Genomic DNA, 60948 nt, shown 5'->3' on the forward strand with positions numbered 1-60948 from the left:
TCGCCCCCTCCCAACTGTGTGTGCGCCAGGGTGTGTTCCTAGGATACTAACTTTTGAAAACAAAAAAATGTTTCACACAGGTATTACTGAGGAAAAGTCTTTAAAGTATCCTGCTAAGTGTTTTATTTAACTACTATTATACAAATGCACATTGCCAGATTTCTTTGGGTCTCAATACTTCCCCTGGCCTTAAGTATCTATTACATTTAACTGAGTGGTTTTGTGGTTTGAAATTTCACCTAAGTCGCAAATGAGCTGACATTTCTAAGCTCAGAGTTCCTGGGGGAGGGGGGGGGGACAAGCACCTGTCTTATTTACCTTTGTATGCTCCGGAATCTTTTTTATAACTCAACAAATATTTGTCGGATTTGCAGAGGAACTAAACTACCCTTAGTAGAAAACAAAAACTTAGTGTTAGAGCACAATCTTGACTGTGTTGAGTGGACTCGGTGAAAACTTCAGCATCTTTCTCAGTTAGTGGCATTAACCAGACACCCTCATCCACACATATTTTAACTTAATTATGTTTCAAATGTGGTGGGTTGTATTTTAAAACATCTGGCAAATGTTTCTGGATTCTGAGATACTCTGTAAGGTAAGAATTTGTAACATTGTTCCTTTCTTGCCCAAAATGTCTGAATTTTGCTTAAGTAAAATTGGCCATGAATGGGATTTTTAAATTGCTTTTCATATTTTCAAGTAACATAGGACACTCACCAACTGTCTCTACAATTTATGAGAATGCTCAGAGGGCTAGTACTGAATTTCTACTAATACTGGGCACTTTGAAATGCCTATGCAATAAACGTTACGTTATACTAATAAATGCTTACAATGTCTTTATCACACACAATGGTAAAATACATTAAAATGACTCATAGAAATGTTATTAAAAGTAGTTCCCATTCAAGTTTTTCAAAATGTCAAGTTCATTAAGATAGTTTACTTCTAAAAAGAAGTGTCGCCCCCCTGGTTCCTAGAGGCAGCCTGACCCTGTATTTCACCGACCACTCAGCTAGCGCCTTAAAAACAGGAGGGTGAGGCTGTGGGGGCCATTTCTTCCTACCTTCTTTCAAGAAAGGAAAGTACCAACAACTTCCTTTGGCCAACTTAGACAGATTATCTCCCCTTTTCATTACAACTGCCTCCTTCAGTGAACCGAAGGATAAGATTAAAGTGTTTTCATATTCATGTGAATTCTTGCTTTTGACTTGAATAATGATGGATTTTATTGTTTTATTTAAACTGAAAACCTGGAACACTGCTGCTCTTGAGGTTACACCCTTAAGGCTGTAGAACTTGTATGAGAACTCAAAAACCAACCAATTAGGTCTGACAAACCATGCCATTTCCATCATGCATGTACAAACGACTCTCAGAAAAGAAAAAGAAAGAAAGAAAAAACGGGAGCAGTTACGTTTCTATAGACTCTTGCCACTCAGATTTTGATTTCCTTCCTGCTTTCTTAACAAAACTCCTATGTTCAGCAAGCACAGTTCCCAACTGTCCAGGAACGTGTCACTATGGGAAGATGCAGCGATATACTTTTAGCTGTTCAGGAATCAGACAAATTAGTGTTATCAGTAATTAGCTCATGGGAGGAGTGACTTTTGCTTTGAACATGATCCATTACAGTTTGTTCCCCACTGTAACTGAAGAACTCGGTCGGGGAAGCTTGAGAAATGTGTTTACCAGCTGTTTCCATCTAATCCTCGCGACAATTTTCTTAAAGTATTTTCAGTTGGGTTTTCTTCAAACTCATCTTTTTTTTTCTTTTCTTTTCCCTTCCTGAGGAGAAAGAGGCTACCAGATTCAATGGAACCTGCTTGGTTTTTACCAAATGATCATTCTGATCCAAAACTTCATTTGTTAGTGTGCCTCCACCTCTTTGGAGAACACATTTGTAGGAAATCCATTGCCATAAAGTAACCCCACACTGGATAATCTGGGCGACCTTTAAACTAGGCTTCGGGAAACGCATTTTCAGGAACTTTAGCATAGTACATGTAGTCTTTCTGAACTCAAAGGTGGAAGTAGAGCTCCAAGTTTACTGTGCTATCTTGGTCTGCCATGGGTCTGGGGTACCCTTCCCAGACGCAGTGGTGCCAGTGCCTCTCTTCTGGAGCTTCTGCCCTCCATTTGTAACAGCACAGGAGTGCCACATTAAAATAAAAACCCAATGCTTTCTATCCTGTTGTGTTAGGGAAAGTCTCTCCACGCTGGGCATCACACATCCTTGGTAACACCAAGATTCCAGCAGCTGTTTCTCTCTGGAATATGTCCATAAAAATGCTGAAATTATTTGGAAACTTTTTACCCTTGCTTTGTAAATAAAACGATAAGCAGTTCCATATTGTTTCACCCTGAGAACAAGGCTTCCAGAACAGAAAAGCATTCCTTTACAGTAAAGACTACGTTTTTCGCATCAGTGGGAAAGGTAATCATATTTTCTTCATGGGAACTATCTTTTGTGCTATTTGTATGAGAAGGTTGCTCTTCAGTATAAAATTAAATATGGGTTAATAGTGGAATAAGAAGTAAATTTAAATAATTCAGTTTAGAATATTCATCTTACTTCTGAAACAATAATTCACGATAGCGCAAGCATGTCCTCTGTAGGAATAATATGTAGTGCTCCTGGGGTCCTTGAATTCACTCTACTTTTCAGCGATGTTCGCTGTCCACTCTGCCCATTTCTCTTAGAGGAACGGACCTGAAGAGTTGATAAACAAGTGATGCTATTTTTACTTCAAAGGTTTCAGAAACCTCGCAAACCTTTTCTGTACTTTTGCAGTGACTTTCAGGAGTCAGCGCACATAGCTAATTAGTTTCTGAAATAATCACTGCACAAGACATTTTGGCTTGGGACTACTCAGAACGGCAAAAGTTAAAAAAAAAATTTTTTTTTTTTTGGAAACCTCGCACATGCGCAGTGAGGTGCAGCTGCTCCGCCACCCCTCTCCTCCGCCTTTCCGCTAAATAAGCTGCTGTGTTCTACCCCAGCCTCTGGGACCCCGCGATCTCCCGGGCTCTGAGGGAGCTGGCTGTTGGGGGACCTCGCAGGGTTCTCTCACAGCCCAGTTCCGGTGCCCTTCCCCACTCTCCCCGCGCTGCTCGGGAGCGTCCGGGAGGAGGCCCGCCCGGCAAGCCCAGCCTAGCCGCCGCGGGGCGTTTCTCGGCCGCGCCGGGCTGCAGCCTGGACGCTGGGCTCCGGGCTGGCTCGGCGGAGGCCTGGCCCGCGTCGTGGCCGCGCTCTGACCGAGCGTGCCGCGGGGAGGCTCGAGGAGTGGCTCCTGCGCGGGAGGCCGGGCCGCAGAGCCCCAGCGGAAGGAGGGAGGCCTTGCTTAGTTCAGCCCAGCCGGCTCCCAGGCCCGAGCGCCGCCGGAGGGCAGAGTGGGGAGCCGGCCCCGAGGCCGCGGGGCGAGGCCGGGTGTGCGGCGAGGCGCTTCCGCACTGCGCTGGTGCGCCCTCCCCTCCTGGGCCCCGCGCGCTCACCGCCCTGCTGCCCGCGCGTCCCCGTCCCGGTGGCCTCAGGGTTGTCTCACCGATTTTGACCCAGTCCCCACGCTGCCGGTCTCTTCTGGACCTGAGGTCCGGAAGATGCTCCTGGAAGCTGGAGAAACTTCGGGCTAAACTTTCGGGATAAAGGAGGCCGGGGCCTTGCCCTCGGCCCAACGCGGCACGCCGTGGCCTGTCGCTTCGGGGACCCAAGCACACCAGGGGAAAGGAATGATCCTCCAGCGGACCCCCTTCTCGGGTCTGGACCACTGCCTAACTTGAAGGACTAGCACCTGAGCCGTGCGTGTGCTCCTGTGCTCCGTCCTTGACGCCGGGGGTCGTCTCCAGCGAAGCACCTTCCAACATTGTCTCTTGTGTTTTGTACAGTAATTAATAATAATAATAATAATAATAATAGGAATTTTTAAGCACGGGAGCGCAAAACCCCACATGATTTCTAAGAAAAGCTCAACAATATAATGTGTGAGACTTAGGGGTTCTCGAGATAATCTTAAATGCAAAGTGCTCAGAGTTTTCTTTGTAGTCATGCTGGCTTTGGAGCAACTTTTAATTAAGAAGGCTTGTGTAAGTAAGATGCATACATGCACATACGACACAGCAATAATTTGTGTTTGCTCTGCATGTTACAGCATGAAACATATTACATTGTTTGACTCCTACTTTTAAAACCTGGATTTTTAGTAATCACCGCTATTTTGGGGTAGGATGGGGGGAATGAAGTCATTGCCCTGAGCATAGCTTTTTTGGGGGAGTCTGCATCCCCTGAGACACTTCCAAAGAAGCCATGTCTAGGTGTATCTAGGTCTGTGGGATAGTCCTGTCATCTTGACACTGCGGGCCTGACTTAGGACATAGGAGGCCGACTGTAAAAGAAGTGAGAAGCAAAAGGCAACACAAGCAAGACACAACCACCACACTTACATAGAAATGTCAGTCTTCCGATTCATAGGGAGGTATCCCTGACTCTCTTGCTCTGCTGGCAAATTTGCTGGTACAACTGGGTGGTTAGCTCAGACCCCAATGTAGGATCCTGATGCTTATGCTTCAAACAAGGGTTGTACCTTAACTGTAGTCTGTTTGCTTTCTTCATGATAAATAACATCTGAGCCCACCGATTTGGCACTGGAAAATACAGCACTTCTATCTTAAAGTGTGGAAATATAAAGCTACTTCAGTGATTTTAAACTGGATGTTGGCAAAAAGGATTGTTGAAATCTCACAAGCTGACAAATGACATCCAATTACTAATTGAATACCTTTGAAAACTACTAACATGTTTGAATTGAAAAGATTTTATATCTATATAGACCAGATAATATTCTGCTAACAAGTTTAATAACCTGTTAACAAGAAGTTATTCCTTATCTAAATGTTCCAGATAGTTTGCCATTCCCTACATGACTCAAACCCTCTCATCTTTGCTCTCAAAACACAGTATTTGTAGTGACCTGAAATCAGTGATAGGCATACACTGTTGGATTAATAGAGATTGCATTATATGAAGAATGAATTAATTCTCTTACTAGACTTTATGCCCTGACAGACAGGCACATTCTCTTAAGAGCAGAGTGCCTAACACACATAGTGATATTGTATGTGTTAGGCTTAAGAGAGGAACAGCTGGACACTCCAGGGACCTCAACAGGTTTCTAAAAAGGTGGAAGTTAGTGTATGATTAGTATAGAGAGGACTTTACCTTTTCAAATTCAGCTAGGAACTGGAAAGCAGCCATGTTAAAATTAACAAAGCTGTATGCTTGAGTAGCATACAGCCCCACAACAGTGAGAGTTTTGTGGATTCTCAGAGGAGATTTGTAAAGAGAAACGGAACAAGGTTTTAAAACTGGTTTTAAGTCTCATTTTTATAAATAACTAAATAATGATTTTGAAATTGTATAATTAGCTTTTTCCAAAAGGAGGCAAAAGCTTCCAAACTTCATTGAAACAGTTTTCAAGTTACTATTTCATTCCCAGTCAAATGCATAGTTTTATTTGACAAGCACATGATATACCTGTAAATGCAGCTGGTGCTGTAATAATAAGAACCTCAGTTTGTAACATTTTGAGTAGTTCTTCACTTTACCAATAGTCTACAGGGTTATATGTGATCATGGGACATTCCTTTAACTATGTAAATCAGAGAAGCATTTTGTTTTAAAGTTAATAACTTAAAAATGGGTCAGAAAAATATAGAGTGGCTTTCTTTTTAATTGCAGTAATCTCTTCATTATATTTGATATTTAAATTACCAACAATTTCACTTGTGGGTATATTAGATCATTATGTTACATTTCTTCACTGAACTTTAATGACATTAGGGAAAAATACTAGATAAAAAAGATGAAACTTCATCAATACATCTAACTTCAGATATGAAATAGGCATCCTATACTGTGTCTCATTAGGACAATAAATTCTATTCATGGGCATTGTTCATGATATACACAAGCCTCCTAGTTTAAAGCACCCTTTCTGCTTAACTTTTCAAACTGTGTAGCATCCCATGAGTAGGTTACTGAGCTCTTAACCATGTTAAGGTAGAAATACATAGCAAAGCACCTACTAAAAGTGGAAGGCGAGGCAATTTAGGAGTTTGAATTGTTTAAAGACTGAAGCCTTTTAGTTTTAAGGGATTTTTTTATTCTTCAAAATGCAACAGGGAACTGAAAAAATGAAACTCGGACATTTCACTAGCAATTTGAATTATTCACTCAGGGTTTCCTCTACATCTCCACGTGGGAACAGACATTTCTACCTTAAAGGCCCTTTGGGAAGAATGTAGAAGACCACTGTGAGACTTAGGCTTTAGAGTCAAGGGGAAGGATAGTGTGGCTGCCTTCTGAACTGGAAGAAGCAAAGGCTTGTACCTGCCCTGGACTGTGAAGCTGAAGACTCCACACACTTCTTTCTTTCGCAGGTAGGTAGTCCATTTCCCAGCCCGCTGGGAATTCCACAGGAGACTCCTTCAGAGGAGATTTTAAAAGTGACTGTGGAAGATTCCAAATGCGAAAGCCAGAGATGTGTGTGTGCTTCCTCCTGGTGAGGAGGAGACATCAAGGATTTCCGGTCTGCTACCTTTAGGCAGCAGCTGTGGCTCGCTGCCCACTTGTCACCTGGTGAAATTCAGAGAGAGAGAAATATTAAAATGACACCTGTCACTGAAACATTTGGGGCAGAATTCTCAAGGAGTAGCTAGAACTAATGATGGTAAAAAGAAAGGCCAAGGAACTCAGTTATGTAAGGTAGTCTTTCCAGGTAAAGATTCTTTTGGAAATGTCACTCAGCTGCGAAATGACGCCATAATTGAAAAGAAATTCTTTTTAAAAATCATACTGAAATAAGGAGACAGCAAACTTGGTAGTAATTAGAAAACCTTCAGGATAGGTTATTTATCATTTCCCCCCTTCTCTGTTTTCCATAGGCTCTCTAGGTGTCCTTATCGCTGTTAATATATTGTAATTTAGTGTATGCACACAGTTGCTGTGACCCTCCAGGAATTCGGGAATCAGAAGTGTCAGGTAGGTAAGAGAGCCAGGAGGAGGAACACAGAGTAACTTGAGGTTGTGCAGCCACTGTTGTATTGATCCGATGACTCGTATCTATCGGAACCGACATCGGGCCCGGAGAGGTCATTCCCCAGGTCCCGGCCCGGGGTGCAGTCGGGGACCCTGCGGCTTTCGGTGAGTCGGTGCCGACGGCGTCCTCTAGGCGGACGCCTGCGCCCCGTACCCAGTCAGCAGGGAAGTGACACCAGACAGAACGCGAGTGAGTCCCCGGGTACCAGGGCTTCCCTCTGCCTTCCTTCTATCACGGTTGTGACGTCAAGGCCGGGCCCTACCGTTGCCAAGGGACGTCTGCGTTCCGGTTCCGGTCGGTTACCCCGGAGCTTGGGTACACAGAAGCAGTCCGCCGGAGGCCAAAGGGTCGCGGAGTGTGAACCCCACGCGGGGCGCCATGAGCCAGCGCCAGGTGCTGCAAGGTAGGGAGCTGTGGGCGGGTGCCCCGACGGGATGGCGCCGGGGGGTCCGGTTGCTCCACCTTGCCTCTCTCCCCAGTGTTCGAGCAGTACCAGAATGCCCGGACCCGGTTCGTACAGATGGTGGCAGAGCAGGCGACCAGACCTCAGAACGTCGAGACACTGCAGAATGCGGGTGAGCCTGAACCACGCCCGGCACCCTGGCCCCACACCTCATCCTGCATCCATCCTCGTCCTCCCACCACCCAGTGCCAGCCTCACCTGGTCCACGGTCGCCTTCTCGCTCCTCTGTCAGCCTCACTTCCTCGTCCCCTTACCAGCTCAACTTTTGGGAGGCTTGGGAATGGGCTTATGTGAGGCGACGTTCCTCCTGACCCTCTCCTCTCTGAGGGAACTTGTGGGTGAAGCAGAGGATGGAGGAGGCCTGGGATCATTTCCATCTTCGTTACAATCGGCCCCCCATGTGAACTGCCTGGAATTCATTTTCCCCGGATAGGAATCTACCCTAACCAGATCCATTTATCCCGACGCCCTTTCTTGCCACTCTTTGATCACATTCCCTTCCTAGAAGCGGAGAAATTTCAGGCTGCTTTCGTAGCTCTCTTGACATTAGTGGAAGAGGAGCAGTGTAGTATGCTTGAATCTTTCCCAAGAGATTCGAAGTCGTAAGGACCTGGCTTTGTGAACTCTACGAAGCAACCCTTTTCACCTCTTAGTCTGAAGTCTGAAAGAGAGGAGGGGGAGAGAGGAGAGTTCATTTCTCTCTCTCTCTCTCTCTCTCTCTCTCTCTCTCTCTCTGTTTTTTCTGAAGAGACAGTTATTCCCCCCCCTCCCCCAATGGGGCAACAAGGACAGACCACAGAAAGAATTCCATCCTAGATGAACTTGAAGAACCAGTGAGTTTTTACTAAGCTTTATTAAGTGCAACCAGCTCACCAGCAGCTACACCACTGAAAATCCGTTTCTTCCTCAGCGACCTTAACTACTTAGAGGGTTTGGACTTCATAGACGCCTCCTTCTGCAGTCTTTATCTTTACCCACCCCGTGTGTGTGTGTGTGTGTGTGTGTGTGTGAGAGAGAGAGAGAGAGAGAGAGAGAGAGAGAGAGAGAGAGAGAGAGGTGTTGAGAGAGTTCCTGCTGGTAACCACACAGCTGCTGAGAGCTCAAGAGGGCACCAGCCTTGCTCAGAGGACAACTTTCTACAGGACCCACTGACTGAACTGTAATCTAGATTTTGCTCACTAGGTCTCAAGAAATCCCTAGTTTATAAGATGAGATCTTTAACACTAGTTTAAATGAACACATCATTAAAAATAAATTAAGAACACGACGTCATGGCCACAGCATTTAGACAGTCTTTGCTCTGGGTTTCTTTGAGGAAACATCTTCTCTCCTCACTGGAGTTTGCTGTTTGTGGTTGAGACAGGGAGCCATTCAGAATGAAGAAACTATGTTTTTAAAAAGTCTTTAAACATCTGTGATGTAGGTGCAGTTGCAGGGAATAATGCAGTCCTCCTATCTAGCGCCCTTCTGGGACATTTTTTCAGAACTTCAGCACATGTATGCTGACACAGAAATTCCTTGATCCCAATTCACATCTTCCCAGTTTGTTTCTCTTGTTTTACTGTACAAACTTTTGCTTCAAGACCCTCTGTGATAGTCAGGATACTTTGACTATTACAAACTAGAGGAATAGTGTGTGCAAAAGCCATGGCGCCTGGTGGTAGTCAGAGGACAGCTTGGGAGGCCAGGGCTCTCCTTCCACCTCATGGCTCACCTCATGGGTCCTGGGGATTGATCCCAGGTTGTCAGGCTTGTCAAGGACCTTCACCCACTGAGCCATCATGCCAGCCTTCGAATTGCTCTTACAATCGTGACCACTTCCTGCTGTCCCCAACCCCTGGGCAACCACGGAACTAATATTTGTTTCAAAAATGTTGCCATTGTAGAACTCATTTTGTTCTATAATTGTGTCATGTAGATTTATTTTCTTTATTCTGTGTACAAACATTACATTTATTCGGACGTTTTACATTTTAAAAGCAGTTTATTTTTTCTCAGTCCTACTCACTGTACTCTGTGAATGAATGCTTATACTGTTTACAAGGATTTACTGCTTGGGCAATATGTACACAAGCAAAAAATACTTTTTAAATAAGAAAACATTTAGAAAAAAATTAATTCTGAAATATTTAAATGTATATAATAATGAAATACAGAGTGTCTTTTGGGATTTTAAAGGCAGGTTCCCTTTTCCCTAAGAGTACAAGGTAGAATACATTGTGTTTTGTTTTTTTCTTTTAAGACAAGCTTTCAGCTTTGGTGTCTAGGTTGGTCTTGAACTCCCTGTCTCAAGTGATCCTCCTGCTTTCTTCTACCAAGTAACCAGGGTTATGCTCCAAATGTATGAGGAATTTAATTTAAACTAGCTAACTATGTGATTACCAATCTACAAGAGGCACATGACTCAGACCTGACATTCTACACTTGCTTTTGGCTTGTGAAGAAATAAATACAAAAGAGATTATGGTAATCTTTCAAAATGAAATACTTTTGATTATCATCTTAATGTCATGTTAAGGGTTTTTTTTTTTGGGGGGGGGGAACATTTTAAACATACTTAAGTTTACTAAATCTGATAATTCTTTTTAGTAATTTAAAATCATGATTATCCCTGCATGTATATCCCTTTAGTTAAAAATAACCTACAAATTTTATTATGGAGCCTTTTATTCCTTACAAGTCAGTAAGATTAATAGATATTTTCAAGAATATATATTCTTGAAAAAAAAATCAACATCGATTTAAACATGCTTTTGAGTGTGGTTGAATCTCATATTACAGGCAAGCTTTCATCAGGCAAGTGCTTTCTCTTTGATATGTGTGATATGGATGCATTTTACTTTTGACTTTGACACATGGACAATGTATCTGGCATACGTACATTTTATTCCCCATCTCCAACATAGTCTTTAATTAGACATACAGCATAGATTCAGGACTATAGGAGAAACATTTTCCATATAGGCACAATGAGAAAAGCATAATTCTCTTGTTAATAATTTTAAATCATTGTATGTGAAAGGAATATTAAAGATGAAGATTATTATGAACTTTGATGTAAACTGTTTAAAGAAGTTCTCAGTTTCCATCTTTAGGTACTAGTGGCCATTAAATAAGTGTGAAACTTGTAAGCCTTTGAGATCTCCCTGGGAACCACCAGGGGAATTTGAAGGAAGCTAGCCCTGTCAAATCTTAACAGATAAATCCCTGGAGGTGTGAGGGATAGGGCTGATAGTAATTTAAGCCGGTCTCTTAGGGAGCTTTAGGCTTCTCTTGTTCTAAAAACGTCTTATCAAACCAGAGCTCTGTAAAAGTATACAGAGAAAAGTCTAGAGTCCCCTAGATACTGAGAACCAAGGTAGCAGTTCAAAGAATTGGACTGATAATCTGCCTGGATCAGGGCAGTTCCACAGAGCATTGTGGTTTACTGACTGAGAAGCAGGAGGGAACAAGAGGTGTATTTGCTATCTGTTGATTGATTTTAAGTCTATGATGAACACTTTATCCTTTCATTTTGGCTTAGGTCATACTTCATATGAAGTTCTTTTTCAGTGGAGAAAAAACTGAGATATCTGCTGAACAGTTGTGTTGGTCCTAGGAGAAACCTGTGCTATATTCTGGAAAGAATGTTGGCTTTGTCTAAGAGCCAATGGGATGGCCTATGAGGATACAAGCTAGGATACTCTAGTTTACAAAGAGGAGTGCTGGCTTTGCCATCTGCCTTATGCTTCCTGCCATGATGATCATTCAATGTTAATTTTTGAAGATTTATCTAATTTTGTGTATATGAGTGTTTTGCCTGCATTTATGTATGTATGTGCACCATGTGTGGAACTGGTACTCATGAGGATCATCTGGAACTGGAATCATGGATGCATGTAAGCAACAGGAGCTCCTAACCACCGAGTCATCTCTCCAACCCTCAGTGTTAAATTCCCGGCTTGTTTGCGTTCTTTCTAAAGTATTGGTATTGTAAGTGTGAGCATCTCTAGAGAGAATAATCTCTGTCCACTCTTCTAAACGTTCTGTTTTATGCCTGTCAAGACAGTCATTGCCAAAGAATGTGTGGACTACATTGTTTTCCCATAGAAATGTTTTTATAGCAACAGGCATCTTGTTAAAGTTATTCAGGCTGGCCTTGAACTCACTATGTATCGTAGGCTGCTCTGGAACTCATAATCCTCCTGCCCCAGCTCTGAGTGCTGGGATACCATCACTTAGGCATATAACATGAAAATGGTTTTTTTAGAATACTAAAGTCTAATTTTAAAATGAAATAGATATCTGTCAATGAAGACATTGGCCATCTTGTTGAATTTATCAAAAGATGTAGTTATTTATCCTACAATTACTTGTTATTTATTATGTCAAGGTAGCTACTCTATGTGATATTTCTGGTAAAAATTGTTCCTCTTTATTTTGTAAAATATTCTTGCTCTTCTCTTGCTGACGGAAAACTATTTAGTCCTCAACCGCAATACTAGCCTGCATTTCTGATTTCAGTTATCAATCAGCTCCCCAATACAAAGCTATTGTCATCATTTTAAACATACCATTTTGTGTGAGCTATGGATTGAACCCAGGGCCTCTAACATGCTAAGTATATAGTGTACCATGTATACACATCTTTTAAAGTAAGCTTTCTCTAACATGCATACAAAGACATTAAACTGTCTAAATAGTTTAGGGAAAGTAGGTGAAATAAAGAATTCTGTAAAGATTGTGTGTGTGTATGTGTTTGAACTGCCTCTCAAATATCTTCTCTGCAGATATTACCCAAGAATTATGTAGTAGAAGCAAGTCCTTTTGCTATAGCTCTTTTAACTTAACATTCTGTCTTCTCCCTAATATTTTAATCATCCAAAATTAAATAATCTTATATATTTCATAAGAAACAACACATTAGTAAAAGGAGACAAGATAAAAGCAATTTTCAGCTGTCCACATGACTTTCAAATATTACACAGAACTGTAATCATTTGAATGATTCTTTTCAGTATGGTGTGATTTTTAAGGGGTGGAACAGTTTAAATGGCCAATAAGTGTTCCTTTAAGTTTTAAGAATATATAATTACATTATTGCTACACCTAACATTGTATGCCTAATATGAAAATAACTACCAGCAAAATATTTTTTTTTAATTTTGCTTTTAACTAAAGTTTATCTGGAAGAAGAGAAAGTTGTACACTAATTTGCACAGTGGATTCTTTTGCTATTAGTGAACATTTATTGCATGTACAGGTATCAGATGGACACTGAACATGCACACTGATCATGAAAACATTAAAAGGATCAATTTTTGCTCTTCTGTGGCTTATTTGCCAATGGATATAGATTATAATATGTGATATATATTACAGTTATATATTACTATGTATATCACATAATAGATAATAACTACATATTACTATTGCTATATATCTATATATTACTATTTATTTGAAGGACACCTAAATCAAGATTTGGGTATGAGGGGTTCTGTATTATGGGATGCATCTTGCTGTAGGTATTACCTCTGTTGAATTTTTGAAAGTTAGTCAGATGCAACTGCTTTTATGCAGAGGAAACATTATGTGTAAAGACAAGAAGGCACAGGAAAAAGTGGTGCCGAGCAGAAAAGGCCAGTGTTGAGGTATGGCTGGAGCTTGGGTGCAGGGGCCAGGTCTGGAGTCAGTTGAAGCTGGAGAGGAACAAGGCCTACGTGCAGAGCTGGGGTTTCTCCCGAAATAAAGGCAAAGCCATCTCAAGGCTTCCGGTGGGGGAATGTTTGTCTCAGTGCTGTTCTTGGGAATGTGGTTTTAGGTTAGTGTGGAGAATAGTTCAGCAGGGGTTGATAGCACCAGGAAGAAGAGACTGTTCATGCTGCAGCGGTTGGGTTGGCTAAGAGCCCTGGAAGGGGGAAGTGCACAGGATGCATTGAGTCAGAGTGGAGGGCAGGGCAGGTGAGGACAAAGATGGGCTGAAAGATTACTCCCAGAAGTCCTCTTGCCTGAATACACCTGGCACCGGATAGAAATGGAGGGCACACAAAAGCAGAAGGATTGTCTCCTCCTTCTCTAACTGTGGAGGACTGAGTGTCTGATGCGGTGAGCTCCTTGGAGACAGAGCGGAGCTTAGGAAGGCGAGCTGAGCTGGAAAGAGGTTTAAACACATGAAACTTACAAATTTATTTGAAAACTATAGGAAAGCCCATTTAATGTTTCCTCATGTAGTTATAAACATGTTCTAATCACTTTCTCTCCCATATAATACAATTTAATTGAAAGTAGCTTTTTTTTTTTTTTGATTTTTCGAGACAGGGTTTCTCCGTAGCTTTTGGTTCCTGTCCTGGAACTAGCTCTTGTAGACCAGGCTGGCCTCGAACTCACAGAGATCCACCTGCCTCTGCCGCCCGAGTGCTGGGATTAAAGGCGTGCGCCACCACCGCCCGGCTTGAAAGTAGCTTTTTGTTTGTTTTTTTGAAACAGGGTTTTTTTTTTTTTTTTGTATAACAGCCCTGGCTATCCTGAAATTCCCTCTGTAGACCTGGCTGGCCTCAAACTCACAAAGATTCACCTGCCTCTTCCTCCTGAGTGCTGGGATTAAAGGCATGGCTGGAAATAATTTTTTAATGTGGTGTTAGGGATTGAGTCCAGGGCCCTGCACATGCCATCACTGAGCGACGCATTCTACTCTGAAATCACTTGTGTGTTCTCTTTTGAAATCTCATGGACAGATGGTAGTTGATCAAGAGTGAGATGGATACACTAGAAAAATTAGGGGAGCTTTCATTTGATATAGTGATCATAGACGATAATTATAGCAATGCTAATGGCAGAATAATATGAATGAAACAGACTGAGCCCTTTGGTGTCCTCTGTAGACTTAACACTTGAGCCCCTTTTCATTGGCTAGTAGACTATGACTGATGATAGGAGAAACAGAGAAATAGGCCGGTGTTGTAACTGGTATCTGCCTCAAGTTTGAAATGAGGATTTAGTGGGTTGCTATCTGCTTGTTTCTTAGGGAGACACTTGACACATGATAAGACTGAGTTTGTTAAATAAGAAATACATTTTTAATATCTTCTGCTGGAAAAGAACGCTTAAAAGAAATCCCACACTAGCTCAGAATTGAGAATAATAGACATTGGATTATGGGATATGCACACGCGCGTGCGTGTACACACACACACACACACACACACACACACACACACACACACGGTTATTTATTTAGGGGTAGACTCACAAATCAGAATCCTCTGCTGAAATGGAGAACAGAAACCGAATCCCACAGCTGGAAAAGAGGCTTTACACATGCTTTACATCGGCATAAATAGTATTAGAGGCCACACCCCAGTGGGCGGGTAACTACTGGTTGTAGGATTTTTTACAGCACCTCCCCCTTTTGTTTAAATAAGAAAACTCTAAGCCTAAGGCAAAATTATATACAATAAGAACAAATATATTCGATAATTATCCTATCCTAACTAGTTTAAGTCTTGTATAATAAATAACTTGGCCAAGTCATGAGAAGAAAGTCACTACAACTATCTAGTCTTCAATCCCATCGAAGACCCGAGAAGAGCCTTCCTTCTCAGAAGAGTCAGTAGATGTTCAGTGAGTATCTGTGACTCTGTCCCACCTTCCCAAGTCTCCCACTTTGGCAGTGACACCAGGTGTGCCAGTCCTCCACTCAGTGCTGATTCACGATGAAGCACCAAGATCTCAGAATGCCTTACAGCCAGTGAGAATAAATATAACAGGTAAAAATGGTCAAGTTTGCTCCTGACAGTTTTGTGAACCATTCGCCATCACAAATACTCCATGTGCTAACTGTGCGTTTTGGAACTTGTTCTGACTTAAATGGTAAGACATCCTGTGTTGTAGGGGCCATAACAGCTTAAATCACAATAAGCTTTGTAACTAGAACAGCACAACTAGTACTAAATTATGTATATACTAAAACTATGGCAAATTTACTAAAGTTCATGAATAATCAAATGCACTTTTAGTGGTCAGAGGTAATAATCATAAAGGTCAGAAGAAACTGAATGAGGTCCTGAAGGTCACAATTTTTAAAATGCAAGACAGACTTAAAAACAAACTATGTGTGGCCTTTGCTGCTACCGGAGACCATGTTGGTGTCCATGGCCTGTGTTACCACGGAAGGCCATGTAGATGTCCATGGTCCATGCTGGCCTGTGCTACAGACAAGGGCTGTGTTGACGTCCTGGTCTGTCCTGCTGCTGAAGGCCTTATTGAAGTCTGTGGTCCATGCTGCAGCCAGAGGCAATGTGATGGCCATGGTCTGTTCCTGCAGGAGGCCGTGTGGATGTCTGTGGTCCATGCTCTCACCAGAAGCCAAGTGGAAGTCCATGATCCATGTTGCTGCTGCCTGTAAAGGGGAAGGCAGCAGCTTCTTTTGCAGTGGTACTGATGGCTGCAGACCCATAGCTGAGAATAAGAGATGTGAGGATTGTGTTGTGGGATATTTGTACATTGTGTGAAGCTTGGGAATGTGGGTGTGTGTTATCTAGACTGCTTCTGTAGGGAACCCTGAGAAAACTGGGAAATGGTCATGTCCTGGAAGAATTAGCTGTATTATTTTTGTTCAGTCTCTGTGTAATGGGAGAACATGAGGGCTTATCAGAAGTCCTGGCTGGAGTGTGTGAACCTGGACTATCTCAGCTTTGAAGTTGTTTTGGATGTAGAATTTTGAGGAAACGGCAGCAGACACATCCTGAGAAGCTGGATCACCTGGGCTACTTGGCCTCATTGGTGTTTTATGCTTTTTTCTTTCTGAACGCACACAGACTTATATGTATCAGCGTTAACACAAGTATGGAATGTGTGGTGTGCACCTATGAGTAGGTGAAAGGCATCTGTCAACTTTATAAGTCTGTATGGACTGTATCACCAAGCTGTAATATAGCTCTCCATCTATGTTACATGAAAGGATGGCATACAAGTCATGCGAACTTTGTACCCAACAAGATTGATTTCAGAGCTGTTCCTGTGTTGAGGGATCAGAATATGTGTCACCTGCCCTGTAGCCTTTCTTGGCTTTCCCCCTCATGTCTGCAGTCAAGATCCTCAGGAGGTCTCTCCAATCAAAGCTGATTTTTATTAATTTATAAGAGAACCATAACTTTTTGTTTTCTGTGGAAACAAATTCATAAGCTCTCTCACAATATACTTTATGACGTCCATTTTGCAGTTAAGATGTTCTTAAAGTATATAGGTTTAGCTGGTGCACACCTTTAATCCCAGCACTCAAGAGGCAGAGGCAGGTGGATCTCTGTGAGTTCAAGGCCAGCCTGGTCAAAGAGTGAGTTTCAGGATAGGCTGCAAAGCTACACAGAGAAACCCTGTCTTGAAAATCCAAGTATATATTTGTGTGTGTTCCATAATCCAATGTCTCTCAGCAGCTATTGTTTTTGTGTACATTAGAATTAAAAAAATTCAGAGTCAACAAAGCATCATACAGGATGTTATACACCCTGTTATTTTCCATCTTTATGTGGCTTATTTTTATACTAATTTGCTATCTCTTTAAAGACTTTATTATTTTTAAGCTATTTATTTATTTTTGTTTTTTTAGACAGGGTTTCTCTGTAGTTTTGAAGCCTATCCTAGGACTTGCTCTGTAGACCAGGCTGGCCTCAAACTCACAGAGATCCACCTGTCTGCCTCCTGAGTGCTGGGATTAAAGGTCTGTGCCATCGCTACCTGGCAACTATTTATTTTTCCTATGACTGTCTATACCCATTTTTTCTTTTTTCAGCATCTAAGCATATCTTTAAACATATTTTACCTTTTTAGAGGTTTTCTGTGTCTGTAGCTGGCTTCTCTAAGTGCCTGTGGCATTCTCTGACTGTGTGAGACAAATCTTAAGCTGCATGTCAGCTGCCACGAGGCTCAACCTAGCACATGGACCTGGCGCATGGTGAAGTCAATGGCTGGAGCCGCAGCTCTGTATCTGCTGAGCACTGGCTTGCCTGAGAGACTGCAGGACTAGGAATCCACATCTGGCTTCTCGTCCAGAACTTTTCTTAGCTCTCTCAGGCCCTATGTTTGGATAGCTGAGCCTCCATATTAGATGCCATATATAGTCAGATTTTTCTTTGGGCAGTCAGCTCACAAATAATGACATGAGACTTCTTATTAATTATGAAAGCTCTCCCTATAGCTTAGGTTTGTTCCTAACTAGCTCCTCTAACTTAAATCAACCCATTTCTATTAGTCTATGTTCTACCATGTGGCATTACCTCTCTTCCATCTTGTACCTCCTGTTTCCTCTCTGTGCCTTCTGGCTTCTCTTACGTGCCTAGATTCCTTCTCTTACTTTCTCCCTCCTGCCTGTACCTCCTGCCTGGCTATTGGTCATTCAGCTTTTTATTACACAATATTATCACAGAAATACACCATCAACAGTGTACAAACATCTCACAACATTTCCCCCTTTTTGTCTAAATAGAAAGGAATGGTTTTAACTCTCACATAGTAAAACTATATACAAAAAGAACAATTATCAGAGAATTATAGGTACAATGTTTAGTCCATCTACATTTAGCAAATTAGGAGAAAGTACTGCGTTATCTGTCCTAGCTTAGTCCAAACTACTTAAGTTACTTTCTATCATAACTTGTATTACTTTCCTAAAAAAATATCTTTTAAACCTTAAAACCTCTAAAACAACTTAAGCTTTTATGCTTTTCAGCCTTAAAACTTGACAGCTCTTATGTAAGTTTCTTTCCTGAATTTGGTAACAAGGAAAATTGTGAAACTATAACTATCTAGTCTTCAATTCTACCAAGGACCTGAAAAGGACATAATATTACCTGAATAAACAGGACTTGTATAGCAAACAACTTCCAAAACTACAGAAATGACAGAAATAGCTGGCTGCCTGAGCAGTCACCCAAAGTTCCTCTGCAACATTGGGGCATCCAGCCTGCAGGCCTAGAGTATCTGACAGATTTTTCTGTGAAGCAGGAATTTTGAAGGCCTGTCCTACCTTGTCTTGTCAAAGTTTAGTAGTTGCTTTCTTTTGTGTTCCGCTTGTCCAGTTTGGACAGCATACTGTCAGCAGTCAAGGCCAGGGCATGTTTTATTTTATTTTATTTTTCTTTTTCAGCTCACTTTTGCCACAAAGAAAGCAAACTCCATATGGAGTTCTTTAATGCCCATCTTCTCTGAAATAGACTGGTGCTGCCAGGACTAGAGCAGACATGTCACTCTATCTTGAAAAGCCCCTTTTTTACTTAAACATTTTAAATGCCATATTATGTAGGTCTTTAAGTGTTTAAAGACCATCTATCTATTTAAAATATATCTCTGTTCAACCTTGAAAACATACCTAACATGACTATAAGTTTGATTGTTATAGATGATTAACTACCAATCTGTCTTTAATTATCCTAAATAGCTTTCAAGGACTAAAACTTTACATTACATTTTTAAATGAGCTACATAGCTACAATACCTTAAACAAGAGTAGTAACATATATATAGTATAACAAAAATAACCTTAAATATGTATTGATATACAAAAATCCATACCAATGTAAAATATTTTAGATCAATAGTTGTTCAAAAGTAGATTTGACAATCCACCCTTTTATTCCATCATTTTTATACTATATCTCCCCCTTTTTTTCCACTCAGAAAGAGATCCCTGGATCTAATCTCCTTTGTCTAACATGACCAATAACAACTTGTAATCAACCTTCCAAAATGATGACAAACAATTATAACCCATCAAATAACCAAAAATCATCCTCTAGGCTATAGGCCAAGCTTTCATAATTAATAAGTCTCCGTGTCATTATTGGGAGCTATCTTATGGGACAGAAAAAGACTAATCATAATTCTGTGGCAATCTTTCCCCTGCCTCACAAAAGAAAAGAAAAGAAACAGTTTAGACAGAAAGCTATTGAAAGAAAACTCTTAAAAATTGTGATAAGGATGCTGAAGTATAGTTCTCCATAGTTGATGGCTTCTGGTAGGGTGGAAGTGGGGAAGGACTCAGTTTTCTTTAAGGACCCGGCCACAGGGAGTTTGACCAAGCTCTAGTAAATACATGGGTAACATAAATTGGATTCTGCTTTTATTGGGGGAGTCATCACATTGGTGACAGTGGGTGGATCTGGGAGGACTGGAAAGTGAGTGTGATTGGTTACATTATGTGAAATTCCCAAATAATCGATAAAATATGTAAACATGTAATGTAGAAAGAAAAAAAAACAAGTAAGCATTAAAAGGGCAAATTGTTATAAGAAAATAAAAACAGTGAAGGAAATGAGAGCCTGTTATATATTAATCATTGTTGTGAAATAGTTTCAGTAAAATATAGCCACTTAAATATAATAGCTTATAGGAATCAAAATTACAAACCTATTAGAGGAGCTAGAGAGATGGCTCAGCAGGTCTTGGGTTAGGTTCTCAGGACCTGCATGGTGGCTCAAAACCATCTGTACCTCCAGTTCCAGGGAATCTGAAGATCCCTTCTAGCCTCCTTGGGCTCATACATGAACATGGTACACATACATATACCTAGGCACACAAATGCACATAAAGTAAAATTTGAAAAATTAGAATAAAAATTAATAACCAGTTGTATTATACTAGAATATGCTAACAACAGGAAAAAGTGGATGGGTGGCTTTTGGACCAGAGTCAAGGGTCTGAGTAAGCTGCATATTCAGAACTCTGCTGGGTAACTTGAATAGACCATGCCTACTCACATAAACAAGAGGACATAGATCATGTATGTCAGGGTGGCCGCTGTGCTTTTCTACATATCCAAGTCCCTTTCAGGGGTGCCATTTGCAGCATGATCCAAGGAAGTGGTGCCCCCAGGGCTTATGCAGTGCACAGCTTGAATAGCCATCCCCAATGGGTTGGGCATTGGTACAAATCTTCAGTGTGCTTATTTCTTTACCTCGGTAGCAGTAAGCGCTGCAAACAGAGAAATGGCTTCCCACCGCACTGCCAGTAACATTAAGGGGACATGGATTTGGCCTGCAGTGAGACTTGATCTTGCTCCAACCAGTCTTTCTAGATTTATCTCTTGCCTCATGAACCTTTTCCAGTCTTGTAATTCAGGGTAATAGGAATTTAGCAGGACTCAGAAACCAGGCTTCCATCCCTCTTCCTAGCCAGAAACAGCAGTGTTGCTTACCCCTGCCGCCCGCTCTATTGTCTGTCTCCTTAGGTCTTCCAGTTTTCCCACGCTGTGTGCCTTCAGTTCCGCACGCAGCTTTCTCCTTGTTTTTCCTACTTGCCGTCCTTTCTCCCCATTGTAGTCAGAGAGATTTAACATTTGATTCTGTTGCTACTTTACTGCCAGAATAAAGTTCCAAGTATTCAAAACAGTCAGTAGGAAACTTCCAGACTTCATTTCTGTTTTATCTCAGCCCCTTTCCTCCTGTCGCCTTCCTGTACTGTAGTCACCCTGCATTTGTGGCTGTCCTTTGACCTGTACAAGTACATGCTGTGGCATACATGTGTCCACACATGGACTACACTCAGACAGACAGATAGACAGACAGACAGACACACACACACACACACACACACACACACACACACACACACACCTGTAATAAAAAATGAGCAACTAAAATTTATTTTATATTTTCCTCAGTCAAAATAAGTAAATTTAAGATAGTTAAATAAAGCTCGTAACAGATACCTGAGCAACAATGGATGCCCCCTTTGCTTTTCCTTCTCTTCTTTTTTTTAAAGGTATTGAGAGGGGGGGGGCAGAGAGAGACAGAGAGAGACAGAGACAGAGAGGGACAGAGAGAGACAGAGAGGGACAGAGAGAGACAGAGAGAGACAGAGACAGAGAGAATGAGAGAGAGAGACAGAGACAGAGACAGAGACAGCGAGACAGAGAGGGACAGAGAGAGAGAGAGAGAGAGAGAGAGAGAGAGAGAGTAGTGCAGCACACAGGTGAGACCAGAGGACAACTTTCAGGAGTAAGTTTTCTCTTTCTACCATGTGGGTCCTGTAGATTTAGTTAAAGTCCTCAAGTAGGTACTTTTACTTGTTTAACCATCTTGCTAGCCTTTTTATTTTTATTTTTTCTTTCTTCTAGAGACAGGGTCTTGCTATGCAGTCCAAGTTAGCTTCATCACAACTGGGGAGCAAGTTTTCAAACATTTGAGCCTGCGTGGATATTTCAGACCCCAGTACTTCTGCTCAGAGGCAGAGGCAGTGCTCCTAGTGTGAGCATGAGCCTCATGCTATGCCTTTATTTATTTAAAAAGACGTAACCTCCCTGTGCTGCCCAAGCTGGCTCCAAGTTCTATGCTCAAAGGAGACAATTCTTAGCCCTTGAATAGCTGGTTCTATTTGTGGGCCCCACCTTGCCTGGCTAAAAGACTTACTGTGACTGAAGTAGACCAAAGGCCTATTAGCAGACCTTTTAAGAATAATATTAACTTTTTATTACAGTGATAATTTTAAATATTATTATGACATAGCTTCACATGTGGCAATACTTAAACAAGAAGTAAGTTGGGTGTTGAGAATACATCTTTCATTCCTGCATTCAGGAAGCCTCTGAGTTTATCTCTGTGAGTTCAAGGCCAGCCTGGTTTACAAATCAAGTTCTAGGACAGCTAGGCTACCTAAAGAGACTCTATCTCAAAAAAGAAATAGTGGACCAGGCTGCCCCTGAAATCACAGAGATTTGCTTGCCTCTGGGATTAAAGGTGTGTGCCACCACCGCCTCACTAAAAACTACACATATGTCTATTTGGCTTACACTTGTACATTGCTGTCCCTCACTGGAAGAAGCCAGGACTGGCTCTCAGGGCAGGAACCTGGACCCAGGAGCTGATGCAGAGATCACGGAGGTGTGCTGCCTATTGACTTGCTCCCTGCAGACTGCCCCGCTTGCCCTCTTACAGAACCCAGGACCACCAGCCCAGGAAGAGCATACCCATAACTGGCTGGGCCCTCCCCATCAATCACTGATTAGGAAAATGCCCTACAGCCAGATCTTATGGAGGCATTTCTTTCTATTTGGATTCCCTCCTTTCAGATAACCCTAGCTCATGTCAAGATGACATAAAACTAGCCAGCACACTGAGTGTCCTACCATTGAGGTACATGTTCAACCCCAAACTTATAATTAGAATAGTGAAGTCTCCAAGCCTGTGTGAGGTAAGAACTCCTCTTGGTAAAGAGACGTGCCTGGAGATGGTGCAGATAAAGCAGAAGCTGTGCTTTAGGAGGCAGACACTGGGGCACCATTTGAAAATTTATTTTCTTCTCTAATAAAGTTACCTTTCTCAAGGTGATTTATTGAATACAGTTATTCAAACCAAAGTATATCACACTGACTTTTCTATTTTCTGTAATTTTGGAGGTTTTAAAACTTGGTATTGATGCAACTGTCTAAAGTAAGGAATGTAGGAATATTATGATATGGCAGAAATACTGACATAGAAGGTTAACTCTGACTTGGGGCAAAGGAACAGAAGAAAAGGAATTATCAGTCATTCATTGGCTTTGCATTTTTAAAATGATTTATTTGTGTGTGTGTGTATGTGTAGGTATGTATATGTGTGTGTGTTGGTATGTACACTTAAGTTCAGGTGCCTGAGGAAGCCCCAGAAAGCAGTCCCCTGGAGTTGGAGTTATGAGTGTTGTGAGCTGCCTGATATCACTGAGGACTGAATTCAGATCCTATGGAAGAGCAGCAAATGCTCTTAACCTTTGAGCTACCTCTCCAGCCCTGGCTTAATAGTTTATGAGCCAGATGTATTTAAAAAAATGAGAAAAACATAAAAGGAAGAAAATTTTTTTGACTCTGTGGACTGGTGAAATAAAAACTAAAAATTTCCAAAATCGGGAAATTTGTAGTTGGTTAGTCATAACTAACAAGCCATTACTAATAAAGACTTAAAATTAAATTAAATATTATAACTCCAGATAATTCATTTTAAGATTTTTTTATTAGTTTTAAAGACAGGGTCTCACAATTTGCTATGGAAACTAAGCTGGTTTAAAACTCAGAGAGATTCTCCTTCCTCTGCCTCCCTAGTGCTGAGATTAAAGACGCGCACCACCATGTCTGGCTATTTTTCACATCACTAACAATTCAGAGTTCTTGTAGTTTAATTTAAAATACAATCCAATATGAATAACAAACTATTAACTGTTTTCTCAATTACATATTTCGAAATATGTATGCCTTCACGCACATATCAAAAAGAGAAAAGAAAAAAAGAAATACCAGATCCATCTGGAAAAAGAATAACTTGAAACTACATTGTGGTTCTTAAAAACACTATTTTTTAGCAACTTTATGGTTGTGGTCTCAAGAATGCATTCAGTGTGCTTCTTCACTATTTATGTTGTTGACGTCGTTTAATAAAGTGTCACATATTTATTATAAGTATGTCAAGTAATATTTGACAAGTCAGCCCAGTGAAGAGATGGGCCAAACAATTAAGTAAACATATTTGCAGTAAAGACAGAATGACCAATAAACACATGAGAAGGTGCTCAGCGTTCCTGGCCGGGGAAATGCACATCGGCCACAGTGAGCAGTGAGCAGCCGAAGCCCGCGCTCTAGATAGCCGCCACATACAGTGATGGGGATGCTGTAGGTTCTGAGCCCCTTGTGGTGTAGCTGCTTTGGAGACAGTGGGTCTTAGCTGGTGATGGTCAATAGCACTGTAAGCACACAGCATATTCATCATATACTTAAAAACGATGAAAATGGTGTCTGTCCATTGTGTTTTATCACAGCAAAACAAAACAATGAAGCGCTAAAAAGAAATCTTTTTTTAATATCCAGAAACTTTCCAGAAATAACCCATGTCAGCATTTGGTAATTATTTCAATTCTTTACTCTGTGCTTTAAACTGTCTGTTGTGAGACTTCTGTCGCTGTCTCTTTAGAAAGTCTAGATAAAAGTACCAACAGCATTCATGAACATGGGGCTTGGTTAACACAGGCCCTGAACCACATGCAAGCAGGCAGCCTCTCCTGTGCAGGCAGCTGTGGTCTTAGAGAGCATGGTCGAATCTGGCCAATTTAAACGGAAATAATAACCAAACGACACCGGAAAGCTAAGAAGATGCAGGCTGCATAATTAAATACATCTTGACAAGCATAGCTGTTTCTAGCTTGCACTATTTGGCAGTGCTATTTTTGGCTTGATTTCATGATACTGTAGATGCTATTTTTTCCCTTTCAAATATTTCTAAATATAAAATGAGACAAGAATATTTGCCAATATTCAAGTTTGTCTATCACCAGAATATTCTTTATTAATTTTTTTTTCTTTTTGGTTTTTTTGAGACAGAGTTTCCCTGTGTAACAGCCCTAGCTGTTCTGGAACTACCTCTTGTAGACCAGGCTGGCCTCGAACTCACAGAGATCTGCCTGCCTCTGCCTCCCAAGTGCTGGGATTAAAGGTGTGCACTACCACCACACAGCCCATTATGTTTTTATTTGCTTGTTTTGTGTGATGTGTGCGTGTGTGTATGTGTGTGTGTGTATGTGTGAGTGTCTGTGCGCTACAGGGTACATGTGGAGGTCAAAGGACAGCTGGGTTCTCTGCATGTGGGTCCTGGGGATGGAACTTGTATTTAGGCTTGGGGAGACATCTTTACTTGCTAAGCTGCTGATCCCCAGCAGGATTTATTTTTAAAGAATAGATGTAATGATATTGAGTTTAATAAATGTATATGTTAAATAACATTTAAAAAATCAAGGGGCACTTTGCCCCAGTCTGAATGCTGTCATTATTTCTTGTGACTTTAGACTTAGCAGTGTCACTGAGGCGGAAGTAGCACATGGCACTAAGAGGAAGTTGGTGTAAAGGGTTGGAATGTCCTGTGAGGTAGCCATGATGCATTTATCACTGGGTTCCCTTCCCCGGTCTTCTCTCTTCTCAATACACATTTGTTCACTAACTATCAGTAGAGAATGTCTGAATTCTCGATTCATTCCATCAGTTCCTAATTGTGGACATTTTACTTGGTCGTCCTCAGCTTCAGTTTCTTCATTGGTCCTTAAAGAGAGGGCCTAGCACTAAGGTTTCTCATGAGACGTGAGTTAACATGGAAAAGGTTCCCAGAGCAAAGCTTCTGCATGAAGCTCCAGGCTACATAAATGACTTACGTGGTGATGATGGCCATATAGCCACTGTGTCTTCAACCCTGGCACAAATATTATGGGGGAGCTAATGATACGTTTGCTTCCTTAGTGCAAGGATTTGTTTAAAGATCCAGTTGTGCCTTTGTGAGTGCGAGTGCTGGCCCCAGAACAATGGCTCTCCCGGCTCTCGAGTCTGAGACAGCCTGAAAGCATTTTCAGTCTGAAGAAAAGACCAAATGGGACAAAGGACCTGAAATGATCCTTGAGAGATAGGGTTTGTGAAGGTGGTGGGGTTGGGGGCTGGGCTTTGCCGCAGACATGCTACCTCTCTCTCATTCCTCTCTATGGCACCATAGGTGTTTACCTGTTGTGAAGAGATGTGAGTTCCCATCCAGCTCCAAAGCCACAATTTCCTCTGTGTTAGTAATTTTGGCAGCTAGGATGATTTTGTGTCTTGGCCAGTTAGATGCCTCCATAAGGATCCAGTTAGTTTTCAGTGAACATTCTGTGTGTGTGTGTGTGTGTGTGTGTGTGTGTGTGTCTGAGAGAGAGAGAGAGAGAAAGAGAGAGAGAGAGAGAAAGAGAGAGAGAGAGAGAGAGAGAGAGGAGAGAGCGAGCTTTGACCTTATGGTGCCTCTGCCTCAGCCTCAAAGCAGGGCATTACAGATATGTACTGCTATGCAGCTCGCTTCTGTTTGTTTTTTTCCTGATTTGTTTTATTTTTAAACCTTCATTTTCTCACTGAATAGATGCTGAATCACATGTTTTGCTTTGCAAATTAAAATTTTGCTGAGTTCTGGTTTTCATACTTTACCTCAGGTATAATGTCTTTGCTGAGGCCTCTTCTTTTGGACGTGGTTCCAACGATTCAACAGACTGCCGCCCTGGCCCTGGGGAGGCTGGCCAACTATAACGATGATTTAGCAGAAGCCGTTGTCAAGGGCGACATTCTTCCACAGCTTGTCTACTCATTGGCAGAGCAGAATGTAAGACTTTTTCAAAAACTTGTGTTTTTGTTTTCCTTAGATTTAAAAAATAGCTTTGGCACAGTTGTAAACTTGAAGGCATTAGTATCACTACGATGTTAATACAACCATAGATTCCTATATGTGGGTGAGAGCTTGCCTTGGAGCTGGTAGGAGGTTCTACGAAGAGGACTATGGAAAGGTTCAGGTGACTAGACTTAGACAACGCAATGTTTCTCTAGACTTCCCAGCACGAGGCTCTGCCTCAGGGAAGAGGCCAGCGCCCTGGTAAGACTGTGGCTGCTTTCGGCAGCCCCACCTGCAGGTGGATGGCGAGCGAGTGAGACACGGCCCTGAGGGAGAGATGGTGTTAAATGGGAAGTTTGATAAAGCATTTTTCCGAGAAAACAGGCAGTCTCACTCTTTAAAACCCTGGAGGCTGGAGAGACAGCTCAGCCATAAACTGCTTGCCCCACTAACATCAGTACCTGCGTTCAGTCTCCAGACTCCACGTAAAAATGGCAGGCACCGTGGCACAGGCTTCTAATCCCAGTCCCAGGGATGAAAGGCAGAAGCTTAAGGACCCCTGGGGTTTATTGACCAGCCAGTCCAGCATAACTGATGACCTAGGCCGAAGAGGGACTCTGACTCAAAGGAACAGAAGACTCCTAAGGATGACCCCCAAAGCTGACCTCTGGTCCACACACACACACACACACACACACACACACACACACACACAAGTACTTCGGTGTTATTTGATTTTTCTCTGCCTGTTTGGTATCCGTAAGTAGAATTTTGACTACTCATTCCACTCTTAACTTATCATAATGCAGCATGCCCCTTCTTTTGATGTCCTTAAGACTAGATTCCTACTTATAGAACAAAACATAAATAAGACCTGGAGAATGGGCAAAGGGATAGATACTTCCCCCAAAGAACATCTCCAAATGGTGAGATGCTCTCAAACGCAAATGCAAGAGAAACTTGGCAGCGTTGGTAAGAGACACAGCTAAAGGCATGCTGTGGTACCGCTGCACACTTAGCAGGAGGAGCAGAACGAATATTTCCTAGAAACATTCGATGTGTGGTGACAATGTGGAGAGGTAGGAGCCTGCAGGGGTCGCTGGGAGGAGTGTAGAACGGCGTGACTACTGTGAACAGTAATTCAGCAGGCATGCAGGGAGTTCAGGGTTTCAGGATACGAATGAGCAGTTCTTTCAGCTATGGACCTGGGAGAACTAAAAGCAAAGCTCACAACTCATATACAAGTGTTCGGAGCAGCATGACTTGACTCACAGCAGTCTGCAGGGCAAGTCATCAACAGATAAATGAGTAAAGAAATACCATCTGTTCCATACAATGACTGTTGGTTCTGTCATAAACAGGAATTGAGTACTGATAAATGTCACAACATGGCTGATTCTTAGATCATTATTCCACGTGAAAGATGCCAGACACAGAAGACTGCATAGTATAATTCATATGAATATACAGAATATGCAAATCCATGCAGACAGAAGCAGACTCATGGGTGCCAAGGGCTGGAGGAAGAAGGGAGAGAGGGAGTGACTGCTTTACTTTAAGGGATGCTTTTATTGGGGTGGGGGGGGCGTTGAGACAGGGATTCTCTGTGTAGCCCTGGCTGTCCTGTACACCAGGCTGGCCTCGAACTCAGAGATCTGCCTGCCTTTGCTTCCTGTCTCTGCTGAGATTAAAAGTGTGCACCACCACTGCCCGGGCCTTTAAAGGATCCTTGGGTGGTAAAAATGTTCTCGGCAGTGACATGCTCACAGTACTAGGACTGCATCACAGTTACGATGGGATTTTATGACATATTTATCTTACCAGGCTAAGACATCTTAACTGTACAGAAATTTGTTTGATTTTATAGGTTTATTTTTTAATGCCTTTTAAAGGAATTCTAGAAATTTCACTTTTCTGTGGGTGTTCCTGCTCCATATGTGCGGTGAGAGCAGGCGCTTTGGCTTTTGCCTTCCATGCATAAAGTCTTGATAGTTTTCTAAATATGACTTACTGTGTACTAGTTGTAAACAGACATCTAACAAGAGACAGAGGAGTGGGGAGGTGGCTTGGCTAGAGCCAAGGGTGCGAGGCAGTGCTGTGTGGCTATCACCGTCACGGTGGCTGCAGACCATGCCCTCTCCGACAGCCCTGTGAGCTTACATTCTGTTTTCAGTTCTTGGTACAGGAGTAAGGCTGTGAAATGTGAAACACTGGTCCGGTGCAGGAGAAGGGATCAGAAAGTGCCAGTTATAGGCACTGTACTTAGCAGGTAGCTGTTGGTACGTTTACATTATAAATGTGGTAATTCTACAGGATAAAGAGTCAAATTGGTTTAAGATAAGGACAAGAAATGTGCAAACACTATTTTTCATGATTATAATAAAGTATTATCTAGAAAGCTATCCTGAAAGTCTACCTTAATTTTTGAATAATTTACTAGAGAATAGATTTTTGACATAATTTAAGAAGCAAAAGGAAATATGTCACATTAAAACATGGGTATTAGCGCAGTACATTTTTATGTTAACATATGTCACTGTTTTAGATACAACACGTTCAAATACACATAGTGTGTTTTCTCTTATTTTTATTATTTATATTTTTAGCCTAAATGATAGAAGTCTTTCAGAGAAGGCAGTTGGCTGATCCTTCTTTAGTAGCGTGGTGGTTTGAATGACAATGACCATCTTAGGCTCATATATGTCAACACTTGATTTCCCAGTTGGCAAAACTGTTTGGGAAAGATTAGGAGATGTGGCCTTGTTGGAGGAGGTGTTTCACTGGGGCTGTGGGCTTTGAGGATTCAGAAGCCAATGCTAGCCATTTCCAGTTAGTTTTCTCTCTGCTTCCTGATTGTGTATCAGATGTAAGGTCTCAACTGCTACTCCAGAGCCATGCTGGCCTGCCTCCTGCAGGATAGATCATGGACTATATAACCTTTGAGAAGCGTGAACCCTCCAATGAAATTCTTTCTGTCATAAGTTACCTTAGTCATGGCATCTTCACAACAATAGAAAAATAACTAAGACAGTAACTAATATAAAGAAATCAAAGCTGATAATGTCAAGGAGATGACGGGTTTATTAATAGGGATGGAGAGCCCAGCTGAGCATGGTGATGTGCACATTTAGTCTTGGCACTCAGGATGTAGAGGCAGGTGGATGTCTGTGAACTCAAGACCAGAGTGGCCTATGTGGTAATTCAGGGTCAGCCCAGTGCACACAGTGAGACCTTACCTTAAAAAAAATAAGCAACAAAACCAACAGAGAATTCATGAGATCATCTCTATATTATTTTAATCACATAACAACCGTGTTGTAGTCAAATATTTCCTGCACATACTTTTAGCAAATGAATAGAAACATGTTACTCCTATGTTTTGCTTTCAATTTTTATCCCCTAACCAAGAAAAATTTATATATAGGACATACTATCCATATGAAGCAGCATTCACAATTCACACAATAGCTTACTTGTCTTTATTTTTTTTAAAAAAGCCTTTCTAGACAGAAAAACATGTCCTGTGTTAACCAGGAGAAGCGTTAGAAATGTTGTTACCTCTCTCTGCAATTGCCGTGTATCTTGGAGCGTAGCTGCTGTTCAGGATGACCTGCTGAGGTCAGGCAAGCTTGCCATGCTTAGAGGCTGAGAGAAAGTGAAGGAAAAGAGGTGGTCGGTTGACAGAGGCAGTCAGCGAGCTGCCGTTCTAGAGTTCCCAGTACCTTTCAGGATCAAGCAGATACAGAAAATCATATTATTTTATGAATCTGCAGAAAGTGCCATGTTTATATTTGATTTTATACAATTTCCAAATGCACACTTCAAAGTAAAATATGTGTAGTGTGATTTAAAACTCACCTCTTTCCAGGTTAATTACTGAACAGAAGCAAAGGCGGCTAAGTACCAGCGTTTGCGGACTATTTCAGTGTTTGCATTCGGTGGCCATTGCACTTTATGTTAATGCCATTTTTGTGTTGCTTTTGGGCTATTTTAGATTCTGGGTTTGTTCTCTTTTCCCTGTAGTGTGTCTACAAGAAAGCAGCTGCCTTCGTGCTGCGAGCAGTTGGTAAGCACTCTCCGCAGCTGGCACAGGCCACGGTTGACTGTGGCGCCCTGGACTCGCTGGTGATGTGCCTGGAAGATTTTGACCCTGGAGTCAAGGAGGCTGCAGCCTGGGCACTTGCATATATTGCAAGGCATAATGCAGGTACTGTGGGATGTTTGAAAAGAGGGTGACTCAAGTTTAGGTTTATTAGATAAAAACAGTTTTGTTTAGTAAATCGATGGAGTTTTAAAGTGTTGCTGGACATCATGAGAGAGCAGTCAGTCTCGAAGGAGAGCCATACTGTATGGCTCACGTATTTACAAAACACTTCTACATTTGAGTCCAACAGAAGGGAAATTTGAAGGAGATGGCTGATATGGCCAAGTGGGATTGGTAATGGCACGTTGCCTGTAATCCCAGCACTCAAGCAAATTCTACCAACCTGGGTTACACAGCAAGACACTGTCTCAAGAACCAAACCAAACCAAGCCAGAGAAAACAAAACAGTTCAGCCAAACAACCAGATAATTATTTTCTTGGCAGCTGGTCAGATAATGCCGCTTTTGTGGTTTGTCATCCTCTGAGGTCACGCTCATTCATGACAGGGCATTCCAAGTCAATCAAGGAGCCAATCACACCAATGAATGATGTGACAAGATGGGATAAAGCTGTAGGTAATGATTTATTCCCCTAAGCCGGCAGGAAGGAGCAGGAAGAAAATAAGGGCAACATTTTTTAAACTGAATCGTGATGAAGTCAACACGATGGGCTGGTAGCCCTGGAGAGGGCTGTGCAGACACATGATTGGGAGATGGCGTGTTGGGGAGAACATGCTGAAGAATGAACGACAGTGGCTTAGCTAGGAATCAACAAACGCAATATTGGAACACGATAGCCATCTGCTGATGGGGAGGAGGAACAGGGCAGGGCGGCCACGTGTCTGGGTCTGAATTTCAGCCTAGTACACTTAGCTGCTGTGTGACCTTCTGAACTTCAGCACCCTCGTCTGAACATAGGGCGGCCAACCGTCATTTCTGAGGTTTGTAACGAGGGTGTTGAATCCAATCAGTGCTTGGTACCTGGTGAATACGAGATGTCTATGTTAGTATTAAATATGGGAAAGGACATTGTAACACGGATGGCTTTGAGCCAGGGGTGCTGGCATGTGCCTGTAGACCTGACTAGTTGGCGGAGGAAGGGGTGGAAGTCTGAGGCCCACCCCACACAATATAGTAAAGCTTCAATCTTAAAAAACATAGCAAAGTTAAACAAGATGACATTGGAGGAGGAAGTATAAATTGTACAAACCAATGGAAAGCAATGTGTCAAAATCAGTGAGTCGTGGGAGAGTCCGGGCTTACCTCAGACACCTGCTTTGGAAACTGGTCCTGAAGGAAGACTATCACAGAATGAAAAAACTGTATTTGTGGAAATGCTATTATAACATTCTTTATAGTATCAAATGCTTCAAATATTTGATAGAACTTAAGTGGTTAAATAATAGTAATCCATTTAATGAGATCTCATGCAACAAAGTAAAAGGTAATTGAGTCCTTTCTTGGTAACGAGGAAAAGTATTTATAAGACTAAAGAGGAGAAAGTTGTGTACTGTGCTTCCATACCATACAATGAGCTTCCCTGTGGCTGTAGATTAGAAAAGGCATGTTGCATCACCAAGCTGGTGGAGTTAAAGATTGTCGGTGTGTACAGGGCAGCTGCTGTGTGGGGTCATCCTTGTGAGGCTGGCTCTGGGCGTGCACTTCTGACCATTTTCCCACTGTGCTGCAGCTGCCCTTAGGTGCTTCTCTCCCCAGCTGATGAGAAGAGTGTGACTTGAGAGGCCTGGAATGATGCGAATGGTGGCGTCAGAACTGGGGTCTAAATTTTCCTACTCCCAAGTCCGTGTTAGCTGCTGCACATACTGGGCTGACCACTTCCTGGCCATGCTGGAGGAAACCCACAGAAGCAGGCAGAGGCTCTCACATTATATTTGCTTCGTAAAATGGGGACACCACTAGCAACAGACTAGAAATAGAACAGCAGGAAACTAAGGTGAACAAGAAAACTCTTGTCATGTTTAGAAAGATTCATATTAATTTTCTTCCCATAGTAATCAGAAGCCAAAAGCTTCACAGTTGGCTTTGGTAGGTTCTGAGAAGTCAGAGGACGGGTCCACACTGTGCTGAGACTCTGAGGAGTGCCCACAAGCTCTGCAGGACAGTCACAGACTAGTGGGCATGTGCAGGGATGTCCTGCCCATCTTCCTTCGTTGCCCAGTCTGGAGATATTACTGTAGTCATAAGTAGGATCCGACTTGGGGATCTCATTGCACTTTCTTTCAGGATCCCACGTGGAACCCCCAGTCTAAGTTACCATGTCATGTAGTTAGGACCTAGGGCCCAACACTCCTCAAAGATATTACTGTGTCGGTTTCTCAGAACCACAGAAGCCGCCAGTCACAGCCAAATCGAAGACAATGGAATATTTACCCCCAAATTTATTTCCCAATGTCTCCTAGAAGTGGAGCTTGTTGCGATCACTTTGCCACACCCACTCCCTGCCCTCTGCTCCCTATCCGCACTAAGGTGCTCGATGCTTTAAAGTGGTTTAGACCTTAAGTGAAATGCCAACCTTCTCCTCTCTTGCCCTTAAGTAAGGGAAGCTTGGAGATCTGAGGTCAGCCCTTTTCTCAGAGTGGTCTCTGTTTCCTTCCTTCTTTGGTGTCTTTCCTGCTTTACTAACACAACTGTCTCCATTTTTAGGGCCTAGCCTCGCTTTTGGAGATAGAAGCGTCTGACCAGAAGCATAAGGGATGAAGTAGCAAGGGCAGTAGGATTGTAGCCCCTGGGCAGTGGGCACAGAGATGCACAGGAGCCCTAACCCCGGCCTCCCAAGCTGAACCCCTCAGTGCCTAATTAAAAATACAAACCGAAGGAAAGGCAAAAAGTGGCTTGGTGTTTGGAGGGAAACTTCTCTACATCTGGGCTCAAAAATAAGTTTTAGGTGTTGAGAGGTTTAATTAAAAAATTAGGCTATCTTTTGGCAGTAAGCTCTGGTTGAACTTAAATCTAGCGAAGAGGCGTACATTTGATTAGATGTTCTACAGCTTAGGCACGGCTCTGTACCGGGGTCCAGATGAAGAAGCTGCAGAGGCGGATTAGAGGGAGGCTGTTACCAGCAGCTTCTGATGGGACACTTGGACAACCAACAGCTTCTCAGCCCCTCCCCTGTGTGAGGAAACGGGGTCCCCAGGATACTGTCCTCTTTAGTTCAAGCTCCTCATGACGTCAGACACCTCTGCCTCTAATTGCCAGGGGCTGTCTTCCACACGTGTGCCCTTCCTCCTCAGCTCAGACTGTGAGATGGAGCTTCTGCAGCCTGGCTCTCAGGCCTGGCTGCTGTGGACACCCACGGATATATTGCTACATCACAGCCCGCTTTTTAAATGAGTAGCATGTGGAAGAAATCTTAACTATCCTATGCAGAATAATGAAACAAGAAAGGATAAGGCTTTAAAATTTAGAATTTTTATAAATACTCATCTCCAATGTGCCAATATCAGAGACATAAAGAGGGTAGAATGGCCTAGGAGGCAATAATCAATTTTCAAACCACACATTTATTTATGATGAAACTACCCCAATCTACTTAACAATTTTCAAAGGAATTAACTTTTAAAATTGCAAATTTTAATCATCAGTATTGAAGAGAAGTGATGTTATAGCGATAGTGTAAGATCAGATGAGCAGCAGGGGCAAGAGGCCACTATGCCGTGCCTGGTGAAGTCCCCACAGAGTCCCCACTTCTACTGTCCCAGGTGCAGGGGAGGAGAGGTGGGAGCATCCTGGGAGTTTGAGAGCAGCCCAAGCAACAGACTGAACGCTCCCATCTCAACAGCTGAAGCAAAGCCCTGTGGCCTGGCGACTGCAACGACTATGCTGACTTCTGTAACATTTTTCATTTTATATATATGCTTGTTGTACACACAGAGGACAGTGAATCTTAGAGGATCATAATATTTTATATCATATCTATTTGATCCTGACATTTATTTTCCCACATTTCTTTCCAGTGATCCGGGTGTTAGAAAAAGGAGGAAGTGGAAAACAAGTATCTCCTGTTTGTTTTAGGGGGTAGACCCCAAATATGTTAAACTAGCGTTCCAGTTAGAACCATGTTCCACCGGGCAGTGCAGATGCGGGCGAGGGGTACACTCTGATTTTCCTGTATTTTTACATTTTTGTGATTTTTTTGTTTGTCCTTCTTTCTTTCTTTCCTTCCTTCCTCCCTCCCTCCCTTCCTTCCTTTTGTTGTTGTTGATATAAAGAACTCAGGCCTGGCAGTGGTGATGCACGCCTTTAATACTATCACTTGGGAGACAGACAGATCTCTGAGTTCGAGGCCAGCCTGATCTACCGAGTGAGTTCCAGGACAGCCAGGGCTGCACAGAGAAACTCTGTCTCGAATCCACCCCTGCCCCATTTTTTTTTTTTGCACTTTTGGTTTCAAATACATCAATACATCTTCTGCGCTATCACTTCAGACAAAATCCATGACTGAGTCAGAACTAAAGAGATGGTTTGCTTCATGTCCTCTTCATAACCCAGGTCCAATGTCTGCATCTTTCCTTCCTCCCCACTCACAATCAGCCTGGCTTTCCCTTTTTTATGTTAGACTGTACCTACATGTATGTTTATATACAGATATTATTGCCTCTGATCCACATGTGAGATTGTGTGACCTCACTTAATATTATAAAAGTCCATTAATTTTTCTGCAGTTTTTAAAATTAATTTTTCCTTAGAGCCAAGTACTATTCCATATACATCTATCTATACATCTATCTATCTATCTATCTATCTATCTATCTATCTATCTATGTATATACCAAATCTTCATTACACATTAATCTGTTGATGGACAACCAGGTTGGTTTCAATTCCTTGCTATAGAGAATAAAATGGCAATTAATATAGTGGTGCAAATATCCCTATGGTGGGGTATGAGTTCATGGGTATATGCCTAGGAATGAAATAGCCGGGTCATATGGTAGTTCCCTTTTTAATTTTTTGAGAAATCTCCAAACTGACTTCCTGAATGGTTGTATCAATTTGCACCTCCACCAACAGTAAATAGGGTTCCTTTCTCTCCCACATCCTCTCCAACATTGGTTGTCAGATTTCCTGACAATCACCGTTCTGACTGGGATACCAAGTAGTTTTAATCTGTAGTTCTCTGATGAAGAAGGATGCTGAATACTTTTAAAAATAGTTATTGACCATTGCGTTTCTTTAAAAAAATTATTAGTGCTCTTCCGGGGACGGTGCTTAGAGGCACTCAGAATGGTCCAGCGTTTGACATACCGTCGTAGGCTCTCCTACAACATAGCCTCTACCAAAACTAGGCTGTCCTGAACTCTTGGCAACATGATTGTTTACCTTTACTCCGAGAAGGTTGGAAAGCACCTAAACCGCAAGCAGTGTGTGCTCAGGCCGACTTTGAGGGGTTCGCACTGTGAGACCAAAAGTCCTCATGAGATTGTCTAAGACAAAGAAGCATGTCAGCTGGGCCTATGGTGGCTCCATGTGTGCCAAGTGTGTCCGTGACAGGATCAAGCGGGCTTTCCTTGTTGGGGAGCAGAAAATTGTTGTGAAAGTGTTGAAGGCACAAGCACAGAGTCAGAAAGTGAAATAAATGTGCGGCTTTTTAAATAAAAAAAATATTAGTTTGTTTTCCCATCTATTGATTGGCAGTTTTATTTCCTTGGTATTTTATTTTGCAATTCTTTGTAAATTCTGGATATCAGCCCCTTGTGTGAAGTGGGGTGGGCAAAGATTTTCTCTATTCTGTGGGTTATCTGTTTGCTATGATTGTTTCCTTTGCTTTACAGAAACTTTTAATTTTCATGTCACCGTTTCTTTCTTAATGGACAGAGGAAAAGTTGCTTCAGATCTCATCTCTGAGGTAAAAATGATACAAGTGGGCATAAAGGCCATGCAGACAACGGGGCTAACACTGGACAGGAATGTACAGAACAGCAATACTGTATTGAAAAGCACGTATGAGTGCTCGGGGTTGTGGCTCAGGTGGCACAGTGCGGGCCTAGGTGTGATCCTCATCACCACATAAAATGGGTCCGCGATGTCACATGCATACAACACTGAGAAAGCGGACACAGGAGAATCAGAAGGTCATGTGTGGCCTTCTGTGTTCAAGACCAGCTTGGCCTACATGAGACCCAGCCTTAAACAAAGCAAACACATATAATATACTGAGTGATATCCATTAGAGGCACGTGAATGAGGTGCAAGGGAAGTAGTCACTAGAACCTCAGTCTGTGCCCAGCTCTTTTTTTGTTTTTTTGTTTTTTGAGACAAGGTTTCTCTGTAGCTTTCGAGCCTATCCTGGAACTAGCTCTTGTAGACCAGGCTGACCTCGAACTCATAGAGATCCGCGTGCCTTTGCCTCCTGAGTGCTGGGATTAAAGGCATGTGCCACCACTGCTTGGCCTCATCTCATTGTCTTATGAACCACTCAGGCGATCACTGATCAGACTCTGGGAACTGAAGTACAAAGGGAATGACAGAAGACGTGGGAGAAGAAAGAGAGCTCCCTGACCCCTCTCCTTGATGGCACCCCACCTTCTCTTAGTCTTGGATTCACTTTGGTTCTGTGGAGAAGAGTCGCTGTGTGGAGAGTGGAGAGAGAAGGGTATTCCAGTGCCGGAACAGAAGATACCCAGCCCTGTGTGACACGTCCCACACAGATTCTGGGCCACCCTGCTTCTGAAACTTTCTTTGTTTTCCAGTTCACCTAACACCTATTAAATACGGAGGGGAAAATATTTGAATTTGCACCTGAACTTCTAGGACTACATTAAGCATATAACGCATTTGAAATCTGAAAGTCCTCACTGGGAGCTTCACAGCCTTCTAGGAGAGAGGTTAGCTATTGAGTGCTGAGGACTTCGTCAATGTAGAATTGGGCTCTCCAGTAATTCCCGCTTATCAGCTGGTTTCCCAAAGGTCTTGATGCCATAGTCTTCAGGAAAATAGCAAGTATACTGTACTGGCTGACATAGTTTGGGGGCCTTTTGCATTTATATGTGGTTTTAGATGAATGGCCCCGCTTGCTTGCAAAGTGCAAAGTAAGTTAATTACATCAAAGCATTTTCCTCAAACTGTTTCTGAAGTTGTTAGGGTGACAGCCTGGACCCTGGCAGCCCTAACAAGCTGACCACCCATCCTCAGTAGGCCAATTAAGCAAATAAGTAATAGTGAAAGCAGAAAAAGAATTATTCAGTGTGGCCATACTGGGAAGAAGAACAAAGAGGTTCTGCAACCCCTGCCCACAAGCATCTGAGAAGCCCTAGCACGAGGTTAATGCTTAAACAGGAGGAGGAGATAGGTACACAGCTACACACAGCTAAGCTGGTAACCCAGAGCAAGCTGGCCAGCCACGCTAGCTGAAATGGTCAGTTCTGCAGACACCCTGCCTCAATAAATAAAGTGTGTGGGGGGGGCAATCAAGAAAAGATTTAATGTCAACCTCTGATTTCCACACACATATGTACCTATACATATGCAAACATGCATCCACACATGTATACCACACATACATACTCAAAATATATAAACATGTGATCATTATACAAGATATTCTATATTTTATGTATATATAATGTATTATATATTAAAATAACAATCAAACTAAGCAAAAACAATTAAACATCTCCTATGGGGACTGACTGAGGAAATAATGTCACTATCTACCTAATGTGATTTTAGACAAACATTAAAAATGCTAGGTGAGAAGCTGGAGAGATGGCTCAGTGGTTAAGACCACATCCTGCTCTCCTAGAGGACCAAGTTCAGCTCCCAACACCAGTGTCAGGTGACTCACACCTGCTGTTCCCCCAGCCCCAGGGATGACACCTCTGACCTCCTGCGATTATGTGCACGTACCCTCACAGATCCCTGCACACACACATGATTAAAAAGTGTTGGGTTAGATCCACCTCCAGATTAAAAGTAGACAGAGAAGCCCAGGGTACCCTCAGAGCCACTCAGGGGAGGCTCAGCAGAAACTTGTGAACAGAGACCTCTTTTCCAAGAGCCTGGTGTGACTTTGTTGTTTGTTTTAAGAGAGGGTCTCTCCATGGAGTCTTGGCTCTCATTATGTAGACTAGGCAGACCTTGAACTCACAAAGATCCCCTGCCTCTGCATCCTGCATGCTGGGATCAAAAGTGTGTGTCACTATTCTTGGCATCTGGTGTGACCTTTGTCATCTCCAGTGTCTTATTTTTGTTTGCCTTTCAGTTGGATCCCTCCTTGGCCTGTTTCCATAGAGAATTCCATCAGAACTTTGTTCCCTTGGGCTCAACAGTCTTCTCCAGCCCACTGAGTTTCTATAAGGCAGGGATCCTACCTAGCACTGGGCTCAAGCCAAAGGAATAGCAATAAAATCTGAATCACAGACAGGCCTTTCCCATCAGAAGGATTTGGTTTTTACCTTGTAGGCTAAGGGAAGTCCCAACCATGGGTGCACTTCAAGCAAGTGGAAAACCTGAAGACTTCTAGATACAAGAAGCCTATTTTGTGAGGATCTAATTCCACTTACTCCACTGTGTTGTTTTTACCAGGCCACTGTAGGCCAGTTCAGTAGCTTGTCTTTGTCCAGTCTCAGCTGTGGGGAATCAAAGGCTAAGGAGGGAGTGGGGGTGGGGCTCAGAGTGCTTTCAGTCTCCTCCTACCTGCTGTCATTCAGGCCACAGCCAGGTTTCATTGTTTTCTGCTTTCTCTTGTTTGGTTTCCATTTCTTGACTTTCTCACATCATGTTTTGAGCCTCTCTTCATAGAAGCTTGCGTAAGCACTGCCTGCTCTGTCCAATCAGCTGATTGTAATTTCTAGCCAAAGCCCCGTTATCTGTAGACCAGTGGCCTGTTTGATTCACTTGAGTTTTCAAAGGCACCTGAATCGTTTTGCCTTGGAAGCAAATGTATGTATATAAGTTACCCCTTAAACTATCATTCAAGACATTTGTTAGAGCTCAACCAATGACCATGAAAATACTGGAGAGGAATGCGAGACGGGAATGATGGACAATGACTTTTGTGTGTAGGAGGAGAAAGAACATTCACATGAAACTTTTTCATAGTACACAGGAGTTTCCTCTCTGTGCTTTTCTCATTTCTATCTGCAAATTGAGATGTCAATCAATCAGCTCAAAATTATAACCAAATGGAGGGATTGTTGGCTATGGATGTTGTGTCTTTCAGCTGTGTTGGTGAAGAACAGGTTGCCGTGGAAGCCAGCCTGGTGATTTCTGCTTCCTGCTGTGCACAGCCTTTGTGGTCCCTTCTGCCAATAGAAGTGATGCTTTGTAACGTCCAAGTTTGGCTATGACAGACTGCAGAGTTTGTGTTGGCTCATGTGTTCTGGATCACTCCTTTTCGATACACCCTCCTAGATGGCCTACAGGGAAGCCCACATACTGGACAGGGCAGGTTTCTCCCAAGTCCCCTGAGTACACTTGGAAGTGGATTTCAGATGACGGCAGCAGCCATGTAGCCCAGGCTGGCCCCTTGATTGTAGCCCTTTGACTAAACCATTTCCTTATTTCTGACCAACAGAGATCACAAGGGAGTAAATGCTTCAGGTTTTGAAGTTTGGTGTAATTTATTACACAGTAGTAGATAACCACACTGATGGTCAATAGCTGGGTAGGACCAAGACTAAATTAATTTGGCTTTAGAAGAGCTGGTATTAAAGCCATTCTGAAGCTTTGGGACTGCCGCTTGTTTTTTTTTTCTTAATTGTAATTTCACCTAATTATGAAAAATTGATTGAATGGGACGTCAGATTATTATTAATGTAAGATTACATCCTCAATGTATTTTCTATGTTGCTTTTTTAAAAAAAGTTTTAATCGGGCTGGGGATATAGTTTAGTTAGTAGAGTGCTTGCCTAGCACACGCAAAGTGTGACTCTCCAGCCCTGTGTACAGTGACCTGCAATCCCAGCATTCCTGACTTCAGCCCTGTGTACAGTGACCTGCAATCCCAGCATTCCTGACTCCAGCCCTGTGTACAGTGACCTGCAATCCCAGCATTCCTGAGGCCCAAGCAGGAGAATCAGAAATTTAAGGTCGTTTAACAACATGATGAGCTTGAGGCCACTAGCCTGGGGCACACAAGACTGTCTCAAAATAAATAAACAAATAAATGAAAGTTTGGAAGTGCTATAGCTATGTATTTTATTTTTATGGCTAGAGCAAAAACCAGCCAGCCGATTTTAACATAGATATAGGACACCTAAGTGCAAGGAATTGGATTACGATTTTTGATATTTTTATAAGGAAACAGATTGAAATATAATTTTGCAGGGCTTAGAAATAAAAGTAAGTAAAATTAAAGAAATAAGGTTTCCAGAGGAGTTGCTGAATTTGTATGCTAAAACTCTCTCTCTCTCTCTCTCTCTCTCTCTCTCTCTCTCTCTCTGGGGAGCCTCTTCATTAGGGGTAACTTTTAATTTATGAGTTCTCAGAGTCACTTCATTTTGCTCTAGTCTTTTCTATGTACTGATTATGTGCAGAAAAGTCAGTTACCATCTGGCTTTAGATCAGCCCTGCCCCTTTGTTGCTGTTAGCTGTTCATCATTGCCTGGTTTCCTTTCGTTTTCCTTCCATCACTGTGGTGGTCCTGCCTGTATGCGGCCCTGAACATGACTTTAAGAACTGAAGGTAGAAAGAACATCATGTTTCCATATCAAGAAAGCGCCTGCACAGGTTGTTTAAGAAGGCTCAGAGTTAAGCCTGAGGTTGTAAAACGGTGGTTGAGTTTGAAGCGGGCTCCCAGGTGGATGTGTTTTATTTGGCCTGCATTATGTGGTCTCACACAGAGTTCTTTTTTTTTTTTTTTAAATATTTATTTATTATGTATACAATATTCTGTCTGTGTGTATGCCTGCAGGCCAGAAGAGGGCACCAGACCCCATTACAGATGGTTGTGAGCCACCATGTGGTTGCTGGGAATTGAACTCAGGACCTTTGGAAGAGCAGGCAATGCTCTTAACCTCTGAGCCATCTCTCCAGCCCCCACACACAGAGTTCTTTTTAAAAAATAAAGTTTCTAACACTTAAAGGGCAAGGAGCTTCACATTTTGGAAGGGTCTGATGACAGCATATTCTTGCACGGCCACACAGACCTAAGGCTAGCACCTGTTGTCCCCTGTAGATAAAGGCTTTCCCCTCCTCCACTGCTTCTAGGTGTCCTGTTTTCCTTCCTTCTTTGGGCTTTATTTATTTTCGTTTCTTTCCAACAGGCACTGAGTTTACTTACTTTGGTTTAAACAGACAACTTAATGCATAATTACGAAGTAAGACTGAGAGTTTAGGATGTAGCCTAGTGTTTCACAGATGGGGAAGTAAGACTCTGATATGCTCCCCCCCCCCCCCCCCCCAGTGACCTTCAGAATATCTTCCAGCCTTGAAAGCTGCCAGGGAAGAACAGCCTCTTTCTAAGTTAGACTCACAAGATTAGACATTTGAAGAGAGGGTCTTGTGCTGGCTGGGTTTATATCAACTTGACAGGACTTGACAGGACTGAAAGGAGGGCCCTCAGCTGAGAAAATGACGCCATAGGGTCCAGCTGTAGAGCCGTCTCTTAACTAGTGATGGATGGGGAGGGCCCACTCTGTGGTGGGTAGTGCCATTCCTGGGCTGGCGGTTGCAGAGCGGCATAGTGTGGTTGGGTAGCATTTCAGGACAGTGTGCTTTATTAACTGCTCAGCATCCAGCTGATGAGCATTTGTTACTCCAACAACCATTCAATGAGAAATATATGCATATTATAAAATAGGTATCTTGTAAAAGAATCTCAAGTTTTTGTTGTTAATGGCTTATTTATTTAGCTGGGGAAGGTTTAATATTCCCTTTAAAGAGTTGAAGTTCATTGTGTGCTCTTTATCCTAGGAACTGTAGAAGAGGGAAAACACAGAAGCGAGTTAATCTTTCCACTTTCTTTAGATAAATGTTTGGCCCATTGTCTTAGCTTCTTTCCTGCTGCTGTGAAAAACAGTGTGAGGAGAAAGGGTTCATGTGGCTCCCAATTCCGGGTTTCAGCCCCTCAGAGCGGGGATATCACAGTGGGAGGAGCTTGAGAGAACTGCTTACATCACACCCACAGTCAAGAGTGGAGAGGACCAGTGAAATCCCCCGTGGTGGTGCTCAGTCTGTGGTCTCAGTCTTACAGAGTCCATGGTCCCCCTGCTCACAGAATGATATTGTCCACAATCAAAGTAGGGCTTCCCACATGTATTAATCAAGTCCTTCTCAGATACTCTCAGAGGCTAACAGTAATCTACACAATCCCTCACAAGGCCTGCTCCTGGTGTCAAGTTGACAGGATTTACCATCTTGCCCATTGTGTTCCAATAGGCACATATAAAATTGATATTACTATATAATATCTGTATATTTTGGGTTGGTTTGAATCTCACAGGAACCTGTTAATTAATGGGAAATTTCAGTATTGTATTTAGAAACAACACACACTATAATATATATATATATATATATATATATATATATATATATATATGTATTCTCTTCTATTTCCCTTGAGTAGGTGGGTGTGGGAGAGAAACAGGGATTGCCTCCTGAGCCTGCTGTCCTGTTCATCTTCTGGTGGATCGATCAGCAGATATTTTTGAGAAAACTGTTACTTTGCTGTGTGATACCCAAGTCTTTCTGATATTATGTTTGTTAAAAAAAAAAAAAAGATTCCTCTTCCTTCCCCTGGTTTTTGAGATGGTGTATAAACTTCACATATATATCATATTACATACAGATTTTTTTAAAATCAAAACATTTATTAATGAATGTAGTGTTAATTTGTAGAAGCGAGTCACAGCCTCCAGAATTCAGATGATAACCTCCCATTAATACTTGTTTAATGAAAGAATGAATAAAATGTTTATACATTATTGTGACTTCTAAGATAATTATGGTAGTTTAAGGAAAACAAATTATACACACTACCCGTATTTGATAACATTAATTTCTTTTGGAAAATGTAGTATTATCAATCTTTTGAAAAATTAAATATTTTCTTCAAATTAAAGACTAAAGTGACATGATAAATAGCTACTTTGGCTTGATAATTGAGACATTTATGGAAAAGGCTCTAGAAATATGGGGACGTGCGAACGTTGTTTGGCAGGAGAGATGTGAGAAATGGTGGGTGTGACTCCTTGAGGCCACAAATGCGTCAGGAGCAGAATGAGTTCCTGGGCAGTTTCCTGCTTCTGAAATGGCATTTGTCGCATGTGCCCTGTAAGCATCTGCCCCAACATCTCTCATTCTCTGAAATGTAAAATTATTATTTTATAGCTGTTATTCTTGGGCATGTGAGTAAATCAACACATACATTCAAAAAGACATTTGTTTGCTCCTTGTATAACATAATAAATATCACTTTATTCCCTTACCTAGATATTAATAATTTTATGTGAAAGTATGTTGATAAGTTTTAAACCTCATTTTTGAAAGTATTTTAGCATACAATGAAAAGAAAGTCTTTTATTTTGTATAAAATATTTTTTTAAAATCTTTTTGAAGTATTAGAAGATGAAAGGAATTTAAAATTCGACATTATTGGTCCATGATTCATGCTAATGTTTACTCATGTAAGTAGAACAAAATACTACCTAATTAGTGTGGTTGGTAAATTTTTGGTACTTTAATTTTCTCTGTTATTGTAAACCATGCATAAAATGCTGGCCTATTGAGAAGTGCAGAATTGCCGGAGCTTAAACAGCTGACATCTGCTTACTCTCTTAAAAAAAAAAAAAAAGGATAACAAGCCATTTCAGCCTAATCTACCTCAAATGTGTTCATGTAAATGGAGGCCCATCTATTGACCTGTGTTCTTTTCAGCTCGGGATTGGTCCACATGGTTTATGAAACCAGAAAGGCTGATTTGAAAGGCAGATGTCGAGAGAGTGAAGTACACCCTCCCCTTTCTCCTTTGCTGTATCTGTCAGGGTGAAAGATGGCTTGCACAAGGGTCAGTCACCCATACTCACTGAATTCCTTTTCTTGGACCCACAGAATTGTCACAAGCTGTGGTGGATGCGGGAGCCGTTCCTCTTTTAGTGTTCTGTATCCAGGAGCCAGAAATTGCTTTGAAAAGGATTGCTGCCTCGGCCCTCAGCGATATTTCAAAGCATTCTCCAGAGTTAGCACAGACGGTGGTGGACGCAGGAGCTATTGCTCACTTAGCCCAGATGATCCTCAACCCTGATGAAAAATTGAAGGTATTTAAAACTGAGGTCAAGAGACAACAGACAAGCCAGCGCTCTTACAATCCAAGAAAATGAAGCTGTGTACAGACTAATGTTACAGAGAAGAACAATTAGCAAATACTGCTGAAAGCAGATACAAACATATTGTGTATTGGGTCCTTTAGCACGTGGAAATAACGCTTTGGGTGTCACATTTAAGGTGTTATTTGGAAATTTGTGTGCAATACTGAAGATTCCAAGTAGCATTAATGCTAACATTAATAATTAAAATAAGGCATTGGCCTGGCCAAAAGAGCTCAGTTAGGAGCGTCTTAGACTAAAAACAAGACCATAAAGATTTTCTAGCCCATTACCAGAATATTTGAATTTCCTATGAAATTTTCATGTTTATTAGTCCTCTGTTAGTTTTTTAAATCCACCAATTATACAAATATATACATATATACAAATATATATACAATATATATACAAATATATATTAATTGTTAACATTAGCTAAATGATGAGAAGTTCTTTGAGGCTGTACTAACATCATATGATAAAGACATTAATTCTGCATGTTATTGTAATACATACCACACATACCATAAATTAGCAACCTATGTATACGGTGTAATGAAGAAGTGATTTTTTTTTTTTTAATACCTGAAGGTCCTACATTTTAATCACTGGTAAAAGGTCTTAAAGTACTCCGTAAAGAATTAATGGGGAAATCTAAAAATTCAAGTTTGTGACTAATATGTGAAAGTCCCAGTGCTCAGAAATCGTAGGTATTGTGCTAAATACCTATGTAGCTCTTTTTTCCTCATAAAGAAATATGGATATTATCAAGCTGTTTAAGTTACACCTGAGCTCCGAGGTGGACTCTATACAGTGTTTTGATTTACTTATGTTTCTGAACACCAGCACCAGGTCCTTTCAGCTCTCAGCCACATTGCAAAGCACTCGGTGGACCTAGCAGAGATGGTTGTTGAAGCGGAGATTTTCCCGGTTGTTCTCACCTGTCTGAAGGACAAAGATGAATATGTGAAGAAAAATGCTTGTACTTTAATTAGAGAGATCGCTAAGCACACACCCGAGGTAAAGCAAGCAAAACAGAAAAGCAGTCTCCACAGAACAGTTATACTTGGTGTCAATTTTTTAGATAAAACCCCAATTTGTTTTGTTTGTTCTGAGGCTTGCTCTGCGCCATCTGACTGGGTCATTGCTCCTCGTCCTCTGCATGCAGACGTCTGTACTTGGTAGGGCGGATGCTCACCAGTGTTCCTGGGCTCTGCTCACTTGATGGCATCACTGTTGTCCCCACCCCCCAGCAGTGGCAATGAAAACTGACTCCACACATTGTCAGACATTCTCTAGGGTGCAAAATCACCTCCATTTGAGAACCACTGAATTGTATTAATGACATTTGAGTCTGAAAGTCAGTTTCTAATCACTGATAGCTTTCCATTTCTGGGTTGTGGGGATTGTAACCTCTGTCATCCTTATCATTTTATGACAGCTGGAAGCATTGAGAACGATACTGCATCTGTAGGTTGGGACAGACCACAGAGGCTCTCTGGCCTACTGTGACTCTCTGATAGCTAGCTGCTGTAATATGATTTTCTGCTCTGAGCTTTTTGATGTGAAAGAAAGAGAGGCTAAGCAAGCCTGTGTCGATTTTGAGGTTGAGGTGACTTTTTCTGTGCCTATTTTGACTAATCTATTTTCACTTTATTGCATGTTGATGCCCTCATTTTTATTTTAACCAGCACTTCTATGTAGTTGAGATTTTTCAAGAACCGAAGTGCACCCAGCTAGTAATCACTGTTGGTATGTGGGGTAAAATTAGATCAGACGTTAAGTCTGATGTCTTTGGGCATTGATTCATCTTTAAATGAAGGCATCATGATTGGGCACTTCTGTAGCTAGCCAGTTATGAATTAGCCCTCAGCCTAGTTTCTAAGTGAGGAATTTTGAAATTTATTACAACAGGAATAAAGTTATGTAATTTTTTAAACCATAGAATAAACCTTTCCACTATGAACATTTGAGCATTTGAAGTCACAGGATTATTATACTTGAACATTTGAAATCGCAGGATTATGATACTTGAACATTTCTCTAATAACCGCAGTAATCTCTTTGAACGGTATTTCGATTTTTACCAGGTATTTTTAAGTCCTACATCAAGTGTGGCCAAATCCTATTTAAATACCATCTTGTGCTGCCCAGGGCCCTTTCCTTCTCTTTCAGCTTTCCCAGCTGATCGTTAATGCAGGAGGTGTGGCTGCAGTGATCGACTGCCTGGAGTCCTGCAGAGGGAACATCCGGCTGCCCGGCATCATGATGCTCGGGTATGTGGCCGCTCATTCTGAGAACCTGGCCATGGCAGTGATCATTTCCAAGGTTGGTGCTTGCTTCATTTCTCCTAACATTGTGGTAGGACAGTCCGAGACAGCCATAGGCTGCCACCAAATAGGAAATGTAACTGGGCACAGTGAAAGAATTGCCGAAATGCGTTCAGTTGTTCACTGCTAATGTCTGTGTTCATTGGTTTGTTTTCCAGGAGGATCTTTGACAAAAGGTGTGAAGTTACAGGGAATGTACAGTTTTCCGTATCTAATATCAACTTTTTGGAGCATCACTGTAATCTGTCTTTATATAATACATTATGTATAATACACATATCTTGAAGGATTAATTGTGCACACATGCAAAACCACACTATAGTAAAAACATCATGAAGTGATTTGCCCATTTATCAATTCATTGCACCTCACGAAGGCCTGTGTATTCCTCCTGCTCCTGGCATTTGGATAAGGAGACAGTGCTGGCTATCTCTCTTTCAGGCATAGTCATTTAGACAGAGGGCACAGCAGACGGCAGTATTTTTGTTGCTTCATGTTCTCAATTACAGCTTTGTATGAATCCACCCTGTAGTCAGCCTTGGCCCATAGTAGGTGCTCACAAACTATGTTAGTATATAGATATCGATTTCCTGAGGAGCCCTTCAAACACCATGTGCTCACACTGTGTGTGACAGCCCTCTAGGGGGTAGGGCTCTTATCGCTGTAGAAAACCTGCTGCTGTTTGTTAAACAGAAATGGGAATCTTTCTTCACTTGCTTATCCTCAGAATACAAAGGAGCCCTATATCTCGATTTTCTGCCTATTCCACAGTGACGTTCTGCAGTACTGAGCTCTCCTCCTGCCTTTCTTTTGTTCTGTCACTCCAGACTGTAGCAATGGCTAGTGCAGTCCCGGTGCTTTGGGAGGGGTCGTTAGGGATGTCTGTGTCTGGGTTCTGATGCTCGGCTCCTTTGTCAGCAAGATACCCCATCAGAATGATGAAGGGCAGTGGCAGTTGCCTGAGCATCCTCTGCATCCTTTAGCGTCTGGCCAGGACACTGTCCCCTTCTTTGGCGGAGCAAACCACACAGCAGTGAGGCATTTTCTCCTTGTCTCTGAAGGAACCAGTTAATAATGTCTACCATTTGTGGCACATTTATGCTCCGGGTCTCATCTGAGTTTTCACAGTTGTTGGGACAGGCTACGAGGGCCATCTGCTATTCCTCTTTCTACTCCCCACTCCCTCAAGCTTGTGTTCTACAACCATGGGCTCTTTACAAGGTTACTCCATCCTTCGCAGGTCTGACTTTTTGTATTTTGGACACACCAGTTTTGTACTTTGAACGGGACAGATAAGGAAACATGATAAATTTCACCAAACTGATTCAAAAGGGGCAAAAAGAAAGAAAAAAGATAAGGAAAAGCAGATTAAAAGGCCATGGGGAAGGCAGTGTGATGGTCTTGGCCTTTGCCACACAGCATCAACGTGTGATACCAGTTCTTGCAGTACTAAATTTGAAATGATTACTATTGTCTCAAACTAGTTACAATTATGCCTCTACAAAATCTGAAATTAAAATTTGATATGTTTATTTGATTCTTCCTTAGGTCTATAAACTGATTTTTGAGGCCTTTTGATGGTCTTTTTATTGCTTAACCAAAATTAGAGTCTAAGTGAAAAATGTACACATTTGCACCTGTGTAACCAAAGCGACCTGGTCCTGGTCAGCCGGTGAAGGTAACAGAACTGCGTTATAAATGGCCAAGACTACTGGAAAAGTGTGTGTACTTCAGGAACGATATTAGTGGGGGGTTCCATGTAAAAGGTACTTAGAGTGGATTCTTGCTCATACTCGTTTGAGTCTTAGTTTGTTGTGGTTATTTTACTCTAGATTACCATAGTTGGAGTGCGTATGTTGCTGAGGGTTGAACCGAGGGCGATCCTCAGTCTTAACTTTTTAAACAAAGGAAAATAAATTTTAAGTTTGTCACCATGGAATCTGGTCTTGCCCGGTCTGAGGCATCTCTGTTGTTTGCTTGAATGTCCCTCTATTAGGGGGTAGAAGCTGGTAGAGACATTCTTATTTAAGTTGGATTGTTACAGGTAATTAAGGCAATTTAGTTCTAGTCATTTTATTGACTTAAGAAATGACCACCCTTGTGATGTGCACATTTATTGAACCATTTAGGAGAAAAAAAAGAGATCAAGGCTGAAATGATTTCTTCTAATGCCAGAAAGACATGGAGAACTCTTTAATCCCGCTCTAGATTTAGAATTCTTGCTCTTTTGATCCCCCTGCAGGGTGTGCCCCAGCTGTCAGCCTGCCTGTCAGAGGAGCCTGAAGATCACATTAAAGCTGCGGCTGCCTGGGCTCTAGGGCAGGTTGGGAGACACACTCCGGAGCACGCGAGGGCCGTTGCTATCACCAACGTATTGCCGGTGCTGCTGGCTTTGTACATGTCATCAGAGAGCTCTGAGGACCTGCAGGTCAAAGTGAGTGTTGCTCTGAACAGGCTTGGGGCGATTGCGTAGATGCAGACTAGTCTTTAAAATATGTGGTTTAAATATTTTGATTTTTCTGGTGGACTGTGTTGCTTTTCTGAGTCAGGAAATGCAAATCTGTCAGATGAATGGGTAACCTGTCTTTGAAAACTGTCTCCACAGTTCGTTGAAAAACTGTCTCCACAGTTAGGGATAAATTTTCAAGAAACTTTTGTACAGATAAAAACTTGGTTGTAAAGCGAATGTCAAGTTTTTGCACTCTTTATTGCTGTTGACATTTTCTATGAAATAGGAATGAAATAATAACAGAATTTTTGAATTTAGATTCTCTGGGGAGTACTTTATCTCTTTTGCTTTAAGAAACAAAGTCAAAAATAATTTAAGTTGCTTTTCAAAGATATAACCAATAAGGGAATATTCTTGAAGCTATAATTTGCTCCTCCTAACTTCAAGGATGTCTGAGATTCTTCTGTGTCGTGTGTATCAGCCCTGTGTTCCTCCTTACTGCTAGATAATAAATATTCCATTCTTTATCCATTCACCAGTTGATGGACTCTGGGGTGTTTCAGCTCCTTAGATATTTCCATATGTTTCCATGTGGATGTATTTTTTAATTAAAAAATTTTTCTTTAGTACATGTATACGTGTATGTGTGTAGTGATATTTTGTTTATGATTTAACAATAATGCTGAGAGATCAGAGAAGCAGTGCAACCAGTCACTAGAGAGACCTTTTACCTCCACCAATGCTGAGACCAAAGGGGCGATCCTGGTCTCAGGCTGCTTCAGACGGTATCTCAGGGTACATCCTTGAGCTGCAACAGTCTCTACCAAACCTCAGACTGCAACTGCTCCTGTCCCCTCCTGCCTTATATTCCTCTCTCTGCCCAGTCATATCCCTTCTCTCTCCACCTCCCTAGTGCTGGGATCACAGGTGTGGGGTCCCAAGTGCTGGGATTACAGGTGTCGGGTCCCAAGTGCTGGGATTCCATCTCGTGTAGCCCAGGGTGGCCTTTAACTCACAGAGATCCCTCTGCCTCTGTCTCCCGAGTCCTGGGATTAAAGGTGTGTGCACCACTCCCTGGCCTCTAGTAGAGCTCTGTACTCTGATCTTCAGGAAAGCTTTATTTGTTAAAACACAAGCAAAACATCACTACGTTTCCCCTTTTATATCTCTCTAGTGGCTGGCTGCATTGCTTCCCTCATCTCTCAGCTGTATTTGTTAAATCATAAACAAAATATCTCTACATGGGTGTTCATATGTATGATTGTACATGATGTATACGCATGGACGTGTGTGTCGTGGCTGAATGTGGAGGTCAGAGGCCAGTTCTTTGGAGCTGGTTCTTTCCTTCCATCTGGGCTGGGTTTGAGCAGCATGCACCTTTTCCTGCTGAGGCTGTCTCCAGCTGGACACATGTCTGCATTTCTTTTGGGTTTGTTTCCATAGGTGAAATCTCTGGGCCGCTGGAAATGCTCTAAGATTTTGAGAGCTATTGGACCATTTTCTTACACAATCGCACTGCCTTACCTTCACCAGCAGTGTAGGAGGTTCCAAGTTTGCACATTCTTGTGAATGCATTTTACTCCTTCATTCTATTTTTACTGAAGCTATCCTAAAGTGTTCGTTTGATTTGCCTAATGGCCCATAGTGCTGAAAATATTTTCATATATGCTCTGGCTGTTTCTGTGTATTCTTTGACCCTTTATTCATTTTATTATTAAAATATTTTTTGTAGTGGTGGGCATCAGTCTCAGGGCCTTGCACATGTTAGGCAAGCCTCTGCCACTGAGCTGCATCTCCAGCCCTGCTCATTCTTAAACTGGGTCCTTTGTCTGTTGATTATTACAGCTCAGATTAGGCAAGTAAGCAAAACCTTAACTAACTAATGTTTCTTTCATGCTAGACATGTAATTATTATTAATAATACTATGTTGATTATTATCATAATATCTATTCCTACCTTAAAGAATAGTTATAAACTAAGTGTATATCTTTCAGATTGAGAATAGAAAGTTCCATGAGCTTCTGAGGTCATTAGATTGCTTTTTAGAACTCTTGACTAATGACTTGATTGTACATCATCAACTTGAATGATCAGAGTTAGGGTAGGGCTGTCGGTGAGGTGCAATTGATATAATCTGTGCTATTATAGTTATTTTAACCTTGTCAGCAATGGTAGTTAAGTTAAATTTCTTGGTCTGCTAAGGTCATCATGGTCTGAAGATGGTTTACAAAGGAACGGTATAATCAGGTGAGTTAGAAGCTGGGGGTTTAGTCCTAATCCACACTACTGTTTAACAGATGGAGCAATGGTTTTGTTCAAAAGGAGATGAGGATGTGTAAGACTTCTTAGTCTGGATCTCTAAAGAAAACCTAAAATTCAAGAGATCATTCACTGATAGCACAGAGATTATAACAGTTCTGCCGAATACAATACCATTTTGACGGGCTGTGATATGTATTTAAGAGCTCAGCCACTCTGCATGGTTTCAAGTTTAACAGAAGACAACTGATAAAAGTGACAACAAAGCCAGTCCCAACAGTTCCTCAGCTGTTGGGAACTTGGGAAACTGTACCCTGCATATCTGACTTAAAACAGGATCTACAGGGCTGAGGAAATGGCTCAGCTGTGAAGGTCTTCAGAAAACTCTTTACAAATGAAATAACTGCAAGAAACTGATTTCATTTTCGAAATTCAGGAATATGAGACATGAATCGCCAAGCTTTGTATGCATTCTGCTTTGTATTTCACTAGAGTAAAAGGGCCATAAAGAATATCATACAGAAATGCACCTACCTCCCAGCCCTCGAGCCGTTTCTCTATGATGCACCTCCCAATATCCTGAAGTATGTGGCCGGACAGTTCAGCAAGGTAGGAAATGCTATCACAGCCTGGAAACGGGGAAGAAAAGGAAATGATTTGTGAAATTGTTTTTCTGCTTCTGTAAAATTTGGCCTGGGTTTTACTATTTAGGTCTCAACTCTCCTCAATCTCAATTGACACAGGTAACATAGGTTACTAAAACTCACAGATGAATGAAATTCTGCATCCTTCTTCATGCAGTTCTCAAGCCCTGTGGTGTCTTCTTAAACAGTATAAAAAGGTGGTATTATGCCAATGCCTTATAATATAGATGATTTTGCTGAAACTTACCTTTTAGTAATTTCCTATGTCCCTTAGTCTCACTTTTAGTCTAGGAACATAGCAAACATCTTCAGAACGAGAAAGAGAAAGATCTTTGAAACACTGTACGTGCTGAGATACCCTCAGTCATTTGGTGCACAGTGTCTTCTGATGAACAGTGTAAACAAATGTAACTGTCATATTTCATAGATCATTGCAGATTGATAGCAGTATAGAAAGGTCAAGCTGCAGAAGTGCACAGCCACCAAGGCGGATTCTGACAGCAAGGACCGAAGAGAATGACTGTGTTATGGCCATTGACGGTCAGGACGGTGCCCCTCAGCTGTTGGGAACTGGGGAAACTGAGCTCAGCATATTTGGATTAAAATATAGGGTCTGCAGGGGCTGGAGAGAAGACTCAGTCGTTAAGAATACTGACTGCTCTTCCAGAGGACTTGGCTTTGATTCCCAGCACCCACACAGCAACTCCTAAGTGTCTCTAACTCAATTATCAGAGTATCTATGGCTTCTTCTGGTCTTCACACGCACATGGTTCACAGAATTAAATACAGACCAAACACCATACACATTAAAAAATAAATTATTACCATGTAGGTTGAGGCAGAGGCAGGAGGTTGTCTGGAATTTGAGGCCAGCCTGATCTGTACAGAGATTTCCAGACCAGCCAGGGGTAAAAAGTAAGACCCACCTCAAAAATAAGCAGCAAGCAAACAAAACAAACAAGAAAGAAAGAAAATGTCATTTGCATAAGTCATGCGCCAGAGTGTTTATGTGTTTAGGCTCAGTTCTGTCTCTTTATCTCTTTTGGTTTGTGTTTGGAGCTGGGCTCGGCACCGAAGGACACACACAGCAGTTGGCTCTGCCACTGAATCATGTCCCCGGTTACAGCTCTACCCCCCTAGGAGAGCTCTGACCTCTCTAAACTGGAGATTATTACACGTAAGACAGGAGCGAGAGTGCTTACTCAAGATACTGTTGTAGAGGTTATGAGATAGCATATGGTTAGAGCTTAATTCAAGCTAAGGTACTAAAAATACCAAAAAAAAAAAAAAAATGAAAACAAAACCAAGCAAAATTCTGTTTTTAAGAAACAGGACATTTGGGCCCAGTGTCATGGCTCAGCAGGCAAAGGTGCTTCCGCCAGACCTGACGATCTGAGTGTAATCCGGAGCCCACCTCGTGAACGGAAAGAGTCATTTTCTGACTCCCACGAGTGTGCTACGGCATGAGCACCCCACAGCACAAATTGATAGACGTTAAAACAGCACCCCACATTGGGGCTGGTGAGCAAGTATCCACATTTGCCAGCCAGGCTTGACCTGAGTTCAATCCCTGGAGCCTGTGTGAAGGCGGAAAGAGAGAAGCAATTCTACGGGGTTGTTCTCTGAGGTGCACAGGCATGTTGTGGCACATGTGCCCCCCCCACAATAATAAACAAACTAACAAGAAAGCAAGCATTCACATGTTTAAAGCCAGCTAAATTTTCCCCAGTTAATGGAAGAAGACAAACTCGGTTGGATAGTCAGTTTTAGTGCTATTGTAAACCAGGCCACCACCTCCTTCCTCTCCCTTCCCTTCTTCCTTTATCTCTCATCTCTGTCTCTGGTGCTGAGGACCAAACCCAGGGACTTGTGCATGATTGCCAAATATTCTTATCATTGAACTACCTTAGTTTTTCAAAGACAGGTTTCATTGTATAGCCTAGGTTGATCTCCAGTTCATAATCTGCACAGTTCATGATCCTCTGGACTTTGCCTGCTGAGACAGGTGTATGCTACCATACCCAACCTGCATTTCCTTAAAGGAAGTAAAATGGGAGCGAGTATTAAACAATGAGAGAGAGTTAAGCAGCAAGGGGACGTTTCCCCATTGGGAAATACAGCTGGTGACATAGCGTGCACACTCTGATTTTCTGGAGATGCATTTAAGAGATGATGACAGAGGACCCCCCTCCCTCCCCCCGCCTTGCTAAGGAGCTTGGCTTCACTGTTTTCGATAGCGGAGACCTCAGATTCACGCTTTCGGTGTGAGTGGATCGGCCAGCTTTGCTCATTTCACTGCTCTATTCTGTCCAATAACATGAAGGTTAAAGTAATTCGAAAAGAATACATTTCACTTCCAGCCCTTTATTTTATAGGTGACATACTAAACATAAATTCTCTTCTGCATTACTTCTGATATAATATTGCTTTTAAAGATAAACAACCTAACTTGGAAAAGTAAAGATGATGTTTTTATCTGTTTCTCTGTCTAAGGTGCTGCCTCATGACAGCAAAGCCCGCCGGCTTTTTGTAACAAGCGGTGGACTTAAGAAGATCCAAGAGATAAAGGCGGAACCTGGTTCCCTCCTCCAAGAATACATCAACAATATTAACAACTGCTACCCAGAGGAGATAGTAAGGTGAGGGAAATGGACTTTAAGTAGTTCAATATTACATAACTTTTGTTCTTTGTTTTCAAATATAGTTTTTATATCAATGCCAAAATGTAGATTTTGGGCTGTCTCTCCAGTCCAAGTTACGCACTCTTGAGAGGCTGATGGGAGCTTGAAACAATTCCAATAAGCCTGTTTTGAAACTATTAATATATTAATATATGATATCAAAGTAGTAGTATGCCATAGCATATATAAAATACACAAATAATAAAAAGCTATATAACAAAATACTTGTAAAACCACAAAATGAGCCAGGCAGTGTTGGCATGCGCCTTTAATCTCAACACTTGAGAGGCATAAACAGGTGGATTTCAGTGAGTTCGAGGCCAGCCTGGTCTACAAAATGAGTTCCAGGATAACTAGAACTGTTACACAGAGAAACCCTGTCTTGAAAAACCAAACCAAACCAAACCAAGGCAAGGCAAGGCAAGACAAGACAAAACAAAACAAAACAAAACAACAACAACAACAAAAAACCCCACCTACCTCCCCCCTCCCAAATGAAGCAATTCTGAAAATAGTTTTCAATTCAGTGTTTTAAGAAACAAAATAAAGCCGGGCAGTGGTGGTGCATGCCTTTAATCCCAGCACTCGGGAGGCAGAGGCAGGCGGATCTCTGGGAGTTCGAGGCCAGCCTGGTCTACAAGAGCTAGTTCAGGGACGGGCACCAAAGCTACAGAGAAACCCTGTCTCAAAAAACCAAAAAAAAAAAAAAGAGAGAGAGAGAGAGAGAAACAAAATAAAATAAAAATAGAGAAAACAAAAGGGAAGCTAAAGATCTCCAGAACAGAATGATCTGTTGCTTTTTTTTGAAAAAAATTTATTCTTTTTCCCTTTCTAGGTACAGTTTAACTAAGAAATAGTGGAAATTAAAAAAAAAACTGTCATAGAATTTAATTAGGTGCTTTGTCAAAATACTTAAAAATTTAAATCCTTAAATTCTATGCTTTGATGTTCCAATTATTATTATTATTATTATGGTTTTTGAGACAGGATTCCTCTGAGTAGCTCTGGCTTTCCTGGAACTGGCTCTGTAGATCAAACTGGCCGTAAGCTCCCAGAGATCCACCTGCCTCTGCTGCAGTAATGGAATTAAAGGCGTGTACTACCATGCCCAGCTGAAATTTCATTTTAAAAACCATCTTATTTTCATGAGGATTTTGGCTAGCCAAACTTTTCAGTTTTCTGGTTTTTAAAAAAGCATTAGGTGCTCTAAAATCATATTAATGAACATCTTTAAAGCACTGTGAAAATAGACAAATATAATTTCAAAATGGTTTCATTTTTACAGGTACCTATTTTTCAAAACTCAGTGGGTGACAACTGTTTTAGGACTAATTATTTTTATGACAACATCAGCCTGATAGTCATTTCATAGTTCCTTCCAATTTTAATTTTAATTTCTAGCACAAGTGGGTGTTATAGGAGGAAAGCGCTCTGGACAGGCTCTCGAAGGACCTGTGCTCTAGGTCTGCTCCACTCCCTGGCCACAGGGCATGCTCTGAACTCGCCTTCTGGATCTCTGCCCACTCTCAGGACAGGAGCCTTGGGGCACATGTGTTGTGGGGACAGTTCCAGCAATTTACCAGTAAGGCACCAGATCCAAGCCCCAAGGCCAAGACTAGAGTCATCCAAATTCCTTGTGGCCTGCAGAAAGGTTGATTTGCTTACCCTGGGATTAAAGGCCACCTGAGCTAGGTTAGAGTCACAGTGACTGATAGCTAGAAGGAATGAAGGAATTTCGCACTGGTTTTTTTCTATGGCTCTTTGATGATAGCTCAGGTCATGTGTCTGGATAGACCAAGGTGCCTATCTCAGTTCTAATTATTTACTGTGTGACCTTAAAGACAATTATTTAAATTCTTTAAACTAGAATTTCTGTATTTGTAAATATTATTACCTATATTTCATAACATTAGAATTAAATGACATGATCGTCAAAGGGCTTGTATTAGTAAGACTTCAGTCAGAATTTCTCATTGTCCCTTTTGGAGTATCTCTATTCTCATTTTTTTTTCCTCTTGAGATTAAGTAGATTTATTAGGCAAATAAAATTTAATTTTATAATCATATTACAGATACTATATAGTAGTGTTTTGTTCCTTATTTTTGCTATTTTTTGATGATAAATATCTAGCAAGCAAATATAAAATAAAGTTATTCTGTTATATTTAAAATGCCTTTCATGGCTGAGCCGGAATTATATAGTTTTTCCTAATAGGGAGCTGCTTTTGAATCCTTAGCATCATAGTAGCTGGGATGAGGCTTTCTCACAGGAAATACGTAACTTGATCTGCTTATTTCTGGGTCTATATTTTGAGACACTTGCGAGGTCAGTATGTAGTCATGAGAAGGGGGCAATGCTGCCCCCGCTCTGCTGGTGAAGGAGTGTGGGTATGTTTGAGCACGTTTTCTTGACGGGGAGTCCTAGGGACAGTGAAGTCTCAGAGGTCTTTGGGGAAGGAAAAATGGCAATGACAGTAAGCTTGGAAGTGAATCTAGCAAAGCCTCAAGAGTGATCTGCACATCCTAACTGGTCTACTGAGACTCTTAAAATAACAATGGCCAGTAATAATATAGTAAGAGCCACATCTATAATTTCTAGTTTTCTGGTAGTCACATTTAAGAAAGTAAAATGAAATGGTAAATAAATTTTGATGATTTTTTTAAACAAACAACCCAAATATCTAAACCATATAATTTCAACTAGTAATCAATATAAAATTAGTGAGTTATTTTACATTTGTGTATTTTGTTACTTCTAGCATATCTTAATTCAGGTAGTAAATTTCACTGGAAATATTTAGGTTAAATTCAGATCATATAAAGCTTACATTGGAAAAAGAAGAGTCACAAATGATTCCAAACTCATTTTTTGTGTTTTCCTATAGTTGATTTGTCAGTTCTGAAGTTAAATTTTAAAAATTTAGTTTCTTAAACATAGTAGCCATATTTCTAGTGTTCTTCAGACTAGTGCCTATCATTTTAAGCAGCACATTTTAAAGATTTTAAAGTCCTGCCTCCTAACATTTCTATAAAAGCTACCTGTCTGGTGCTGACACATTTATGAGATGCCAGCAAAAGCAGGACCAGTCTTAACATCTGCACTAACTCAGACTCAGGGAGGGAGACAATGGACAGTTCTGCAATGCCAGAACTGCAAACCCAGTTTCAAATGGATTTTTCTAGATTAGGTGGCCTTTTTCATTTTTTGATGATAATTTTTTTTGAGACAGAATCAAGGTCTTAACATGTGTAGTCTTGGCTGGTCTGGAACTTTCTATGTGGACTAGACTGGTCTCAAATTCACAGAAATCCACGTGTCATTACTTCCTGGTAGGAGTAAAGGTGTGTGCTACCACGCCCAGCTAAAATTTTGTCTTATTTTAGTTTTTAATTGTGTGTATACGTATGTGAGTGCAGGAGGAAGAACATCCATTAATTAAAAGAGCTTCTTAGGTAGTGTGTGTTCTGTTTGACTTTCATTATGAACAAAGACACTATTAAAATATACCTCTGTTTGTCCACCTTAACCTGATACATTGTGGAAGCATGTACAATTTTTAAATCCATTTCTACATTAGAATACCTACTAGGTTTTATTTAGCTTTTTTATGTAAATAAAAATTCTTTCCGTAATATATCACTGTTTATATACACTATTCATATATTTAAGACTTTATACTAAGTATTTTATGATACTCAATTGAGAAGTCTAGAAATGTAAATGTATTGTACTATATATGTCCCAGAATCAATGAAGATGATTAAATTTCTATTTTATATAAAATGGGTATTTATAAATCATTTTTCAACTGTTTTCAACATAAATTATGTCTGTTTCTGATCAGGCTGTATTTTAAGACATAATTTCTAAGTAATTGGAATTCAGAAACTGATTAGCAATCATAGGCTGTATGGTCTAATGTACAGAAGACACTTATTAGCTATTATCCTGAAGTACCCTCACTCACTTGGTATGGTAAGAAGGAAGTCTCTGAAATATTACCACTGGATTGAAGGAATGTGCTTGGACAATATCTCCTTGCAATATGATGCATTATGAGGAGGATTCTCTTTCTTCTCATGCTCTAACATTATGTATAAGCCTCACAGGAACATATGTGAAGTTTCACCCATGATTATCTATTTCAAAACATTTTCCATGTGTTTATGTGTGCACACATATGTGCACATATATGCATGTGAAGGTCAGACCTGGAGGGTTGGTTCTCTCCTCCTACTGTGTGGACTCCAGGGATGGACTCAACATGTGCCCTTATTGGTTGAGCCACCTCACCAGCCCCAGAAGTTATTTCAATAAGTTTTTGTGTAGACCATTTTGTGCCTACTGTATGAAAAATTTCCATATGTCTGATAGCAGATTTTCTTTTTCAGGTACTATTCTCCTGGATACTCAGATACACTTCTGCAGAGGGTGGACAGCTATCAGCCGCTCACTAACTGAACAAAGTATATCTGTAAACTCAGATTCACGGGAGAGTCTGCACAACTGTTAAAGATCTTTCTGAAATGTTTGAACTAGTGCAGCTTAGTTTTGTTCAATGTGAAATACCTTTAATATTTTCTATATTTTGTAATATTTTATAAATTATTAGCCACAATGTGTGGAAAACTAATTATAATCATTTGCATGTGTAGAGATATGCATAAAGGAAGATATGCATAAAAGGCAATGAAGGGTTTTAAGGTATTTACTTTTCTACAAAACACATAAACACAGTACAACACACACACACACATCCTTCCGACTAGACAGAAATGAGATGTCTTTTTTGGAAACCCTTAGTTATTTCCCCATGGGGGTGGCTAAGGAAAACGGACCTGGGCAGTTACACAGAAAATAAGGAGGGAAGCATGGGAAGACAGAAGTCGTGACAGAAATGCAGGGCTTGTACGATGCATGGTTGCTTACGTGCTCTGAATTAATGCAACAGCTCTGCAGCTAGCCACCCGCCCGGTTTCCTAAGCATTCAGGAAAACCTCTTATTATTGTGAAACACTTTTCTCCTCACCCTACACGAAGTGTTCCTTCCTTTTCGTGCACTCCGATGGCAAGCTCTCCATTGTCTCTGAGAGTCTTATCGTGATTCCCGTACAAGGGAGATGGGTCTTCAGGATTCCCTTGTCCCAGGTTCCCATTTTCAGAATTCACAGAAATCACCTCAAATTCATGGATTTAAGGTCTAATTTGAGCAGAACAACAGCAGGCTCAGGCTTAATGCATTTCATTTAAGAAGCTGTAATGGGGCCCCAGCAGATTTAAAAAAAAAAAAACATTAAAAATAGCATTGCCTTTTTTTTTTTTTTTAAATTTTCCCTACTTGGCCTTAGGAACTTGTGCTTGGATTTAGGAGTCTTGGTTGTTATGCCTATGTTTTTGGGCCTAATGGAACATTTCTCTTTTTAATTAATCTTATTATATGTGTGAGTGTTTGTCTGTGTATGTCCGTGGATCCTGTGCATAGCTGGAGCTGATGGAGCCCAGAAGAGCATTTT

At 41.5% G+C, this 60948-nt stretch overlaps 1 protein-coding gene across 1 annotated transcript; it reads left to right on the forward strand.

Moving 5' to 3' along the window:
• Positions 1-15677: 15677 nt before the first annotated feature.
• LOC121432581 (sperm-associated antigen 6-like) lies at positions 15678-60161 on the forward strand. Its single transcript, XM_041630625.1, has 10 exons — positions 15678-16011; positions 26488-26654; positions 30684-30867; positions 44817-45022; positions 45917-46090; positions 47246-47398; positions 49643-49834; positions 52602-52718; positions 55247-55392; positions 59827-60161. Exons 1-10 carry the CDS (start codon positions 15678-15680, stop codon positions 59894-59896), a joined length of 1743 nt encoding a protein of 580 aa, XP_041486559.1. The 3' UTR covers positions 59897-60161.
• The last annotated feature ends 787 nt before the right edge of the window (positions 60162-60948 follow it).

Source organism: Microtus oregoni, unplaced genomic scaffold, assembly GCF_018167655.1.
Source record: "Microtus oregoni isolate MIOR12 unplaced genomic scaffold, Mior012 000035F_ref0000213, whole genome shotgun sequence".
NCBI lineage: Eukaryota > Metazoa > Chordata > Mammalia > Rodentia > Cricetidae > Microtus > Microtus oregoni.

Coding starts and splice junctions, on each gene's coding strand:
- LOC121432581 (XM_041630625.1), top strand. CDS start 15,678: ATGTTGGTGTCCATGGCCTGTGTTACCACGGAAGGCCATGTAGATGTC. Junction 16,012..26,487: donor CATAGCTGAGAATAAGAGAT/GTGAGGATTGTG, acceptor ACTTTACCTCAG/GTATAATGTCTTTGCTGAGG. Junction 47,399..49,642: donor TGGCAGTGATCATTTCCAAG/GTTGGTGCTTGC, acceptor ATCCCCCTGCAG/GGTGTGCCCCAGCTGTCAGC.